The 72089-nt window shown below is 38.7% G+C and overlaps 2 protein-coding genes and 1 pseudogene across 8 annotated transcripts in view; 2 read left to right on the top strand and 1 right to left on the bottom strand.

Annotated features, from left to right (window-relative positions):
- Window positions 1-27289, bottom strand: part of LOC121303537 (intraflagellar transport protein 74 homolog) — a 41747-nt gene extending 14458 nt beyond the window's left edge. For both annotated transcript variants that reach the window (XM_041234297.1, XM_041234303.1), the window contains exons 1-13: window positions 27203-27289; window positions 26120-26254; window positions 25628-25763; window positions 25479-25527; window positions 25276-25374; window positions 25021-25081; window positions 19299-19358; window positions 18854-18915; window positions 10239-10377; window positions 9804-9866; window positions 3761-3904; window positions 2837-2877; window positions 1650-1729 (exon numbers count right to left, since the gene is read on the bottom strand). In XM_041234297.1, coding sequence (XP_041090231.1) covers window positions 1650-1729; window positions 2837-2877; window positions 3761-3904; window positions 9804-9866; window positions 10239-10377; window positions 18854-18915; window positions 19299-19358; window positions 25021-25081; window positions 25276-25374; window positions 25479-25527; window positions 25628-25763; window positions 26120-26242 — 1057 coding nt within the window. In that variant the 5' untranslated portion in view covers window positions 26243-26254; window positions 27203-27289. The remainder of the gene's footprint in view (window positions 1-1649; window positions 1730-2836; window positions 2878-3760; window positions 3905-9803; window positions 9867-10238; window positions 10378-18853; window positions 18916-19298; window positions 19359-25020; window positions 25082-25275; window positions 25375-25478; window positions 25528-25627; window positions 25764-26119; window positions 26255-27202) is intronic.
- A 2635-nt stretch (window positions 27290-29924) lies between these two features.
- LOC121303511 (FSD1-like protein) lies at window positions 29925-59779 on the top strand. Of its 6 annotated transcripts, none has more exons than XM_041234267.1 (14): window positions 29925-30045; window positions 35800-35895; window positions 36082-36213; window positions 38121-38222; window positions 40337-40359; window positions 42215-42336; window positions 51442-51648; window positions 52033-52131; window positions 52447-52576; window positions 54764-54793; window positions 56911-57008; window positions 57708-57959; window positions 58493-58581; window positions 59094-59779. In XM_041234267.1, the coding sequence occupies exons 1-14, from the start codon at window positions 30031-30033 to the stop codon at window positions 59214-59216; spliced, it is 1518 nt and encodes a 505-aa protein (XP_041090201.1). In that variant the 5' UTR covers window positions 29925-30030; the 3' UTR covers window positions 59217-59779. The 6 variants fall into 6 exon arrangements, with proteins under 6 accessions (XP_041090201.1, XP_041090191.1, XP_041090183.1 ...); XM_041234257.1 differs by having other exon boundaries at window positions 56908-57008; XM_041234249.1 differs by having other exon boundaries at window positions 54761-54793.
- A 7968-nt stretch (window positions 59780-67747) lies between these two features.
- LOC121327165 overlaps window positions 67748-72089 on the top strand; it is an 8243-nt pseudogene continuing 3901 nt past the window's right edge.

The raw sequence follows: 72089 nt of genomic DNA, 5'->3' as shown, positions 1-72089 counted from the left end.
ATAATTCGCAAAGGTTGACTTTAAACTGACCCCAAAAAATCTGGTTTTTACAATGTGGGGTTTGAAGCGCTGTTTATGGAGCGTTGCTGACTTTGTTATGACTGAGTCTTAAGTCTGTTTCATGAAACGATTTTCTGGGGGGTCTTAACTTAGACCATCGTTTCTGTCCTGGTGCAATATCTTTACTGTCTTCCACTCGAGAGAAAGCCGTTGACTGAGGTACAGACTGATAATTTTGCTAACAGAAAACAGGCAAAGAAACAGTAGTAGGACAAACGAAGAAGGGTACACAGGTTGTGGATTTGCTGTTCTTTTGTTTTACAGCTGTGGAAATTTCAAAATACATTTTTGTTAATCTAGTACTTAGAAGAAGAAAAAAACGCTACAGATGTCAAAAACAAAAACTACAGCAGAGCTGGTATTATTTTGTATGTTTCTACTTCTGCTAATGAAGTCTTCATTCCTTTCAAGCCATGATTTTGGTGCTGCTTGTTATAAATTAAACATAAATGTACAGCCCTAATTATAGTTATAATGTTAATGATATGAGCTACATTGCATTAACATATTCAATACTATAATAAAAAATAAAAAAAAAACACACCTGCAACAAAGCAGGAATTGCATTGCTTCGGTTAGCTGATGGAGATAGATCTGTATGTAAAATATTGGTTAGACTTTCAATTAACTGTCTATTAAAATGATATCGGCTTCTCAATTAAGTCTTGGTAAAAACTTACAATGGGCTTCCCCTGTCTTCAAAAACACGCTTAGGTCAACTGTTATCTGGATGATCATCAAATAAATCATCTATTATCGCTTGTCGAGCCATGGCAGAAAACAAAAAGTTGTTTCAATGGCAGATCTGGACTTAAGCCTCCTTCAGAGCACTCTTAAAGTGAAGACCTTACTTAAGATCAAAATTCCGTTGAGACGCGTTCGTGAATAAGACAAGTCCAAACTGATGACTTGTGACCAGTCTTAGACTTAAGTCAGTTTACCCCAGGTACATATATGAGAAGGAGGAGGATGGGAAGTGTAGTTCTGAGAGGTCCATGCGGGTACATGGGAAGCCATATTGAGGCAGGGAATGCAATTTAAAAGTTTAAAAAAGTGATCAAAATCTAAATAATAAAATAATAATAATAATAATAATAATAATAATAAATAATAATAATAATAATAATGTAAACAATACAGACACCTTACATAAACAGTTGTAGAAACACATGGGAACATGTAACACAATAAAATAAAAAGGTCCTTATGTGCCCTTTAAGGCAACCAGTCCTTTGAATGACTTATTATAACTTGAAATGCATCTATGTTACATAACATTGTCAGTATTGTACACATACTTCCATCCCTCATCATATGATCAATTACCCATATGTTCAATTATTCTTTGGGTGATTTCCAGAAAAAAAAGACTTTCTGTAATTATATCCAATTCAAAGGACAGGGCAATCAACAACAAAGCACTCATACACACCATACCTGTGTTGGTAGAATCAGGGTTTACAGGTTTCCCCTTAGCTGGAAATTAACCTTTAACCCTCCTTCACTAAGGAAAATGTTTGCTACCTTCCAAGCCAACATCTACAAAGGTTCAAGATAAATTCTTATCAAGACAGATAATGACAGCTTACCTTGCTGTTCCTCCATATCATTGTCTATGTGTCGCATTTCCACATTTACTTGACTAACTTTCTCTCGTATTTCTGTCAACCTAAATAAGAAAAACAATATGTTTTTATTAGTCCATGCTGAAAATACAAGTCATTGGCTAAGATGTTTAAAAATCTGCACTGCTAGGGAGTAACAGAAAAAAAAGGCACTGAAGGGTGGGTGGACAGAATTTCACACTCCAGGTAAAATGAAGACGGAAGTACACAGAAGTACGTCATGTAAACCATAAACTATCTGTAATCTTGTGCAGTACCAGAAATTGTGTTTTAAAATGAAAATACATGTTTGCTATATAATTAGTTTCTTTCAACAATGCACCTACAGTGTGATTGGACGTGCACAACAGGTAAGACGAATGGAATAATGTCATTATCTGTGTTGTTATTATTATTATTATTATATTATTATTATTATTATTTATTATTATTATTATTATTATTAATTTCTTAGCAGACACTCTTATCCAGGGTGACTTACAGTTTTTACAAAAGTATCACATTACAGGTAACAGCAGTTCTAGAATGAAATGAAATCAGTAGCAAGAGTAAATTCAAATGCGAGAAAATAATAATTACAGTAAATAATTACATTTGAGAGTGATTACTAAAAGCTAAGAGAAGTTAAACTTAAAAATATTTGGTTATAAGAGTAAATTCCATTAAGAGCAAGTAGTAAGTACAATAAATGGATACGAATGATTTCAAATAAGAGCATTTACAAAAAAAACATGAATACGGATACCTATAAGAGTAAAATCAATTACAAGACACAGAAAGTATAATTATGATTGAGAGCAGCAATAGAATACAGTAAAGTGTGGAGCAGTTAAGCGCAAGTACAAGATGATTCAAGTACTGATAGAGTTGGGTGCCATACAGTCCAGTATAGTCGAGAGTTGTAAAGTTTACAGATGCTGTCTCAACAGGTGTGTCTTGAGGAGGCGCCGAAAGGTGGTCTGGGACTGAGCAGTCCTGATATCTATGGATAGGTCATTCTCTGGAGGCGGGGGAGCAGAGGGGGGGTACAGCTAATCTACTAGTGGAAGAGGAGCGGAGGGGGCGAGAGGGGATGTAGGGAGAAATAAGTCTGAAGCCCTTTAAAATCAATGTTACTACAGAGAACTGCAGTTTAGAAAAATGTCACTTACTGTCTCTCCATGCCAGCTATTTCCTGGTTATCTTCTTTAACCTAGAGGGAAAAAGAAAAACATCTGGGGTACTTGGCAAAACAATAGTCTAATCATGGAGATATTGCTTGATTTCACACAGCTGAGATGAAACTCACACATTTGATTGACCATCCAGCACTGTACTGTAGTACCAAGAATTATTATTATTTACCACATTAGAATAACGGAACTTCTATTTGGGAGCGATTGCCAAAAAAATGAGGATTTCACGAGTCAATCTCTTTTATAAAGTATTTCAGCTTTGACACATTCAACAAATATGACCCCAACATTGTGATTTGCGGAAAACAAATTTCACACTTGTTGGTGGACTTGCATAATTATTCACAACTCCTCCTACAGAGGAAAAAAATACCTGATTAACAGAATGAGAAAGTGTTCTTTTTCTATTTCTCTTCTTTCTCTTTCGCAGACACAACTTTTTGTCAAGGCTGAATTGAGGGGAAAAATCCCTGCAACTGCCCTTGCGAAACTCGCGTCTATTGTGAACATCAGGCCCATAGTATTTCAGACCATGCTCCCTCCTGCAACAATGCCGGTTATTGAAATAATTGTTGTATTGTAGGATCACAAAACAGGAGGGAACATGACCTGTATACACTGCAACCTTTATAAGAGAAATGTTCCTTCTCCTGGCGAACACTCACCCAAGATAGTTATGTAAAGGGTGAATACAAATATCAATACAATTGGGATTATGCAAAAATATATATATATATTGCCAAGTTATGGACAATGCAGGATACAGCTCAGTTAAAGGTAAGCATTATAGGGAACATATTATGTATAATGAAAAGCTGAGAGGAAAGAGGTTAAGTATTTATATAGGCTAGTAAATGGTTACCTAGATAACCCTAAAAAGAGGTAATCAGTGTTTCTCACCTGCTTCAATAGCCTCTCCCTCTCTTCCTGGGGGGATCCCATGGCTTTATCCTCAGCAATCATCTGGCCTCGCCGCAACTCAAGCTCTTGTAGCTTTTCATGCAGCAGGACTGCCTCCTGCTTCACCTGAGAGTGGGCTATCTCCTGAAGGACAAAACAGTTGTGCTTAAACAAGGGGGTTCAGGTTAGTCTGCCTTTTCATTGCATTAGATTAACTTCAAACTGTCTTAATAACATACATTTCAGAACAGTGTAGAACCAACAATTATTATTGTTCATCACATTAGAACAACACTTACCTGCGCAACTTCTACTTGTGAGCGTTTGCCAGGTAAAGAGGATTTCACACAGTCAGTCCCCCTGGCAGAGCAAAGCTCTGCCCTTTTTAAATTGGCAGGGATGGGGTTAACTTCCCCTACCTGCCTGGGTTTATTATGTTCAGGTGGCTGGGGTTGATTAGTTGATTAGGTTGATTAACGATCAATCAGCGCCCAGCCACCTGATATAAAAGGAGGCCTCTGCTTCTCATTTGGAGAGAGGGAGCTGAGGAAGCAGGTTGGTGTTTGTTTTGTGGTTTTTGAATTTTCTAAATCCAGTGAAGGCATTGCCCAGCCTGGAAACTTTATTTTTGTAAGTTTTGTTTTTGCTTTATTTGTGTTTGAGTATCTGTTATTTTGCCCTTGTGCACTTTATTTTTGTTTATTTATAATAAAATAGTTATTTTTTTGAACTGCAGTCTGTCTCTGGGCCTCTATCCACTCGCCAGCCTGCCACATTTGGTGTCAGAAGTGGGATAGCGCCACCTAGAGGCTCAGAGCAGTATTTATTTTTTTTTTTTTTTTTTTTTTTTGGAAAAAAAAAAAAAATGGGAAAGAAGAGCAGACAGCGGCAAAGGCAGGAAAAGCAGCTGAAGAAATGTAAGCTGCTGCAGCCACCGCTGGAGGACCCGGCCAGCCTCTTCCCCTGGTGTTCCTGGTGCGGGAAGGAGGACCATCGTTGGCGGTCCTGCCCAGACGTGCCACCGGCAAACTGGTGTGGCCGGTGTGAGGAGGACGGCCACAACTGGGCAGGATGCCCCTACAACCAGGCCCAGGAAGAGGTGCCTTGTTCACCCCGGGCATCAGGGGCCACCCCACTACCTCCAGCACCACCACCTTCACCACCGTCCCAGGAGATCTGGGACTGGTTGATGCACCCTGAGGCAGACCTCGTCCACGATCTCCCCATAGTTATCAACACGCTGTGGCGTCGAGATGGGGAGAGGTGGGAACAGTGGGAGGAACAGCACCACCCGGCCTCCTTCCCAGAGATTGCCCTCATGGTGGTTAATTACCTGGCGGTAGACATGGGAGATCCACCGGTCACTCCAATAAAGAGAGGTGAGCCGCCTTCCCGAGAGCCAGAGAGGGGTGAGCCGCCTTCCCGGGAGCCAGAGAGGGGTGAGGAGCTGCCGTCGTCCCCAGAGCCAGAGAGGGGTGAGGAGCTGCCGTCGTCCCCAGAGCCAGAGAGGGGCGAGGAGCTGCCGTCGCTCCCAGAGCCAGAGAGGGGTGAGGAGCTGCCGTCGCTCCCAGAGCCAGAGAGGGGTGAGGAGCTGCCGTCGCTCCCAGAGCCAGAGAGGGAGGAGGAGCTGCCGTCGCTCCCAGAGCCAGAGAGGGGTGAGGAGCTGCCGTCGTCCCCAGAGCCAGAGAGGGGTGAGGAGCCGCCGTCGTCCCCAGAGCCAGAGAGGGGTGAGGAGCCTCCGTCGTCCCCAGAGCCAGAGAGGGGTGAGGAGCCTCCGTCGCTCCCCAGAGCCAGAGAGGGAGTGAGGAGCTGCCGTCGCTCCCAGAGCCAGAGAGGGAGGAGGATCCGCCGTCGCTCCCAGAGCCAGAGAGGAGTGAGGAGCTGCCGTCGCTCCCAGAGCCAGAGAGGGGTGAGGAGCTGCCGTCGCTCCCAGAGCCAGAGAGGGAGGAGGATCTGCCGTCGCTCCCAGAGCCAGAGAGGGAGGAGGATCTGCTGTCGCTCCCAGAGCCAGAGAGGGAGGAGGATCTGCCGTCGCTCCCAGAGCCAGAGAGGGAGGAGGATCTGCTGTCGCTCCCAGAGCCAGAGAGGGAGGAGGAGCTGCCGTCGCTCCCAGAGCCAGAGAGGGAGGAGGATCTGCTGTCGCTCCCAGAGCCAGAGAGGGAGGAGGATCTGCTGTCGCTCCCAGAGCCAGAGAGGGAGGAGGAGCCGCCGTCGCTCCCAGAGCCAGAGAGGAGTGAGGAGCTGCCGTCGCTCCCAGAGCCAGAGAGGGAGGAGGATCTGCTGTCGCTCCCAGAGCCAGAGAGGGAGGAGGATCTGCTGTCGCTCCCAGAGCCAGAGAGGAGTGAGGAGCTGCCGTCGCTCCCAGAGCCAGAGAGGGAGGAGGATCTGCTGTCGCTCCCAGAGCCAGAGAGGGAGGAGGATCTGCCGTCGCTCCCAGAGCCAGAGAGGGAGGAGGAGCCTCCGTCACTCCCAGAGCCAGAGAGGGAGGAGGATCTGCTGTCGCTCCCAGAGCCAGAGAGGGAGGAGGATCTGCCGTCGCTCCCAGAGCCAGAGAGGGGTGAGGAGCCGCCGCCGCTCTCAGAGCCCGAGAGGGAGGAGCCGCCGCCGCTCTCAGAGCCCGAGAGGGAGGAGCCGCCGCCGCTCTCAGAGCCCGAGAGGGAGGAGCCGCCGCCGCTCTCAGAGCCCGAGAGGGAGGAGCCGCCGCCGCTCTCAGAGCCCGAGAGGGAGGAGCCGCCGCCGCTCTCAGAGCCCGAGAGGGAGGAGCCGCCGCCGCTCTCAGAGCCCGAGAGGGAGGAGCCGCCGCCACTCTCAGAACCCGAGAGGGAGGAGCCACCAGAGGGAGCCGGGCCACCGCCTCCGCCTCCGCCACCAGAGGGAGCCGGGCCACCGCCTCCGGCACCAGAGGGAGCCGGGCCGCCGCCGCCGCCTCCGGCACCAGAGGGAGCCGGGCCGCCGCCTCCGCCACCAGAGGGAGCCGGGCCGCCGCCGCCGCCTCCGCCACCAGAGGGAGCCGGGCCGCCGCCGCCGCCTCCGCCACCAGAGGGAGCCGGGCCGCCGCCGCCGCCTCCGCCACCAGAGGGAGCCGGGCCGCCGCCGCCGCCTCCGCCACCAGAGGGAGCCGGGCCGCCGCCTCCGCCACCAGAGGGAGCCGGGCCGCCGCCTCCGCCACCAGAGGGAGCCGGGCGCACCGCCGCCTCCGCCACCAGAGGGAGCCGGGCCGCCGCCGCCGCCACCAGAGGGAGCCGGGCCGCCGCCGCCGCCTCCGCCACCAGAGGGAGCCGGGCCGCCGCCGCCACCAGAGGGAGCCGGGCCGCCGCCGCCGCCTCCGCCACCAGAGGGAGCCGGGCCGCCGCCTCCGCCACCAGAGGGAGCCGGGCCGCCTCCGCCACCAGCCGCCGCCTCCGCCACCAGAGGGAGCCGGGCCGCCGCCTCCGCCACCAGAGGGAGCCGGGCCGCCTCCGCCACCAGAGGGAGCCGGGCCGCCTCCGCCACCAGAGGGAGCCGGGCCGCCTCCGCCACCAGAGGGAGCCGGGCCGCCTCCGCCACCAGAGGGAGCCGGGCCCCCGCCTCCGCCACCAGAGGGAGCCGCCGCCGCCTCCGCCACCAGAGGGAGCCGGGCCGCCTCCGCCACCAGAGGGAGCCGGGCCGCCGTCGCCGCCTCCGCCACCAGAGGGAGCCGGGCCGCCGTCGCCGTGCTACCTTGGAGATTCGGGGCCCCCTCAACCAAAGAAGGCTTGGGGGCTCCGACATCAACCCCGCCCACCACCACCCACCATAACAGCCCACCCAAGGGACATAATTGGACTCTTGGGGGAAGGGGGGAGTTGGCCGATTGCGGCCGGTGTACGTTGTACATGGGGGGAGGTGTGTGGCAGAGCAAAGCTCTGCCCTTTAAATTGGCAGGGATGGGGTTAACTTCCCCTACCTGCCTGGGTTTATTATGTTCAGGTGGCTGGGGTTGATTAGTTGATTAGGTTGATTAACGATCAATCAGCGCCCAGCCACCTGATATAAAAGGAGGCCTCTGCTTCTCATTTGGAGAGAGGGAGCTGAGGAAGCAGGTTGGTGTTTGTTTTGTGGTTTTTTGAATTTTCTAAATCCAGTGAAGGCATTGCCCAGCCTGGAAACTTTATTTTTGTGAGTTTTGTTTTTGCTTTATTTGTGTTTGAGTATCTGTTATTTTGCCCTTGTGCACTTTATTTTTGTTTATTTATAATAAAATAGTTATTTTTTTTGAACTGCAGTCTGTCTCTGGGCCTCTATCCACTCGCCAGCCTGCCACAGTCCCCTTTATAAAGTGTTTTAGCTTGACACATTCAACAAATATTACCCCAACATTGTGACTTGCGGAAAACATATATGTATTTTTTTAAATTTCGCACTTGTTGATTGGAAACCACAAATCCACTATATGGACATCAGCCAGCACACTGTTGTCTCTCATCGAGAAACAGCTTTTTGTCCTTCACTGTTACCACTGACCACATCACCGGAATCTGCCAGAATCATTCTTTAAGTTATGTTGATTCAAAGTGATAGAACTATAGTATAGTAGGTACACAAACTGAATTCATCCAAATGACTAGGGAAATACATTTTCAGTGCAGCTGGTATAGTACACGCTTTTCTCGGGTCAGAATATTCAATATATTTCTGAACTGCCATTTTTTAGAATATAAAATGATTGCAGATTAGGAGTCTATCTGTTTATGTCCAGCTCTAACAGGCTTCTAGTAAGCATGATGCCTGCTGAAAAGTCGGAGCATCAACTGTGAATTGAACTTAAAATGAATACGTGCAAGTGCCAGCTTTTTCAATTTGACTTGCTGTATTTGTATTCAAAGATCAGTTCACAACTACTGGACAGGAAATACTAAACAAAGACTCCAAATGGTCCAAATGTATTTCAATAGCCACCACAACCAGCCAATCAATGCTTTTCACAGACAAAAGTAACCGGCCTGTCAGCATGACTGGAGCTCAGACAGCATCTTTCAAAAATAACAAACCGAGACACGGACAATTCAGAAATATTGCTCTACTCAGATATCTTGCACTGTCCAGATAAACTATAACCAGAACGTTTTGTGTTTTTTCCCCCCATTTACGTATGTGATCCTTTATGAGCATGAGACTATTTTCATTCCTTATCTAATAATGTGACAGGAAAATCATTTAACGTACATTGAATGAAAACTACAGTCATGGTTTAAATATTAAATATGTTTCAGTCAAGCATTAAGCCATTGCAAACATTTGTCTCAGACTATGCACACTAGAGAGTTTTATTTCTGCAATTGCTTGTCGTTTTCTTTATTACCATATTATGGTATCATTGGATAAGTGATGCTACCTTAGACACACCCGCAAGAGCACCGCATACTTGAATACCACACAGTCAGGTGAAAAATCAAACCAAATTTAGAAAGGTGAACAGATAATGCAAATCTGTGCATTACTGCACAAACTTAAGAGTAATCAAGTTACAGGAGGCAATCTCTACATGTTGTTTTCTAACAGCCCGATGCCACATGAGGAAAATAGGCTATAAGACTGTATGTTTACAATGCAACTGTATTAAACCAAATAGAGAAAAGGCAATATTATTAGTATTTACGTATTAAAAATGTTTGTGTTAAAACAGGTCCATCCACAGAAGGGGATAAAAAATACTGTCAAGGTGTAACTTTTTAATTACATTACAATTTTGTTTAACTTGTTTTACCCTCTGGTTGTTAATTAACATTATGAAGTCATACTGCTGATTGGTTTGACAACATGTGACTAGCTTATTGTCCTTATCGTAAACCCAGCAAACCCTACCTTAAACCCACTAAACCCTGTGTAATGGGTAATTTAGGAGAGGCGCATAGCTATTTTAAATGCTAAGAAATAAATATTTTTGGAAGGTTCAGCCCTTCGCACCACAAATATGCCCCCCCCCCCCCAAACATAATTCACATACAACCTGCAGTAGCTTTGCTCAGGGTTAAATAAGCATTTAGAGGATTAAGGAGGCATTCAATAAATACATTAAACTCACAGCCTCTAAAGTTTCCTTCCTTGCATTGAGTGTATCAAGCTCCTGCTGAAGAGAATCCATCACCTGTAAAATAAGTATTGCATGTAACTAAAGCAACATGATTAAATTAAAATAGAGAATTAATCTGGGTTAGTCAAATCATTGTTATACTGTATTTACACTATTTATTTTTTCAATTAATTTCCAAGAACATGGCATGTTACGCTACCACAAAGCCCAATTTCTTACGTGCCACGAAGCCGCAGTATTTGTGATCTATAGCATGTACTTGAAAAATCGATCAATCTTAAAAACACACACACACAAGCAAAGAACAAAACATTTTCATCACAATTAAAAGGGGGGCATTTATAAAGTTGTTCATGTTAATAAGTCTAATATATACATTATATATATATATGTTTTTTAAAATAATAACAATAAAAAATATCAGACCTGCAGTAGCTGTTCGTTGTTGGTCTTCATATGAACATATTTAGCCTGTTTATCAGGAGACATTTTTTTTATAATGCCGTCTGCTGTTTGTTTCTCCCGTTCAATTTCCTCCTCTATGGCTCGGATCATCTCTTCCTTTCTGAAATCAAAGAACCAAAGAGAGTAAGGTAACATAATTCAGGTTTTGTGTTACATAACAAGGCGAGTTAAACTTGTGATTCCATCTAGCTTGTCTATCTCAGTGAAAGCATGACAATGTCACATACAGATCTAAAATGTTTTTGGAAATACAGGGGTTTTTTTTGTATACAGTTTTTATTAGGATCTTTTATAACTAGCAGTCAAAATATGTAAATAAATAAATAAATAAATAAATATATATATATATATATATATATATATATATATATATATATATATATACATACATATACACACACACACACACACACACACACACACACACAAATTTCCAGTGAGGGGGATAAAATAGACAAACAACAAAACATTGAAAGCCTTGATACATTTGTAGTACACAATTTACACAGTTAAGAGAATCAATAAGTTACTTATTTATACTGAATCAACTGCTAAAATGCTTATACTGAATCAATCTTTAGGAATCACACATTTGCCATATGGATATGGTCATACTTGCCCCATTTGGAAACAGTTCAGCGGGATGCTGATCATATATATCATCACATAAGAGACATATCCCCCAACTCAACACCACACGACCGCCATAAAAATTGACATAATAAAATGTTCTACCTTTGTTTAAGTTAGCGATCAGCAGATGTGTCAGCCGCACGAAGAGCAAAGCGTGTGGTTTTCACTAACTCTACTGTGCAGAATAAATGCATTTCTTCCTATGCATCGGGACGTGTGACATTTGCCAGGAAATCGGGACTGGCCCAACCATATAGGGACCATTGACTGTATCACAGCTTAATCTGCAGGAGTTAACTGTATTAATCTTGGCCTTTTTTCCACTCTGCTCAGGGGATGACTCAGCAGGTAAAAGTTCCAGTCTTTGGCGCTGGGGCCGTTTAAAAAAAAAGCTACTATAGATTTTTAGTGTCCATCTTCATTTCTTTTTTCTTTAGTATAGTATGCTCTTCTGATGATAATAAAAAAATAACAGTTTGAAATACAGCAACTGAATGATTCTGATGTAGTTGATTTTCATTGGTTAATTTGCCTTGCTGAGAGCCTGATCCACTTTATATAGCCGAACTTTATAATCCGGCTCCAGTGAAACTGTACTTTTGTAGATTTTGGATATGCGTGTTTTATGATTATAGCACAGATCTACTAATACAATGTATACTTTTTGTCATGAGGAAGCAGTACTTAAACTTATTTGTAATGGCTGCAAAGGTACAGGATTAACAAATAGCAAAACTGTAGTCAATCTTTAGCTAAAATGAAACGGAAGACTTATGACTCAGAAAGAAAGGTCTATGTGAGGAACACAGCAAAGGTCAAGTTTTACAATCAAGGAAGAAGCAAAGCAGCAACTACATTTCTCATCTCTATTTGTTCTCAGGTAGGAGTTATTTATTTAAAAAAACAATACTCACACAGGCTTGAAACTCAAAATTAAAAACTGTACATGAAACAATACAAGATATTGTGTCTTGTATTGTTTCATGTACAATCACGTGAATACTGAACTTCCATTTCATGGTTCTTGAAAATCTTAAAAGGTGCAGGTTCAGGATAATAGCCTATTATAATTATTCATCTCATAATGCCTCTAGCCAGCCTAAACAGGAGTTATCTTGTTTTAGAATCCATAGCCAAGTAACTTATTCCGGATTACCTACGATTGAACCAAGATTCTAAAGTGCACTCATATATTTGTATTACAATTAGAATAATTGCTTTGAACGCAAGTACTAGTAATTGGAATAAAACAAAACAAAACAAAACAATTGTATTTAATCCACATACGGTTTTTAGGAGCTTCAAATATAATTGTATATTATTATTGTTATTATTATTATTATTATATTATTATTATTATTATTATTATTATTATTTTGTTTAAAAACACTAAGTTTTTGGTTTCACAAACATGTATGTTCTGCCCATTGACACTGTTGACAAATCAATTCATCCTTTACTGTACCTGTTTTTTTTTTTTTTTTTTTTAAGGAATTTGGTCAGTTATTAACAAGCTTGTTTTCTTTCAGACAAAAACTGTTCTTACAAAAATAATAGCATTTGGTGTTTCATTCCTGCATTCTCAGATAATGGGCTATGTGGATGATTAGACATTTAATAGAGAAAAGTGTAAGGTACTGCACACAGGCAATACAAATGTGCATTATAAATATCATATGGGAGATACTGAAATTAAAGAAGGAATCTATGAAAAAGACCTAGGAGTTTTGGTTGAAATCTCTTCATCTAGACAATGTGGGGAAGCTATAAAAAAGGCTAACAAGATGCTTGGATATATTGTGAAAAGTGTTGAATTTAAATCAAGGAAAGTAATGTTAAAACTGTACAATGCATTAGTAAGACCTCATCTTGAATAATGTGTTCAGTTCTGGTCACCTCGCTACAAAAATTATATTGCTGCTCTAGAAAGAGTGCAAAGAAGAGCGACCAGAATGGCCTCCTCTCGTTTGTAAACTTTCTTATGTTCTTAAATGTCTTAGGTCTGGTAGAAGCTTAGAGATCAGCAAGAGCAGGAAAATGACTTTGAAGCAACACCATTCCCTGTTAGTTATACTTGATACATGCCAACCAACATAAACATATCATTTCTACATCTAAATCGAATGTGTTTTTATTAGCAAATCTAATGATGATGGCTGCTTTCTACCTACTGCTAGTATGGACGGCATCCTTTTTTCTGGCTTCTGGATTTGCAAATGGTGAAGTAAGTCTGTGCCTTCATTAAAATATACTGTAAGTGCAAATAAGTCATTTTTTGGCTGGCATGAAATTAAATCTCTGGAAACCTATCCTGGCTTTAACTTCAGTTCTATTGAAAAAGGAAAAGGAATAACATTGAACTTAAATTTTACCAAATTACCTAATTTATTTATTTAACCAGACAGAACCCTTGAGATACACACCCTATTTACATGGGGGTCCTGGCAGGACAAGGCGACAAGAAATGACATTATAAAATCAATGGCAAGAATATACAAATCAATTTAAACATGTCCTCCACAAATCAGTTTTGTTATTTTGTGTAATAGTGTCTGGTAGAACAGGACAATCTTTGTTCAAGTACAATGCTATTGAACAGAGCTGTAGACAATCATCCAATACTTATTTTATAAGAAGGTCATTTTGTCAACTACCTATTAAATTGTGGGACAGAAAACAGCCTTATTTTTGCTGTTTAGGCTATTTGCACAAACTATATATAATGGATTTGTTACTCCACTGTTCTATTTATGTTTTTTATTTTTCAGATACGTGACTACAGTAACAGGAATCTCACTGCTATCCCGCTTGATTTACCCCTTAATACTACAAAGTTAATTTTAAGCTACAACAATATAGATATACAACCCAAAAGCATTGGAGATCTTAATAAATATACCAATTTGTCTGAACTCTATCTTAACCACAACAACATCTCAGATTTACCTGGGCACATGTTTCATAACCTCTCCAAACTGAAAGTACTTGATATTGCAAACAATATCATTAGCAGAATTGAGCCAAAAGCTTTCAAAGGCCTGGGAAGCTTGCAAGACCTTTACCTCTGCCACAACCAAATAAAATCTTTACATCCAGAGGTTTTTGCAAACTTATCCAGTCTGAAGAATTTAACGCTGTGTGGGAACAAACTCCAAACTCTTAAAGAAGGAACATTAAACCTCTTTCGTCTAAAAAGCATAAACTTACAGGACAATCCCTGGAACTGTACCTGTAAACTACTGTCACTGCAAAGAAGGGTTAAGGACACAAATGTAACACTAGGTAAGAGTCTGTTTTTCACTTTGGCCTATTCTGACCAGATCTGTTCTAGTGCTAACATCATGATTCTGAATAATAAGATGTTTATCTTTGGAAATTATTGTTATTTTTGTATTTTTTCCATTTTTGTTTTGACGTTATTATAATATTTGAATGCCATTTAATTGCCTTTTTCCATTTCCCTTACTGCTCATAAAGTAATAATGGATTTGTTCTAGGTTCTGTTGCTTCAATATTTAGTTTTTTCTTTAAATCTGCCTCTACCTGGCTTTTTCTGAGTTCAAGTATGCCTAGTATATAAGCTTGGCCAAATGTAGTTACACAGAGGCATACAATTATACCCAACACTGCCATCTATTGGCACAAATAATTGCTGATTATTCAGCAAACATATTTTAAAAGGATCTGAATAATCTGATTAACATTACATATTCTGAAACAAAAGGTATCACATGTTGCTCTTATGCCTTCTCCCGTCCTACAGTTCTATATCTACAATATCTTGAGTATATAATATGCGTTCAGATCTAGCCATCTTTGAGGGTTTAAACCCAGTTCCTAATCCTATTATTGTTGTCTTTTTCAGCAAACTACAACAAAACTACATGTGACAGCCCAACTGAACTTAAAGGCCAGTGTATCCTAACAGTGCTGATCAATGGCACTCAGTGCTCTGCTGGGTCTACCACAACAAAAGCACCACAATTCTCAACTATACAATCGAAAGGTAGCACCGCTAGAGCTAGGTCATCAGTTACCAAAGGAACCAAGGCAAAAGAACAAGGTATTGTAATAAAAAATATCAATATTCATGTGTGCAAAATCACATAACCTTTTTATTATTATTATTTTTTTTTTTTTTTTGACTGTAGACCATGGCTAATGCAATGTTGGTGGCTCAGCACGGAGCACTCTAACCTTGTTAAGTTAGAGCTTAACAAATACCCCAGCATAATGTTGAGGGGCACTGTGCTACAGGAGGTGCAGTTATTTAAACTAAGGTCATGTGTGCTGTGTTGATATTGAGATATCATTACCTTTTGAAGAAGAGCAGGGGTGTTAACCCCACTGTTACGGATACATTCTAATACAGGTCAGTAAGTCACAGTTGATCTCTCTTGCCTCAAAATACTTTACTTTTTTAAAATGAGACTGCAAATTTCTTATGTACTGAAATGATTACACCATGAGTTAATTGAACAAATACATTTCAGCAGATGAAAAGAATTTCAGATTTTAATACAGGGGAAACCTTAACAACATAAAAGGTTAAATGTTCAACTTTTAAATAATAATAATAATAATAATAATAATAATAATAATAATAATAATAATAATAATAAGCTCTGTGAGAAGACTCTCTTATTCCAGGACAGGTTGAACTGTAACTACTTAACACAGAATGAAAACATAATGTGTGTGAAAACATGGACTGCGATTTTTGACAAAATATATCAGTAGTAACTGGTGAGAGGGAAAGCACATGCTGTATGTGGCCTTAGAAATTAATGAGACAAAAGAGGATTTCCGGAATGTCCGATGCTTACTTTGAAAGATTAACATAGCACTGTATCTCGCATCAGCCCTAATGTTTCAACACTGTGGTGTTAGTCGAGTGGTCTTCGGTGTTGTTATGCAAGTAAGCAGGCTAAGGCAGGAGAATTCGGTTTCAGACACAATCATTTTAAAACAGAACAGGTAAACTATTTACATGAAGATGAACTATTTACAGGTAAAATAAATAAAAAAAAATAATAATGCCTGAATGCAGATATCAACGCTTTCTTTAGGCAGACAGAGCACCACAGCTACCCCTAGCTTATTCTCCATCTCAGAAACCAAATGAGCAAACTGAAATGCCTCCATTTATACCTATCAAGGTAACCCCACCTCGTGGCCAACTCAGGTGTATGGGTGAACCTTTAAAATCCAAGTATTTAATAATCTTAATACAATTCAAATAATTAAATAAATACCTTTACATTTCTATAATTAGCATGGTGTGTGTGTGTATATGGTGCCTTGCAATAGCATTCAGACCCTTCCTATGGTGTCCCATTTTGTGAAATTACAAAATGATGCATACACATTTTTTTAAACTTAATATTTTATTCAAAACTTGAATGCTAAAACTGAAGACTTCTAAGGGTAAGATACGTTACAGTAAATGTCAGCAAAAACTAAAGAGAAAAAAAATGAAATATGTTAATTGCATAAGTATTCAAACCCGTCAACTCAATATTTGGTGGAAGCACTTTTGGCAGCAATTACAGTCACAAGTCTTTTTGGGTAAGTCTCTACCAACTATGCACACCGGCTTGGTACAATTTGTGCCCATTCTTCTTGGGAGATTTGCTCAAGCTCTCTCAAGTTGCTTGGGGATCGCTTACAGACAGCAGTTTTCAAGTCCTTCTACAGATTCTCAAGTCAGGACTTTGACTGGGCCACTCAAGGGCATTCACTTTCTTATTCTTAAGCCACTCCAGTGTCGCTTTGGCTGTGTGCTTGGGGTCATTGTCCTGCTGAAAGGTGAACCTCCATCCCAGTCTTAGGTCTTTTGCAGACTAAAGCAGGTTTTCCTGAAGGATTTGCCTGTATTTAGCTCCATCCATTTTGCCCTCTACCCTGACAAGCTTCCCAGTCCCTGCTGATGAAAAGCATCCCCATAGCATGATGCTGCCACCACTGTGCTTCACAGTAGGGATGGTGTTACCTGGGTGATGTGCTATGTTGGGTTTGCACCAGACATAACGTTTTGCATTTAGGCCAGTTAGTTCAATTTTGGTTTCATCAGACCACAGAATCTTTTGCCACATCTTTTCAGTCTCCCACATGCATTCTTGCAAATTCCAAGCAGGATTCTACATGGCCCTTTTCAGAAATGGCTTCCTTCTTGCCACTCTTCCATACAGGCCAGATTTGTGGAGTACCTCAGCTATTGTTGACACATGGACAGTTTCTCCCATTTCAGCCATGGAACGCTGTAGGTCTTTCAGAGTTGTCACTGACCTCTTTGTAGCTTCTCTGACCAATGCCCTTCTTACCTGGCTGCTCAGTTTGGGAGGACAGCCTGCTCTAAGTATACTCTGGGTGGTCCTGTATACCTTCCACTTTTTAATGATCGACTTGACTGTGCTCCAAGGGATATTCAATGCCTTTGAAATCTTTTTATACCCCTCCCCTGATCTGTGCCTTTCCACAACTTTATGCCGGAGTTGTTTTGAAAGCTCCTTGGTCTTCAAGGTAGTATCTTTGCTTTGAATGCACTACCCAACTGTGGGACCTTACAGAGACCGGTGTATTTAATCTAAAACCACTTTTACTGCACATGGACTCCATTTAACTTATTGTGTGAATTCTGAGTAAAGTGGAAGACAGAAGCAGGAAAACAAATGATACATTTTAGATATATGTACCATTCCTAAAATGAACACTTAGTATGAAGTACAGGGGGGACAATTACAACCCACCACAAGACATACAGTTCATGGAGACATTTGCTTTCACACAAATTGTTCTTGCCTGTGTCGGTTTGTGGCCGTTGTTTCTATAGCTGCTTTTAGTAAAACTAATTTCCCTTTGGTCACAAATAAAGTTTGTTTTGTAAACAGTTACAAAGTTTGTTTCTTCTTCTTCCATCTAATTTTTTTAGATTTAGTTTCTCCAAACCAAGATTCCCAGCCTATTGGCAGCAGCTGGCATTTTCTACTGGGAGTGATAGTGGCTGTCCTCAGCACATCCATGCTCATTGTCTGCGCTGTGAAATGTCCAACACGTTATAAGATGTTCTTCAGCTACCAGCACCAGCGGCTACAGGAAGAAGATCTAGATACCTTAGAAAGCATGGGCAAATTCACAGACGATGAAGATGGTTTTATTGAGGACAGATATATTGATGCAGTGGAATGCAATGACAGCGGAGACAACTGAATAGTACTTGATAATCCCACGCAACAGGAAAGACACATGAGGTTCTTGATAAGTAAAGACGTACATGTTTTTACTCGATGTCCAGTCCATAAATGGCCACAACTTGGAGAATCACATAAATGTTCAACCTTAGCCTCTGTGTTTTAGAATAGAATCACTGTTTAAATCCCTGCATAAAGATCCTTGGCTTGTTACCTGGCTTGTTGTACACGTAGACAATGAAAGCTATGTAAGTCAACGCATCACAAAATACTTCAGTTTGATTCCTTGTAATAAAGTATGTACATTTTAAATATCACAATTAAAAACACACTCATTTAATATTTACTCTGACAGTTCCAAGATTTCATTTATTGGTATTTGAAATATTTAACATATTGTAGAAACATCAATTTCATGCAATGAGAAATGAAAATGTGGTGGTGTTATAATAAACTTTACAAACAAGCACAAAATCTTTAAAGCCATGTATCTGCCTTGCACTTACTTTTCATAAACAGATATTAAATTGTAATTCTTTAGACTGCCAGAATTGTCGTGGTTAAATTACTGTTTATATTACTTTCCAAGTCTAAAGAGGCTGCAAAAGCAGGAAAACTTATAACAGACATCACGAGGGATGCTATGTGTTTGTTTAACACAATTAAGTAAATCTAGAAATCAGTGTAATCATGTACTGCCTAAATTCACAGTGTTATTATTAGTATGTAAGATAATAATGCTTCAGTACTTACTCACGTCTCTCTGTAAAAATGACATCCATACTTTTGGCTTCTCTATCATTGTGTGCTCTCAGCTGAAAAATGAATACAGGTCTATATAAATAAGGCAAACTTAATTCATGTTTTTTGTTTTTTTCTAAATTGTTACTGCTTGTGTCCTGCTCAAATGAAATCAAAACATTAAGTTAGCAGTTTATTACTGGTATTACTATTACAATTGTGATTTAAGATGGTACGGTGTTTGAAAAAAAAGGTGCATTAACTGCATTAAAGACTTCAAAATGATATATACAAGAAAAAAATACGTACATTCCTTTACATCCTTGCCTTTGCAAACCCCACTTTCATGTTCAATTTAACACACACTTCCCTTGGCATGAACAAAGGAAAGGAAAATTAAGACAATTTAAGTTTCAAGTTATTATTGTATCATTTCTAATTTAAGCGATTTACTTACCATATTAACATCATTCATAACTTCCTCCATTTCTGTGTTGGTGTTCAATTTGTCTACTAGCTGAAAAAGTGCATATAGTATTAATACATTAGTGAAAAAACAAGAAAAGACTGATCCTTATACTCCTACACCACTAGATGGGGTAAGAAATTACTTTACAGAAGACCATGCTACAGAGATAAGTAGCTGGATTTTAAATATATTTCATATCTTAAATTTACACACAGGAGGTACAGTGTACGACCAAAGCAAGTTTTGTCCATCCCTCATTTCCAGAGTAACTTTTGTCAGACCAATGCCATGCCACTGTTCAATTAAATCTCCCAAAAGCTACCTGGACAGCCAAGTCTCACTCTTTTAAACTTTTCCAACACTGTAAATCTCTATGGAGGTTTACAGAAGTAAAAAAAAAAGTACGGTTCACTTTTTGAAATTATACTTTTTTTTGTTTTGTTTCAGCACAAACTAAAGCAAAAAAATAATTGTGTATTTTAATTACTATTTCACAGGGCAGAGCTATGGCCCCTGATAGTGTTTATTGACAGAGTTAGTAAACATATACACATGGAGAGAGGGGTTCCGCCTCTTCAAGGCCCAACATTTACTTGGTCGATAGACACAATAAACAGGAGGGGGGCCACCGTCTTTGAGGTGGCCCGACATACGAGAGGGGCACCGTCTCTGAGGTTACCCGACATACAAAGAGGCTCGCGAACCGGAAAGAAAACACGAATTAGTGTTGTTAACACAAAAGAGGTTCCAGCTCTTCCTGACTCAACATATACAGTAGGGGGGTTCCGTCGCTGAGGAGACCTGACAAACAGGAGGGGGGCCACCATCTTTGAGGTGACCCGACATACCAAGAGGGGTACCGTCTCTGAGGTTACCCGACATACGAAGAGGCTCACGAACTGGAAACAAAACATAAAGTTAGTATTTTTTAAAACATATAATGCGTGGTGTTCCACCTCTTCAAAGCCCAACATAATAGAAGGGGGGTTCTGTTGCTGAGGAGACCCGACAAACAGGAGAGGGGCCACCGTCTTTGAGGAGACCCGACAAACACGAGGGATGCCACCGCTCGAGGACCCTCACATAGAGGCATCAGACCTGAAAGAAGAATCCCAAAAGAAGCATACATGCAGATTTCTTTTAATTTTATTCCTTAGGGGGAAATCTTTGGTGGCTCAGGCAGAAAGGTTGTCCCCACTCCGGACATACTAGCAATGGACTGATGTGTGGAGGATATTTCAGATGATGAAGAACGAATATAAGTTTCAACTGCTGATGAAGTCCAGCGCCCCATATTTTTAATTAAATGCTGGTTAATGTTGGCTTTTGCAGCTGAAGTAGCTGCCTCTATTATAAATGAATGAGGAGTGTAGAATTGCGAAGGAAGACCTGCTCTGGACACCATGGTGGAAAGGTGTGTTGAAAACCAATGCCTTGATACAATGGACCAGCTTGCGTTGATAAACAAAGGGTCGGAGGATGAAATGGCCTTGCGTTCTGCAATGTACTTCAACATGGAAGTGAAGGGACACAGAGGAGAGTTGATCTTAGAAAGCTGAATACATTGTCCTTGCCGCAGTTGATCTGTTTTTGAAATGCGAAGAAATAAGATGAAATGAGAATCTGGGATGAGCTTGAGGTCACTGCAGCGGATACCGAGGGTAGGAAAGCTGGCAATAGAAGGAACTGTATATCAAGAACATCTCAAAAACCCAAAAATGCAGATAGGCAAGTGACTTTCATAGTTAAATTATCAAATGGAGAAAAACAGCCATGGCGCAGAATTGAAATCAAGTTACTGAGAATGTCTATAGAAATAGGCAGGCGAGCAGAAGAAGGAGCCGGACAGCACTTAGAAATTCCTCGTAAAAGGAGACAAACTGCTGGAATTGATAATAGAGTTGGGGAATTGATGGACATCAAACGAAATTGATGCTGAATTCCTGACAAATATAGTCTGATTGTAGCTGGTGCCAGATGTAGAGAGTCCTTTGCATGCACTATGAATGCCACGATCCAGTCCTGGTTGAATAGAGTAGGATTAATCCTGCTTTGTAAACAAAAAGTTACATAACATGCCCAACCTGTAGCGTACAAGGATCTGGTAGATGGGGCAAGTGCTGATGCCATGTAATCTTGAGCTGAATTAAGAAGTTTATTAATAGGTGGATTTAGTTGAAAATCAGCTGATTGAACTGTGGCGTTGCTGCTGGATATTGCAGAGCTGTGGGCAGCAAACTGTGGAATTTGGAAATTAGCCACCGCAGCAATTGCATGATAAGAGGGGAAGAGGAACGTCCTTTATTTATAATATGCACTGTAGTTGAATTATCACAGTAAAATAGTATTGATTTCTTAGACCAGAGATGACCCCATAGCTGGGCAGCTGCTACTATTGGGTATATCTCTAGCAGAGCTGTGGATTTTAGATGAGGAGATATGTTTTTGATTTCCTCAGGCCATGTACTGCAAAACCATTGACTGTTAAATAGACCTCCGAATCCCAGAGATGAGGCATCAGTAAATAAAGCCATAACGTGTGGAGCTGAAATGAAATCATCATAAAACATAGAGACCGTTCCAGTGCTGAATAAGCGCAGACCACATTTTAATGTCCTTCCTAGCTTCTGAGGAGATATTTATATAGGAGTCCAGATTTTTTGCTGTTGATGCCAGCGCTAGCAGTCAAGATATAAACGTCCTCCCCTGTGGAATGATACGTATTGCAAAGTTAAAATAACCCAGCAATGAAAGCAGTGCCCGTTTTTTTTTGTTTTACTGATCTGAAAATCCTCAATGAGCAAACGAATATGGTTAAGTTTAGACTCAGGCAGGCTGGCTTCAAACTTTTCTGTATCTAGAATGATTCCAAGGAATTCCAAAGAATGAAGGGGACTGATTGATTTCTCTTCTGAAAGTGGAACGCCAACTTCAGAAAATAAGCTTTTAAGATTGTAAATCGCTTCTGCTGGTGCATCTGAAGGAGGAGAAATTACTAAAAATCGTCCAGCAAGTGGAGCAAGAATGGGACATGATAGACATTAAGAAGAATCCAGCATAATGCTTCTGACAGGGTATCAAATATCTTCGGGCTGCTGTGGCAGCCGAAAGTCAATTGGGTGGCAAAATAAAACTTCCCTTCCCAGCGTATACCGAACAGGTGACGGAGAGACGGGTGGATTGGCATTACTTTAAATGCGTCTGATATATCTGCTTTTGCTAACCAGGAACCACAACCTGCTAATTTAATTGAATGTATTGCATCTGCAATAGTGATGTAATGCAGGGAAAATTGATCTTGGGGAATTAATGAGTTAAAGCTGCTGGTGCTTGACCCCCGTGGTGCTGATAAATCAATGATGAGACGCTTTTTTTTTTCTGACATTTTCCTCGTGGCAATGCCAATAGGATTAATTCTATATACTGGAAAAGGAGGAGCTAAAATGGACCAACTATAAATCCTTTTATAATTTCTTTTTCTATGAGAGGTTTTACTAATTGTGGTTCTTGAGTCACTGAATAAAGATTTTTGCTTTTGAACGAGGAAGAAGGAATTTGAGTCAGACCGGTTGAAAAACCTTTTTTTTTTTTTTTTTTTTTTTTGATTCGTGGATCAGGTAATTAATTAAATTACTGGTGGGATGATTCTGTAATTTACTTGATAATGCCAGGATGTTTATAGGAGTAAAGACTGTGAGCATTGGGGAAAGTCACTTGCGTTTTAAAGGGCAGATTGTATTAGTGTGAACGTCTCCGCAATTGCTGCACATGTGGATAAAACTGCATTGCCTATTCGAACAGAAGCCAGTATTGAAATTGTTGCAGATTTGTCTTCCTCCTGAAAATCTAATACTGCGCCCGTATTATTCTTTCCTTGTGGATTGATCGAGGGGAGCTGAAGAATGTATATGATTAGGTACTAAAGATCTGTATGAATTAGCAGCGAAACCGGGTGCTTTAGAAGTTGATGCCATTGCAGCTTTAGGGCAGAGGGATGTAAGTGAGCTGTTGAAGCACAGACCTCACATGAGTTAGCTCTTAGACCACCAAAAGTTCTGTTAAATAGATCTGGGTCAAGTTGTGCCTAATTGATGATGTGATTATCTGCTGCCAATATCGCTGCTGCTTTTGCAGAGAATGCTTTATGATACTCAAAAAACATAGTCCCTCCATATCTGACAGACAGCTCCACGATGTAGTATTCGTATGAGTCCAATTCAGCTCTGCGGTTAGGATATACCGAGCATAACACGTCACTGAATATGGAGAAAGCAAGGACAAATTCCCCTAATGTAAGGTTTTTAAGCAGTCTGGGATCTCTGGATTTTAGAGTTACTGCCGAATCTCCGCAATTAACTACTCTATGGTCCAAGAATTCCGAAGTCGTCATTAACGGTGAAACAAGATTAATGTCCTTACCTTCGAGAATGTTACGTCTGATTTGTGGAGATACAGTGTGACGTCTAGCTGCAGTTGGAGAGGAGGATCCGTATGTAAGGCAGTAGCGATTTTTTATTTTTTTTTTGTATATTGGAGGATCTGCTTCGCTGGCTGAAATTAGGGCTGGACCGGAAGAAGCTGTAGGTGGCGCTGCAGTATTTGATGCTGGAATTAATGACGGTGCTGTAGATTGTTTTCCCTGTTCCATATTAGACACCCTTTTATCTAGATCCAACAGTTGAAAACTGACCGAAGATAGAGTATCGGCAAAAGGCTGCATAAATGATTTTATCTCCTTAAATATTTGCGAATGTTGGATTTCAATGGCTGGCTGCTGGTTAGCGGTGCTAGTTGTGGGGGTGATTTGATCCTGAACAGATTGCCTGCTGTCTGTTTTAGGACGCTGAATGGCTGGGCGCTGCTGATTATGTTTTTTCGGAGGAAAGACTGGTTCTGCTGAGACTGAATTGCAATAGAGAATAAAAAGAGACTCTCTATCACTCCCTGCTGGAATTGCATTACCGTTTTTAAGGAGGGTTTTTATCAATTTATTCGTGGGCCAGTCCTTCCAAAACAATCGATTCGGAGGGGCGTCCTGAGGCCGAAGTTGCTTGGATCGGCGCAGATTCGATGTTTGAGTGGCAAGAACGGTAGGCAACATTTGAACTGGAACCCGGACGACAGCCTGATCGGGAGCCTGATCAGATGTAACTGAAATACCAGAAGGGGAGAAAGAACGGAGACTGGATGGACCCTGGAATGAAGCTGGAGGAGAATGATCTGGTAATGACAGAAAATCCTGGGAATCCTCTGAATCCGATGACGACTGCTGTAAGTACTCCATTATTGAGGTATACGAAAGTTGATGGGTCTTGAAATCGCTTAGGTTTATGCCAAAACGAAAAAACAGATAGGTAGAGGTGACTAATGTTTAAATAAGGTAGATTTATTTGATGACAGGAGATGATAGGTTGTTGGTGCCTAGCTCCGCCCCTTGAACCCCACCTATAGGTTAACATTTCAAACAGTTAAATGCAGCAATTTGTTAAACCACAGGTAACCAATAACATACAATTTGTATGCCTTCTTTTGATGTAGTGAAGCCAAAAAATACATCTGAAACTAAACACTGAAACGAGTTGGAGGTGTGCCATGTGTTGATGACACCATACCACCAGACAGCCAATGGTCTGCATAAATCAAGACAAATGGCACTACCACAAGCACCATATACTTTTAGCTCTAACTATGTGCTAAAGCAAATGCATACCATGTTGTAATCTGCCAGTTGTCCTTGCATTTCTTTTATTTCAACAGCCAAAGCTTCAGCTCTGAAATTAGAATAAAGGGTAATTGAAAACTGTATTATTACTGGTACTGCATAGTCTAATGTTTCTAATGAGTGTTTTATGGATAGTCTGATAACTTTACCAGCCATTTCCAAAAATCTAAAAGAATCTGGGGCTTACTTGAATCCTTACGAAAGATCAGTCTTGGAACAAGGTCCAACAGTTTCTGTACTTACCTCTTCTCATAGGACAGATAGACAGAATTCTCTTGATTGAATGTGTCTATTTCTTTTTGCAATTTGCTGACCTCTGTTGTAAGTTCATTTATCTTGCTCCTGTTAAGGGGTACAACATAATATAGCTTGTTACATCTGTAAATGTTACAAGTACAGGTTTAAAATGAACATTTACAAAACTATTCACTTTAAGCCTTGCATACCTAAGGAGTCCAAGAAAATAAGACTTGTCCATAATTTGTCTCTGTGGTCCTAAAATCAGAATAAAAAAAGCGAGTTACATTACATTTTGAAAACCAGATGGTGCAATACACCTTTAAAAGTTAAATAGTTATGTGATGAAAGAGAATACCTTTCATGCCAGTCTTCATGCCACTCAGTCCTTGCTGGGTAACGGGACGGTCTGCAACTTTGATCTGAGCAGAGAGGACCCCGGCCGTTCCCATTGATCCTCCACGAGTGCCTGGTCGACCTGTCCCAGGAGGCATCTGGAACAGTTCACACATACATTTAATCTTTAGATATTTGATCCATTGCAAAAAAAGAAACACCAAGTAAGCTGTACTGTATAAAATTCCTTGTAGTAATATTTAAATGCATCTCACAATCATTGGATTAATCAATCAGACAAATCAACAGCAGTCTTCTCATTTACATGTTTTCTCCTGAACTAAAATGGACTAACATTGATGTGTTTGTTTTTTTATTGTTAAAATGTACATACAGGATACCTAACAGTATATAGTAAGGTTAAGTATAAAGCATTACAAGAAAATTAACAAGATAAGGCATTATTTGTGACCAATTAAATAAATTGATCCTATATTAATGAACTGCAGCTTACCCCTGTTCCAACCCTAATTGCTGCTGTTGGGGGTCTGATAGCAGTAAGTGGTGGTCTTCCTACACCTTGTACCATACCACCTTTAGTCGTCGGGCGTCCTGATGGGGGTCTGTGACTTGCCATCTTTGACTAAAACTGTTTTGGACAGGCAAAATAATTGTTAGGGAATTCATACAGGGTCATGAACAATAAACAGATAGTGACAAAAACATAATGAGAAGAGAATAGAAAAGGGGACATACTCTATGCTCAAAAATACCGGGGGTCTTTAAGGAGCTAGTTATGCTATTTTTTTCCGTTCTGTAAACAAAATCTGTATAATAATAACGCAGGCATACAGTATTCATATTCCAAAGCCTTTCTTTGTGAATATGGAGCAGTTTTAAGCAGCTCTGTTTGAATTATTATTATTATTATTATTATTATTATTATTATTATTATTATTATTATTATTATTATTATTTATTATTTCGGTGTAAGAAAGAAGTTGCACCAAAGATACCCATTTCATTCAACAAGAATATGAGGATGCATTGACAGGAAGATGGTGTCTACTTTGTCTCACACATGTAATAACTTCTCACGAGGTTTGGAACCGAATAAGCCAATCCAACCTTTCATTACGTCTGCAAGTGTACGCAATATTTCTTCCTCTCTAGCTGCTTTATGAAACACTGGTTGTTGGATTAAATTTACTGAGAAATTGAACCGCCAACGATAATAAGTGCTTTTAATTTTTATATATATATATATATATATATATATATATATATATATATATATATATATATATATATACACACATATACACACACACACACTTTACTGCATATATCACAATATCTCTCGGATGTTTTGATAACTAGAATATATGACCACAGAACAATCGAGTACGACGTTACAGTTTGTCACTTGATCGTACAGCTAGCTACCTAACACATATTTAGCTAATTACCGTGTGCAAATTTGGAATATAAACAAACAGTGACAATTTTGAAGACACAATAGACTCAAATAATTATCATCGTTTGAAATGATTCGTTTTCAAATTATTTTATTTAAGTAATCGTTAGCCCAGCTTACGTCTCAGCAGATGTTGCCTTTTCTCACTGCGTGCGGACTCTTCCTTTGTAACCCAGCAACCAGAAAGTTACTATCGCGATAACTCAATTTTTAAATTTTCTACTCACACGGTATATCCGCACTCTCTAGCATTCCATTCAAATACTGTATGTGTAGCTTTAAGTTAAGGTTCGTTCCCATCAGCGGATAGGACCTCTGGAGTGGCGAGGGTGTGGATTCAACTGAGGGACTGCTGTGATTGGATGCATTTTCTCCGCTTTTGGAATCTTTTTAGACGCCTTGCCTTGTCTTTAAAGCTTAAATGGACCGCAGATAACGTTAATGTTGTTTGGGAGAGTTGGTTATATTAAGTTTACAGTTCTGGTCTGATAGCAGGCTTGAACTGTATGGAGATAGGTCATGTTTGGAGGCATATGAAATAACCTAAATATTTTAAACTATATAGGGCTCTACATCTAGTTGAGAATCTAGTGCCTTAAATGAAAAGTACATTTTCTAAAAGTAATCAAAGTTTTCTAAAAATTCAGTTTCTTCTTACCAAACAAATAAGTTAATATCAACATTATTAACCAAATCTGTTTTTTTAGTCTGTATGATATGTATGAATATCATCAGTCTAGTAACACTTATTAATATACATATATAATACTGGTTGACATAGAGCTGACATCAGTACTACAAAATAGGTACCATGCACTTTGAAATGGTGGAGGAAGTAAGATATGCTTTCTGATAATAAAGGCTAGAGTCATGCATGCACTGAGGGAATGACTGAAACGTTGAACATGATTGTGGGTCACTGCAGCTTTGGTGGGCAGTTGCTTTGTTACCAAAGAACCACTGGGGGCACTCTACTACTTCTTCAGCTCTCCAGGCTCTAAAGTGAATGCAGTATATCAGGTAAACATAGGCAGAGTTTCATTGCTACTACATGTGCATTATATTGTAAACAACGCAATAATGGACTTCACTGAAGGGAAATTCTTTCCAACCTACAGTTTGAATTTGTAGGAATGCTTTTATGCAACAGAGAGGAAACACTTAGTTACTGTGCCGTTCATCTTTGATCAGCTGTTTATGTCTAGAATCTACATAAAAGCTAAAGTGTTTTTTATTATGACAGAATTTGACAGAAGTCGATTGACCAGGAGGAAGGAAGTATGAGGCTAAGGGGTTGTCATAAATGTCACAATGCTTTGTAATCTCACTTTCATCTTCGAAACATGCCGCCAAACAGTTTGGGCCTCCATATAGATTTCAGCACTACTTTACCTGTGATAGCCCCCATCACTTTCACTGAACAGCACCTATAGTCTTGTTTCAGTAAAACAGTATCACTTTAACTTGGGTTTAGAAAAGGTTTTAGACACCAAGCAATTATATTTTTTAGCTAGAGTAGCCAAAGGATGTTCTCTGCATTGTCACAGCTTCCTCTAGCCCATAGGGGGAGCTATTTCCAAATATTCAGAGGTTTAAATCCATGAGTTGGTCCCTTTGCTTCAATTACATCCACTCTTGTGAGGATGTTGGAAACATTTGATTGGAGCATCTTCACTGCAAGGGCCTTGTGGAATCTTGATTCTTGGCATGTAAGGCTTATTTTATTCCCTGTTCATGCTGGAGTGTGCTAAACACATTTTACCAGTAATACACTAGGAACTGCTTTTATATACAGAGCTGATGCTGGCTAATTCAGCTTTATGTAAATTGTGGAAACACAGGGCCCCAAACCCAGTGGAACTTGTGTAAACGTGACACACATTATTTGGCAACTCTGCCAGTCAAATATCACTGCACTGTGATATAAAGGGGCTGTGTAACCTTTTTTTCACTTTTGCTGTTTAATATGGCAAGCCAAATTACGATTTAGAGATATCTCAAATGACTTTTTAAGATATCTCTAAATGATCATTTGGTTTGCAATAGTTTAGTGATACTACCCTCAAGCATCACTGCTCCTTCAAGGTGAATATGCCAGGAATGTCAAGTTTCTGGCCCTCATTGTCTGTCACATAAGCTACTCTTTGTGTTTTCACTATTAGTAGAATTGAAACAAAACATCCATAAAAATGTATGAAATGACATATCGCTTGTTAGCAGACCACGGACATCTCTCAGGTATTAAAACTTTTAAGGTTGTTCTTGAATTTTAGTGGTTTCAACACAATTTCAACTTCTTGTTTTTATTTGTTGCAATATGTGAGTGGTTGATATTAATCTTATTGAACACAGTCTTTTAAAATAACAACAAAGAAAGTTACACTTAACATGGAACAAGTTAACCCCACACATCACTGATTCAGAAAACAGTTGTGTTATCTTTCATACAAGTCTGCTACAGTACACCAGTGTGAAAGCATCAGAAAGTACTAAAGCATTGTAAAATCACAGTATAAGCATGGGAAACTGCAAAATTACTGTGGAAATTTACTATAATACTTTTTATAAGGGATCCTAACACTATCCTGAGCATTACACAATACACATTAATTACTTTCCACGTATAAGCCTTTTTAACTCTAACTTTTTTAGACTTAACGTTTGATTTCTTTTTAGAAACTTAACACTGCAGTAAATGTTTTGCGCACACACGCTTTCTATTTCAGACCCTCAATACACAAGTGCAACTCCACAGCTCATGACTTTTAATAAAACGTAGAGGTCGTAAATCCATTCGGTTTACGTGAGGGCGGATTGTTGATTAGTGCGCATGTCTCTGGAGCCCCGCCTTGTATCAGGCTGGAAACGCATCGTTTTCCTTTTATGAAAACTTGGCTCTTCTTTAAACTGTGTCGAGATATTTTTCTTTCATATTCATCTTCCTCAATATGGACCCCCAGAAAGTAAGTGACATCTTATTTCAGCGAGCATGCTCTGAATCATGATGATGTGAAACTGCAGTTTCTGTGTGTAGGATTGATACATTTTGTAACTTGCACCGTTACAGTGGAATACTGCTCTGAGCTGATGATGTGCGCAGGCTATTCATGACCTAATGGATTTTGTAACTTTTGTTCATATGATTTGATCGATGCATTAAATTATGGGTGCATTTGTTGTTGTTTTTTTGGTATACATCAGTCTACCAGAAAACACGGGCTTATATTTTATATTGTTAAGTGTTGACTGTTGCTTTGTGCCTTAAAAAAAAAAAAAAAACCCTTGCTCTTATCTAATTCATTAATAATGCTTTATGAATTAATTGGTTGAAAGATTGCACTACACAACGAAGTACCTTGTACAATTCTTAGTAAATTGCGTGATGCTAAAGTAGGCCTATTACATTTACGTGAATCGATATTTGTAAGGTGGTACTAAATTTAACTATGCATTGTTAAAAATTCTTCCAGTGTTGCAAATTGCAGCGAATTTGTATTGGGAGCGGTTAAGATGTAACCGGATACTAGTGAGCAGCATACTGTGTATCCCCATAGTCAGTAAGCTGCTTCTGTACCTTTAATTGCTTCTGCTAATAGTTCAAGTAACAACATATTATAGCAGATTACATTAGTGTCTCATGAAACTGGATTAGCAACCTGTGTTACAGTGCTTTTAAATGGGATAAGGGCGACGATCTAAGAATAGTTTAGCAGCATGGGCACATTTTTAGCAGGTCGCAAATTACAAAAACAAGCTTTATTAAAAAAAAAAGAAATACTAAACAGTCTGCAGATAGTAGCTCAGTAGTTTTGTACTTTGGGCTCCATTGTTTGCGTTCTAGGAGCGCCCAGAACACTCAGCTGTGCTTTTACTATGGACAACTTTTATAAGGGTGGTGTCTCTAAAGAAACTTGTTACAAAACTAATATTTTGACATGAATCTGTATGTTTGTACATGTTGTCAATAACTACAATCTCACGCTGTTTAATATTTATTATGTCCAGTATAGCAAAGGCGCTACCACATGCAAGTCATTGTAAAATAGCATTTCCTGTGCCCCTGACCCATCCATTTGTGCCGACTAGTTTAATTTCTAAATGCTTTAATAATTAGAAATGCAAGCCTTTTGGCAGGTGTACCAAGCCAGCAGTAAAAGACAAGAAGATTTCAGTCAGGATGCTATTGTATCTGCTAGCATGCAATAACAAACTGGAAGGTATTTATAAATAATTAGCTGCACATCCTCAACCTTAGTAGTGACAAATAAAAATAATTTTGAAATTCACATCCTCTCCTTAATGTACTGGAAAAACTACATTATTAAGTTCAGTAAGCAAATGTTGGTTACAATCTGTTTGTAAAATGTTAGCCAAGGAAAAATGAAAATGCTGTCAGTAAATCCATAGTGGATTCAGTTCAACTAGTTAAGTCATTGTAAGGTACCTGCTAAAGAATTAGGTATTAGGCACTGAGGATTCAGAAATGTAACATTTTGAGAAAAAAAAAAAAAAAAAAAAAAAATATATATATATATATATATATATATATATATATATATATATATATATATATATATATATATATATATTTCCCCTATTTTCTTACACAGTTTGATTTTAATCTTGAAAAAAAGATGAGAATTAATGCAAGGAAGTAGTAGATTTATCTGGTGGGATTAATGTCTATAAAACAGAATGCGGGAGGTGTATGTTTTATGGCTACTATTTTCATGTTGACACATCAAGACCGGACAGAGGACGAATATGTTGGAGTGTCCATCAATAATTCCAGTTCACTGTGGCTTCCTAACAGTAGTATCTGCCAGCTGTGGAGGAACTGTACAGTTCTTCTTAGATTGGCAGTGTTTTAAAATCTACACATCCTGTATATAAGACTGGGCAAACTTGTGCCACCCAGTCCAGGTCTTTGTTTCAGTTCAAACTATTACACTTCCAAGGAGGTCTCACAGTAGTTAATTACTTAATTACCTGCTAAACTGATACTCAAATTGACCACCCACGCTGTAAAGGAAGAGCTGCTTGAATCCAAGTAACCTGCTTTTGGGTGCTGTAAGAGGATTTGGGGAATGTCCCACTGTGAGCTCCACCGGTCAAATCTTATGACAGTATTTCTGTAGTGTGGGGAATGGGCAAGGCCAAACCCCATATGGGGTCTAACATGATGTTATGATAGGAAGGGCTACCATAGCAGCAGTTTGTGTATCATAAATAAGCTGTTGTGTTGATGGACAAGCTTTCAGTTTTTATATACTGTATGAAATTACTGTTTTTGGTTATTTTCCAAAGTCTTAGTCATCTTTTTTCTGTCAAAATATGTATAGTAGTAATGCGACAGTACTTGCACTCTTAAGTTGTACCTTCTTTCCTTTGCTGTCTTCCACAAAGAAATACTTGTGGTCACGGGCACATTCTTCTGGGGTTTTTGTGTATGGGCATTTTTTTTTTTTTTTACATTTAGCCACAATTTGCAGTTCTGTTTTAAATCCTCTGTATCTTAACAATAATACAGCTTAAAATCCTGCTAACAAGCCAAGTGTAGGAATGTGCTGCCACTCAATAGTTGAGGTGGGTTTAAAGTATTCAGAGTGAGTTAATGATAGATACAAGTGAGGAACTGCATTGGGAAAGGTAGTTGTGCTTTCTTTTTTGGGTAGTAGTAGTAGTTTTTTTTGTTCATTTCATGGGAAAGGGGTGGTCAGCATGAATTGAGTAACCATTTCCAGTATTTATTTTCTAGTCACCAATTGTGGCTGGTTCTGCAGGGGTTGTACTCTGTGGTTAAAGGATTGGGATGTACTTCCTGCTCATTCACATGTCTGTCCAACACTAGGGGCCCTGCCTGTATTTTGAAGCAAGTGAAAAGGAACGCTTTTTGAGAAGAATGAAACAATATCCTTAGAAGGTTACTGCTACTAAGAAAATTTGCTTTTGGCTTCAAACTTGCTTCAAATTAGGGCTCTTTCATTACTGTACAAAATAATATTGTATACGTAGAAAATACAGAAGAACTGGTAGTTGATTTCTCACTGTCTGACAATTAATAAAAGTGAATAAAGTTATATCATTTGTTGTTTTTTTTCAGCATACTGAAGATGATTAACTTTACATAACCTTAATATGACAGTTGTTTGTTTCCTAAAGCATTTATAATAAGCATAGCATAAATTAAACATAAAGCGTAGTTAATAGGTCACCTAAAAACTTTGACAGAGCATTGTCAGAAGATCTCCTGATGCCTGGTAATGACAGAGCTGTACAGTAATGCAGTGGCATAGATGTCCTCTTGTATTTGGACTGATCATTCTCATCCTGTTAGCAGAAGCAAAACAGTAGGGATTGTTTCCTGTATGAAAAGCAGAACTATCAGAAGATACTTGTTTTCAATATGTTTAGAATTGTGTTTGAAATTTAAATGTGACTTTGCTAGCCTTTTAATATTCGTAAACCTGTTTTTCTTTAAAGAACAGTTTGTTAATTCAGTAAAAGATCAATCTTTGAGTTTACGGCCCACTGTGTTTATCCGTTACTTTAATACTGTAATTATGTGGTTACAGTAAGTGACATTTTATTTTCAATTGTTGCTGAAAGTAAGCTTACAAGGTTGAAACTATAAAATGTTGGTGTCCATCTGTCAGGTCAAACTTTAGCTGCTATTTTATACATGCTATTTTTTTATATATGCTATTTTATTTTTTTTTGTGACTTTCTAACTATTCTATTTCACCAACCTGTCACTTCAGTACTTGTCATCTTTAAGAAAGACCACCACTGAATACAATTTTCTTGGTCTGTTGTTTATTCATTAGGGCTGTCTTGCTTCTACAAGAGCAGTGTGAAGTTACTGTATGTTTCCAAGACCTACAGACAGGAATATATTGTTCACAAAGAACATGAAACCTGGAGAACTCCATCAATGATCAATGTGCTTCTGAGTGAAATTATCTGACTCCTTGGTCCTGCAGGGTCCAGCTAAAAATCAATCCAGAAAGTGCTCCGTCCCAATTGTTGCCAGAAATATTTTCCAGGACATACACGTGTGTTACATCTGTAGCTAATGGTAACCTTAATGCACACCGCAATTCCACAAATAGACCCGTCCATCTTAGATGTGTTTGCATGTGGGAAAGAGATCAACACTTCCTGGCACATGATAACTCATGAAGAAGTTCTTGACATGCAATGCCCTTTGCTTCTCGCTAGAGATTTTATGTACAGTAATGCTTGATTGAGTAAAGTGATGTTGTCAAATTTTACTAGTCAGAAACAGTAGGTGTTGTGGAAAACAAAAACATACGAATGTTAAATAATACAGTACAGTGTTTGTTATAGTCTACTTTTGTGAAGAACATTTTATACAGTGCATATCCAATACTCCCAGTAGTGTTGGGGTTCAGAAATCCCCTTGTTTAGGTAGGCTGATATGTTGGAAGACCATGTGCCTGTAATTTTAGCAATCGTGCTGCTAACTCTTAGATAAGTCTCACCTGTGTATGTGTAACAGGGGACTGACATGAATGCGTGTTCGACAGGAGACCCAGACTGGAAGGTTTGGATTGACACGTCCTGCAGGCACGCAGTTTATTTACCTACATACAGGAATCCCACAGTGCATCTCGGACCGTCGGAATGTCACCTTCTATCACATTAAAATGTCTTCTGCTCATTAAGTTTACTCTCAGCCAAATAAATAATTTCTCACTAAAACGACTCACTCATAAAATGACGCTTCCTTTTTTTTTTCTCAGAACACAGTTTGTCTATTCTAAAACCACAAAAAAAATATACAGTAGCTTTAGTGTTTGTCAGTGGCCTTCAGATTCCCAGAAGCTTCCACTTAGTGTCGCAGTGCTTTTTAACGCACTCAAGGCAAAAGTGACACGCTTGCTTGTTTCTTACTAGGTAGGGTGCATTCCGTTGAACAGGCCTGCTTTTGAAGTCATGCGATAGTTGTAAATTAATTTGTTGACTTTAGTCTCTGGGTGTGAAGATAAACTGTTAAATTACCTTGTAAGTGTATTCAAATAGAAAATAGCTGTGCTTCATAGGAGGACTTCAGCCCATGGATTAAGGTTAAAGGGCAGTATACAGCTACTGCAACAGAAAGACTAGACATGCATAATGAAAGTGGCTGAATGAAGGCCTATGTATTTGAAGTTTCCTGGTTTTTAATTATTTGGTCAATTTGAAGAACTTGCAGAGAATTGTCAAAATCCAGCATTTAAGTAATTTCCCCTGGTTTACAGTTGCACTAAAACTTTGAGGCCACTGAACATTAAATAGTTTTTTTTCCTTGAGTCACGATCAAAGTTTGGAGTCTGTTATATAATGAAGGACAGGGTTAACTAGTGCAATAATATACAGTAATCAATATGAAAACTAAGATTACTTGAGCTTAATGCATTATTTTGATATAGTAAGAATGGGGCCTTTTGGGGCAATAAGACACTATGCAGTGACAGAAGCAAAAATACTGTAGTCCTATGAGCTTGTCAGAATCAGATGGCAGCCCAGTTTGGAGGCAGTATTGTGGGGCTGTGTGACTTAATGTGAATCCAAACAGCTTTAACATAAGTGTTGAGGTGTCATGCAAAGGCGTATTTACAAGATGAAACTGGAAAGTTAAGTCAACCTTTATTATCTGTTACAGTACTGTTATTATGTAACATGACCTCTAATTCTAATCTGCTGTTTTGTAGGAGGCCCTACATCGGATAATCGCAACGCTGGCCAGCAAAAATGAGGAACTCCATAGTTTCATTGATACACTGAGCCACTCGCTAAGAGGCGTGCAGGTAATAAGTCCTTTGTTTTTTAGAGGTACCAGCTAGATTATAACATGCATTCTGGCAAGTCAAAACCAGATTAGCTGAATTTATGTTCAGAAGGTCACTTTTGGAACAATACCAAACTCTCTTATTTTTATAATTTCAAAAATTAAAACCTGGATGTTTAAGCACTAATGTTACTATTTTCCATAGGAAAATTCTTCGAAAGTTATATTGGACCTGGACGAGGAATTTGATAGCCTTTATTCTGCCCTAGACGAGATGAAAGCGAGCATGACAAACACAATAAAACTGGAGCAGGCCCGAAAAACGCAGGAACTCCAGGTAATATATTAAACACTTCAAATCCTTTCTGCACTTACTGTAGAGAAAAAGTTCCTGCAAATCTCTGTTGTCAAAGGTCAAAACAAAGCCACGACACACCTGCTTTAGAGTTACTGTCATCTGAAACCTTGTATTCTCTATAATGCCATGTCAACCTGGCAGGAGTTTTGTGGGAGAAAAGTCTCTTGTGATTGAAAACACTCAAAGCATCATTCAGGTACTCTACCACAGTATGAGGTATTTCAAATGGGTAACTTAGTAAATACATACATTTATAGTCTCGCCTAACAGTTCTGATATTAACAATTGTATTAAACCGACAGGCAGCACTGGCTAACCACAAAGTCAGTTAGACAGTTAACAATATTTTAATAATTGTGCCTGACAAGTACCGGTAGCTAACCAAAACAGCACTGTTTATAAACACATTGGACACACTCAAGGCAGATGTATTTCAGGCTTCCCCACCATGCAACCTCTGCCCTGGAAGGAGAATGTAATTCTGTCTCCATGCGCACTGAGTCATCAGAGATCAGTCACTGTCAATAATGCCTGACTGGGTGGTGGCTTAGTGATGGGGGGCTGTTTTGCTAGGGGTAGAGCAGAGTGCCAAACTCATTCTGTTTGAGCCAGATTGAATTGCTGGATGTGTAAAAAGACCAGTTCCCACCAAGAGCCTAGTCCAACCAACCGCTTCAGTCTTTGAACAGCATGTATTAGTAGTACAGAAATAACACTGTTGTAAATGTATTCGTAACATAACTATCTTGACTATAAGTCTTTGTTGCATCTTGAGTCTTTTTACAGTGAACATGTCTTTGTTTTAAATGGTTCGGACAAGCTATCCAGCAGTGGTGTGCTGATACTCATAATTACCTTTAAGAGGTCATTGTCGGCAGTTTATTAAATACATGAGTGTGATAAAAAAAAAAATCGCTTATAAAATATAAATCAGTTTTAGTTAATTTGATCATCACAGGTTCAATATTAAATAACACCATCAGATTGTTATTATTTGTTACTCAAGAATTGGGTGACTGAGGGATCACATTGTTTTGTGTTGAGTAACATGTTTTCTTCCATTTTAATTAATACCTGACACCATCCGTTATGGATTATATTATTCTCATGTTCAAGATATTCACTGAAGCTCAATTCTAAAACTATTCATAAATGACATTACTAACTTTATCCTGTAACACTGAGTCTATCCACTGAGACAACAAAAAGAAACAATATTTGCTGACTGTGTTCCGATTTAAAAAAAAAAAAAAAAAAAAAAAAAAAAAAGAATATCTGAGCCAGTACACCATGACTCTGCACAGTGACGTGGCAAGTTTCCAGATTTGCATCCCAGAGAATAGGCTATTGCAGTTATGAGGGGTTCCTTCCTGGATGGCTGGAGATATTTGAGCCAGTAGTGCACACTGTGCTACTGTGCCCAGTTCTGCATGCTTACTAGTTTGTGTGAAGTGCACTTATTCTTCTTAATCTGTATTTGATAGAAATGGGCTTCATGTGCAGATCCAAAGCTTAAATTTTAGATGTAAAATTATAAATATGATAGTTTTCTAGTGTAGTACCAAGTACCCTCTGAGTCACACCAAATGCGTCAGAAATGACCTCCTCGTCCATTGCCGTTTCCATATGAAAGACACACGCTGTTGGTTGCTGACCAGTCGGTTCCAAATCGACCGGGGAGAGCGGGTTTGCACCGCAGCCAGCGGGACTGTTCTCCCAGATATCAATATAATTTTTGGATTGCCACGTGTATGTTGCCAAACCATAACAGAAAAGGAAACCAACCCCAAAAAGGAATCATGACTATACTCTTAAGCCCCAGGGAACATAACATTGCTACAACTGAAAAGGAGTAGTACAGCTCATTTCCTTGTATCTTTTTCTAGAGCCAACACACCCAGAGCATCCATGCCTTGGAAAGCTCAGAAGAGTTACTGGAGTTTGCCAACAATGCCCTGGACATCAAAGACCCTGAGGGATTCACAAAGGTAGAGACAGGCTGTGCAGTAATATGGGAACAATAGAGTCTGCTGCCATTTTCTGAGGGCAGGGATCATTTTCTCTGGCAAAGCTCATCACTGCGGTCAATTACAATTATAATTGTGTAATTTGTAATTAATTACCATTACAATGTAAATTTACCATATTGATCAATTACAGTTCAATTACACATTTATTTGTCATACTTCTTTTTTCAGAATGTGAGTAATACAGCCACCAGAGCGCAGGTTTGTTTCCTGGCTGTGCGAAGCTGCTGTTTTTCACTAGGGATTCCAAGGGAGAATGGCATTGTCTGTGGATCTCCTGCGGGTTTGGGAGGCAAAATCTTCAGTTCTCCTGAGCTGTTGTGGGGAGTTGCTGCTGTGCAGTTTTAAACTAGACATTTTCTAATACTTGGGAGCAAAAAAACAAACAACAACAACAAAAAAAAAAGAACGGGGTAAATAAATAAAAATGAAAGTTTAATGGCCAGCTTTATGTTTTATTTGACTGGGGTAAACCAGTTTTATCCTTTCACAACAATCTAAGTCCACTTCCTGTGCTACAGGTAATAAGACACACCTTAGTCTTACACTTCTGCATTGAAGCACAGTGGAAACGAACTTTGTATTAGAAGTATACTGTTTAAACTGAGTAGATTTTATTACAGACTGAAATGTCATGAAAAGTACTTTATAATGTCTGTTGTTTGGAGTCCTGTATCGTCGTGTATCACAGGAAGTGAAGGAGAAAGGAAAACCTTTGCTTCCATAAAAATACAGTAATCTTTTTCTTATTTATTTTTTATTCTATAACTAGTGGATCTGAATACTTCAACTCTAAATGAATCCAAAACTTTAAAGATAATTTATTGTACTAACTGTTCATCCCCTCCAAACCAAAGGGTATGAGCTCAATCTTTCTTCTAGATGGTCTTGCTGTGCTGCTTGCTTCATCTTGTATGCTAACAATGCAGATATGTAGTATAAAGTTATCTGAAAAGCTACCATAATTGCTATGGTAGATGCAGTAATTCAGTTGTGCATGTGTTCTAACAAATAACCTTCACTTTAGGCTTAAATGTTTTCATATTTAGTCATGACTTGTATACATATCAATATACATTGAAGCCCATCATATATTATGTAATGTATCTTCAGTAACATATATTTTATTACACTTGAGACAATTATACATACATTTATTTTTTAACCAGTGCAGCTGTCACCTAGAATACAAGGGGATTAATCGTTTTGTTAAGTACTTTCAAGAACCTATTCTACAAATAATAATAAGTTTTTAAAAGAATGAGTCAACCTGTCTTGGTTTCTGGGGAAATGTGGATTTTTTAATTTTTTTTTTTTTACAAAAACAAAACATATAGAATCTAGTGGTCAAGTTCTACAAAATGCATGTGCTAATGTCCTCCATTTACTTGTGTGTCCATTGCACAGTATTCATAATGTCCTGCCACCCTTTAAAATCGTACTGTAGGAAATCTGAATGTCAAGTGAAAAAGCAGGGGAAGGGCTTATCTTGTTCCTTTTTGCAGTGCGAAACTGGTATTTAACGTGCCTCTTAGCCACATAAACCTTTGAACTAATTTGGTTTTGTCCTTGTATATATTTTAATTTAAACTAAACTCCAAAGTGAAATGTTTGACCCCATTTCAAACCCCACTAGGGTTGAAAACTTTGCACTTGCTTCTTCATGTGGCTCTTCCTTCCTGTAGGAAGGAATCTAGACCAGTCCTTGAAAATGTAATGTTTATTACACTGGATAAGAGGTCAATATTGGACTACTGGCAGGCCCAAGTCTTACTGATACTCAGGCTTCCGTTTGTTATCTTAGACTTCTCGCCAAAACATTTTGGGCTTGTCGTTTGTGTGATACTGATGAGCAAAATTTCCATGGGACTGCCTGGCTGGGATTTTACTCAGATCTGCTATACTCACAGTGAAGTATATGCTGACCATTTTAATAATGTGATTTCAACAGACCCAGCGATGTTGATCCAGCATTTGACCCAATCTGCACTATTCTGCATGATTCCCTTCATTAGGACTTGCATGGCTCCACTAACCAACCTTCTCTTCTTTTTTCCTTCACCTCTTCCACAAAGGCTGCAAAACAGATCAAGGATAGGTATGAATCTCTTTTTTTTTTCCAGGGGTTGGCCTGTTATTTTGCTTTGCAAATGATTGTATTCCTTTACAAACGCACCTTATTTTCAGTTAATTCAGGATGGCAAAGAGTGTGTACTTTTCAGTGGAATATTGCTTGTTCAATGTGCTTATAAAGTCACATAGGGGCTAAACAGCAAAAGGAATTAGTCACAGAGCAGAAATTATGTAGATATAGCTTGTTAAACACACAAACCAGATGTAATGGGCAGTGTTGTTGTGTCTTGTCTGATACACTGTCGGTATGGATTCTGACCCCTGTTGGTGAGATGAGGTGAAAAGCTCTATAAGCATTAAAGCAGGTAGGCCTGGCCCTTTGCATAGTGATGAAGATGCTTGCTTGCGCTACGTGGGCACCGATTCACGACCAGCTGCCACCTTGTTACATTGGTACCATGGTTCGTATGTCATTGGCTGCAGTCGGTCGCAGGGGTTAAAGGAGGAAGCATGTACCAGGCAGTGTTGTGAGATGCACAGCATTTTGACCATTTTGGTGAGATGAGGTGAAAAGCTCTATAATATGTTTAGTAATTTACTGAACCCAAAGTGTTATGTACAGTCGTGTTTTAAGCGATGAAGGCTCTGGGACTGAGCTGCCTTTCCTTAAATAGGGGGATACAGTCCCCCCCCCCGCACAATTATTTATTTCCCCCCAAAAAAATCTTAATTCAGTTTCAATTTGGGTTACACTATGTTTTATTAAATGTGTAGCACTGACACTGACAGCCATTCTAAAATGCATATTCCAACCCACATAGATGCAACTACAGATGTGTGTCCCTAGGCTATATGACTGATTCATTTTATTCACTATTGTTGTTTAGTCCCCAGGTGACTTTATTACTAGCTGTTACTACTACGCAGTTCTAAATTAGTCCCAGATAGGTGAAGCAACCTACTCAGTCAAACAAAAAGTGAATGGCCCGGTCTAGCTGTAACCTGAATTCCCTGGCTTCTAGTCTACAGCCATGCCAAGCTCTGGCTTGCATATTTTTGATGTAATGTTATTTGGAAACGTTGCTTACCTACAGTTCAAGACCTTTTTGCTTGTTTCTTTTTAGTTTGTGGTGTGTTTTTTGACATTTTTCCGCTTTTGACGAGTTTTATTTATATTTGCCTATGTATTTTCTTCAATACAGCCTTTTAAATTTGTTTAAAAAAACAAACACAAAATAACATTAGATTGATGTGGGTAAATGTCTACTTTCATTTGAAGGTTATGATGTACATGGGTGACACTGTTTCTACCTGTATTTCCCATGCAGTAAGCTGCATTTACATGTACACAAATTCAAATGATAATAATCAAGGGACAAGTGATACACTGGGCTAATGCTCTACCGTTTCACCTCCTGAAGGACGAAAGGGAAATTAGTTTATTGTTTTCAATTTAAACCTCAACAGACCACATCATGAAACTACCACACAGCTCAACATATGAAGCACATTTTATAGGCAATCTCAAAGAGATGCAAGTGTTTTAAATCGATACATTTTGGAGATTGGACTGCAGCCTTGCCCATTAGATAGGTCCCTCTTGTACAGTCTTGAGGCATGTTTGCAGGAGATTGTCTGGAAACAGTCCTCCCCACTGCTTGTGCTGCAACTGTTCTGTGGATAAATACTTCAGTTACTAATGCTGCTAACCCACCTGATGTCGTGTGCACAGCCATAAAATAAATACATGCATAATTAATACATTTTGAAATAACCTTTGGCTGACTGGTGACCTTTTTAAAAAAGCAAAAATAAACAGCAGCTTAAGGAAAGCCTGCCAGAAGCGCTCTCTTATGCTAAAGATACACTGTTGGTTGCAGGGTGACAATGGCTCCAGCGTTTCGCTTGACGATGAAGCCCAAAGCCACCGACTGTATGACTCATCTGATGGTCGATTTCTCTCGGGAAAGGCAAATAATTCAGTCCCTCAAGTTCCTGCCAGGTAAGAGAAACCTCTTTTATAATTGCACATGCTAATACCAGACAAGGGTAAAAGACTTCAAATAAAATGTAAGTGTCCGATACTTTTTGTATGAATATTTACTTGCTCTTTGCTTTTAAGCAAAGTTACCTTTTTGTTTCAGGAACATTCTTGTATCAAATATGGTATCCTAACTATTGCAGTGCTTAGAATAACAACATGTATGTATTTACAAGCCAAAAAGCAGACTTCAGAATTAAACAAAACTAATCCGAACTAGAACTGCCAGGCAGTTTTAAGGCTTCCAAGCCCCAGTACCAGTACCAAACACTTAAGCAATTACTGGAAGAAGCGGGTTTAGTTAAAAAAAAAAAAAAAAAAAAAAAAAAAAATGCATCAAGTAGCCATTTTGGTTTCAGGTCAACACCATTTTTTTAAAAGTCAGTTGAATTGCTACCGTGTCAAGGATGATGCTTGTGGAGTTTGGAGTTAGTCAAGTAAATTGTTTGTCAACTGACGCAGGTTTAAATTTCAAATGTAAACGTATAACTGGTGGCCATCTTGTTTTATAAAATATCACCATTTTCACATATTTGTATCCCATTGTTACTGGGACGATAACTACCAACTTTGGAGTTTGTTGGTCAAACGGTGTTCAAATACCAGCATTTTGCTGTTAAGGGCGGGTTTCGTTAAAGTTTGTGGCAGCCATTTCGACATTAAAATTCATTGCAGAAAATTCTGCTTCGCAAACTTGATGCGGGTTTGGATGCCGATGATATATGCCAATTGTCAGATCAATCGCTTTACAGGTTCCTAAGAAGAAGATTTCGAAAGGTTTTATCGAAAAATGCTTCATGGTACCAATTGCAAGGACACAGCAGCAAAAATTTCATCAGACAGCCAATTTTATCCAGCTTGTTACCTGCCAAGTCAGAACCTGATCAGTCACACAGCTTCGAAGCAGCAGCAGTTTAAAGTTTTGGGAAGAAAAAAAAAAAAATCTTATCAGTAACAATAGGCTTCCCAGCCTTTGGCTGGGAAGCCTAACTAAAGCTTAACATTTTTTTCAAGGTGCCCTACTTTGTATTTTGTTTCTGAATTCATTGCGGCAACACCCTTTCTTTGAGCTGGACAAAGCACAAGCCTGCTGTTTGTTTATATTTTCAAGATTTATGTCAGCAACATATGTTCATTGCCAGCTTTTTTTTTTTCCCCCCTCCTTCTCTAGGCAGCCCATTTTGGCTTTTGTGTTGCAAAAGGAAAACATGTCGATCTATTCTGTTTTTTTTTTTCTATTTTAAATTAATGTTCTTTTAAAAAATGTTTTTCAGTGGATTTTATGACTTTTTAATCCTGGTTACAGGTGTAATCATGCAGAAAGCATTTTTTGTTGGTTTATTTAGCATTACAGCAAATGTCACAGTGCATAACATTCCAACAATAAATTTGCGGTTTGTGAGCCAAAAGGTTCTGAGCCCTTAGGCACATTGTATTCAGGAGCTCAGAATAACCGTAGTCCACTTGACATTGTGATATTCTTCCGGAAATTCGAGGTGACATGTTTTTAAAGACCAATTCCTGTAAATAGATGGGGATTTCTTCAGGACATGTATGTTTTTGTTAACAAATCCGTCAGACTTACATCTCACTTGGACCTTCATTTTGTGGCGTTTACATACAACACTGTTATGCTTACCCATCTCAAGTCCCCACAATTTGCCATGAAGATCTTTTCAAGGAAAATTTTATTGTTAAAATAAAAAATATTGGCATGAGAACAAAACAAGGGTGAAATTTAAATATTAGAACAATGAAGATGATAAGTAGAGCCCTACCAAATTTATGGTCAATTTTCATAAATTTCATGTTCATAACATTTTAAATCTTAAATTTCAAGGTTTAAGCTATGTAAATCTTAAATTTCACTGTGGTGTGACAAAGTATAACCATAAAAACTGTGAAATATAAAAATTAAATCTTAAAATTAACAAAAGCATGTGATGCACAAAGTAGAAATGCTGAAAAATAATGAAACTGAAATCCAGAGGATCGCTCTGTGATTGTTGTGTTTCTGTTATTGTTATTTAAAAAACTCTTCTGGTTTTAAATGTCATTTATATGTAACAGTAACTCAAAAACTATTCTGAAATGCTGAGGTCAGGTCACACTCTTTAATTAAGCCAAGGGTTGAATGTGAGCATGGAGCATCGTGCAACAGTTTTTTAACTTCATTCCCTGTCTCTGCGGTGTAAAAGACACAGCTTTCTCTGCATCCACAGTTTGATGGAATTAACAGACAGCACTCAGCTAGCCTTTCGAGCAAACACAGACAAAGAGTGTTTGTAGCCGGGCAATATATTCAGAGGCTAAAAAATATAAACGTAAAGCCTCTTCCACTGCAGTAATGATTGCAGCACTTTTTAATTTATTTTGGACACTCAATTTAAAATCCAAGTCAAATTAGACTTGCCTAAAGGTGCTACCAGTTGAAATCCATAGGTCATACTAAACCTGCCCCAGATGTTTGTATCTACCAGTCAGTGAGTAGAGCCCAGTTATTGGGTGCTGTCAAGTGTCAATCAATAAATCTGGTGTAGTTCATGATCAGCTTTTTTTTTTTTTTAAATATATAAAGTAAAACAAGCTAATAATCGCATAAAGAACCTGTAATGGTACATATAACTTCATTGGATTTTAGTGCAGTGTGAAAGTGCACAATACAGACCAGACTGCACGGTGCAGAATGAATTTCATGGTCTGTGTCCCTTTTGAGGTATTCTTTGACTGGAGTTTCTTGCTGTTCCAGAATCTGCAAGCCATGTTTGGTTACCTAGCAACTGTGCAAACAAAACAGGGATAGAAATTCAATCTCCTGGCATAAAGCGGGAAATGTAAAGATGCACTAAAGTATTGACACCCTACGCTTATTCAAGGTAACAGTTTAAAGTCAAGCATAAAATAGACTTCAACTGCAAAAAGCAAAATACACAATTTTTAATAATTTAACAAATGATTGTTATCAAACTTATTTCTTTTAAAGTAGTCATTCATGACAAAAGTATTGGAACTCCTGCTTTTAGTATTTCATGTGTCCTTCTTTTATTTTGATTACAGCTTTCAGATGTTTCTCATAATTCTTAACGAGTATTTTAGATCTTGTTGCTGAAATCTGGGACAATTCTATCTTGCATATTTCCTTCAGCTCAGACAGATTGGATACAAAATGCTTGGCTGCAGCTTACTTCAGATCAGTCCAAACCATTTCTATTGGATTGAGATCTGCTGACTGCAAAGGCCATTCCAGAACTTCTATCATAATTTTCTTCAAGAACTCCAGAGTTGACTTAGCCATACGCTTTGGGTCCTTGTTGTTTTGGAAGAAAATCAATCAATCAATCAATCAATCTTTATTTATATAGAGCCTTTCATAGTGGACCACCATCACAAATCGCTTTACAAGATGCAGTAACAACAAGAAAATCCATAATACTTTAAATACAGTGGAAAGTGCATAATACATGATAGTAGCATAATACTTGAAATAGTAGCAGCAACAGAGCAGCTAATAGCAGATATCAGGCTTAAAGAGCATGGAAGGCAAGAGAGAACAGGTGGGTCTTGAGAGTTGATTTAAAGTGAGCGATGGTGGGAGCATCACGCACCAAAGCTGGGAGAGAGTTCCAAAGAGTCCGAGCCATGAAGCTAAACAAACGTTCTCCAAGTGTGGTGCACTTTTACTTGGGGATAACAAGCAGGCCAGAGTCACAGGACCTCAGCTTGTGGGCAGTGGGTCAGCAGGTTGAGGAGGTACTCGGGACCTGTGTGATGAAGGACATTGAAGGTGAGTAGGAGAGTTTTGAAAATAATCCTGAACTTTACAGGTAGCCAGTGCAGCTGGGCAAGACGGGGGGGGGGTGATATGATCATGTTTTTTACATCTGGTAAGGATCCTGGCAGCGGCATTCTGGACTAGCTGCAGTCGGTTTATGGTGCGTGCTGGGAGACCATCATCTAGAGAGTTGCAGTAGTTGAGTCGAGAAGAGACAAATGCATGACAAAGTATCTCCATATCTGGGAGGGAAAGATAGGGACAGATTTTGGAGATGTTTTGAAGATGGTAGAAGGAAGATTTGACCATGGAGGAGATGTGGGCATCAAAGAAGAGGTTGATGTCAAGAAGTACACCAAGGCTTTTTACTGTGGGGGAAGGCAGCAGCAGCCAGTTTCCTAGTTCAGATTTGCTGGTGTTCAGCTGAAGAAAATTGGCAGACATCCAGGCTTGAATGCAAGCCGAGAGCCGGACCATGGTAAAGGGGTGGCCAGGGTCAAGTTTTAGGTAAAGCTGGGTGTCGTCAGCATAGGAATGAAACAAGAGGCTGTGTTGGCAGATGAGGTGACCCAAAGGAAGCATGTAGATATTGAAGAGAAGGGGCCCAAGAACAGATTCTTGGGGGACACCACAAGTGACTGGGTTTGCAACACCACTGTGTCTAGCATAGAAAACAGACAGTATGCGTCCGGATAGGTAAGGGGAAATCCAGGAGAGACAGGTTCCAGAGATTCCAACATACTTCTGAAGGCAGATTGTTGTCTGTGAGATGTTTCATCAGCTGATTGGCTATAGCCCTTTCAAGAGTTTTTGAGAGAAAAGGGAGATTGGAGATTGGACGGAAATTAGATAAGTCGGCTGGGTCAAGGGAGGGTTTTTTGAGTACTGGCGTAACTCGGGCAAGCTTAAGGGCTGCAGGAACCAAGCCAGAGTCCAGGACAGGTTGAGAGTGTGCATAATGGAGGGAGCAAGATCAGAAGCAGAGAGACGGACAGGGTTAGTCAGCCATGGGTCCAGGGGGCATGTGGCAGTAGTTGATTTCAGCAGTAAGCCAGAAACATCAACAATGGAGAGAGGAGAGGGCAGGAGGGCAACCGGAGGAGCGTCAAAGTGGTCAGGTAGTAGACTGGGTTTGTGATGGGCGAGCTTAGAATAGATGTCGATTTTGTTCTGGAAGAAAGAGGAGAAATCATGACAGATAAGAGAGGAGGATGGACGGGAGTTGGATTTGTTGGTGGCTGGATGTAGGATTTGGTTAATGGTCTTAGAGAGAACATTGGGTTTTACGTGTCCCACAGTTATGATTTTAGGGAAGTATTTCACCGTATAAACTATCTGCTAATCAACCTACGAGCAGATGGTGTATTTGTACTTTGATACAGGCTGAATTAATCCACTGTTCAATCACTAAATGTCCCTAAACTGCTAAAACACCCCCATGTCATGATCAAACCATCTCCATGTTTAACTGTAGGTACAATGTTTTCTTCATTAAAGGCTTTCTCTTTTTTTCTCCAAACATACTGTGGTCCATTTGTGGGGAAATGTTATATTTTAGTCTCTGGACCAGAGAATTGTGTTGAAAAATGCTTCAGATTCCAGTTCATATTTCTTCATATTGTATATATTTTCTTTAAAATTGGTTTGCAGAGAGGACTGTGTGCATACATTTCTTCTGTGTTCAGGTGCCTTTTTATAGTTCTTTCTCGCAACATTATGCATGATACTTCTAAATCTTTCTTTTAAGTCGTTGGCTGTTAATCTTATTTTTTTTTTGAGCTGCTCGGATGATTTTCATACCTGTTTTACCTGTAATTTTCTTTGGATGTCCACTCCTTTCAAGCGTTTCAGTTGAATTTGTTTGGTGGTACTTGATTATTGCTCTGATTGTGGATTGTGGTATTCCATATTTCTTAGATGCTGGTCTGTAGCTATTTCTTTTATTGTTTTCTAAAAGTGCTTTTCTCAAACATGAATCCCTGCATTGTCTTGACCATCTGCCATGTTGCCAAAACATTCATCTTCAACAGATGTTGGAAATACAGTAATAAGTACTTTTTGTTTTTTATAGATAGTTTTTTGGTATTTTGTATTTTGAAATGAAACTATTTATTTAAATAAAAACTTTTGAAAGTATTTTTTATTTGAAAATAAATCATTTAAGCTTAGAAAATCAAATGGGTCATGTTTTTAAATTAGTTTTATAAGTTGTTGTGAAAGAGCATTCAGTTCACTACCTCCTGTTTCTCTTCTTTCCAACTTTGTCCTTCATGTTGTTGGGTTTGGTCCAGTCTTTCGCTTTTTCAATTGAACCTGTTAACCTCGTATTGGTGACACATCCTGTGGATTCTCATTGTACAAATGACAGTGCCGTCATACTGCAGAGAAAAAACAGTATGGAATGAATTCCCCTCATCTGCTGATCTCATCCACAGATCTAATACAGAAAGCAGCATCCTCCTCAAGGCCCTTACCATACCTCTCCAATACTGATGAAATAAAGAGCCTGTTCTAGGTGCCTTTCCTTGTATATTTGTTTTCTAACTATCAACAGTAGCCTGGGGCGACTTGTCTAATGGACTGATTAAATTCTGCCTGCACTTCTAGATTTAGAAAAGGAGCTGTGCAGTTTCAGTAAATGGACTGTAGTGCTGAACAGTCATCTAAAGTCACTTGGTTTAAAGGGACTTGCACAGACTGTTATTGGTGAAGGGAGGGAGGGAGGGCACAAGTGGCTGGGTCATTAGAGGAGTGGGTTTTAGCACAAGCCATCTGTTCCAGAGCAGTTCAAGACACACCAATCATTTGTACAGCATACCGCTCTAATGCTGTACGTCAGCAGAAATGTGTTAAGTCATTGTTGTCAACATCCTCCACAGTGAGTATTTTTAAGCTCATTGTTGGTATTTTGTTATTGAATGTTGAAGTCCAGTTTTGCTGGTAGTTTAATAATAATGGCTAATATACACCCAAGTACATAATGATGCTGTAATTCTATCAAGTGTTTCTGGTGCCATATAAATCATGAGTGCTTACTATCTGAAAAGACCATTCTACTGAACTCACTGTTTATGAATATGTGCGAGGCCTTACTAATGCACTCGAAGAAAGGTGTTCTAGTTTTTTTTTTTTTTTTTTTTTTTTTTTAATGAAAGGAAATTAAGTATTTTTTGGTAAATGTTTGAAGAAACATATTTCCACCTGGATGAGGCTTGTTTTAAATACTGTATATTAACATTCTTCTGTAGTGTCCAATTTGAAGTTAGAATCAAATTAGGGTAGGCTTGAATCTTCTCATACCAACCAATGAAGTGTAATTTCATGTATTTCATTTTTACTTCTTATAGTTTGGAAATTGTCATCCCTGCAAATGTTGAGTCGCCTGTGAGTGGTGCTTAAATGTTCTTTTCAATCTGGGTTGGCTGACACCTCATCAACGAACACGTGAAGTATTTTGACAGGTCTTTGGATTTAAAAAACAAAAAACAAAACAAAAAAACAACAACGTTCATAGCCATATTGTTTTCATTCTTAACTTTAGGTCTTCATTTCAAGTCAGTTAGAGTGCTTGGTAGATTTTATCCAACCAAAAAAAAAAAAAAAAAGTTTTGTCTCTTGTCCAAAGCAGTCATAGTAGACCTGTGTAGGCCCACAACGTGTTCCAATTTAGCAGTGTCCTTTGTTGTCTGTAATTTCTAATTAATGCAGCTGTTTTGAGACCCATGTGGAAAACTTAAATAGTAAAATGTGGTCCATCTTGTGTCCCTGAAGGCTAGTGTTTGCTCCAGCTGTGATGCTCCCAGGCATCTCTGTTTTTCTCTTTCAGGCCACATGCTAATTATGAGAGATGGTACATTGTCATGGTAATTGAGACATCTGTCACTGGAAACTTGACATTTTTATGGGTCAGGATACTCCCCAGCAGTTTGAGTTTTGTATATTTTAAAGTGCAGCAAAATAAAGTGTACCTTAATATTTAGAACACCTAGTAAATCTTGTCACGCAGCAAAACTGGACATTCTTATTCCTGAGGGTGAACAAAGTGATGGAGTTTTATAGGGGCAGGAATATACATTTAGATGCTATTTATCTGTACACTGCTATCTATGGTATCTTTTTGTCATAATGAAATCACTAATCATTTATATTCTCATCGTTTACACATTTGTTGTTTTTGAATATCTGTTTCCAGCATTTCCAAGCCAGAAGGGTTTTAGCTTCCAGCCAGAGTACTGCTAGTTGTGTTCTGTCAGGTATGAATCAGAACATGCTAGATTTGTTGTCACAGGAATTGATTATTGGTCAAACGTTATTACTATGGGAGCATGTCATTCATACTGTACAGACATGAGTATCTTGAACACAAAAATACAGAAGCTCTAATGATTTTCCATGTTTTATTTAAACATGATAGAACGTGTCTGGGAGCAAAAACCTGCTGATGTGGAACAGTTGTGAAATGCATGGGCAGTGAGATGGGGAGACTATGAATCTTAGTATTGTAAAACTTCAAATAATTGCTGGGTCTTAAATAATCGCCAGATATCTGTCATTGCCATTGAAGATGAGGAGAAGCTTGAGCGTAATGACCTCCTAATAAGTGACAGCGATGAAAGTGACTCTAAGGGTTAATAAATAATAATAATAGAAAACATAATTTATGATAGGCCTACATGTAATGCGTATTTCTTTAATGCTGTTATTACGTTAAAAGTTTTGATAATTTTAAGCATGCTGAAGTAGGCCAGATACAAACCTCTTGGTGTACTTTAACATGTTTTATTATGTTAATGTACAACTTTGAGATTAAACAATACATTATTTTTGATGTTATTATTATGCTGTGTTCTGATATCTACAATCTTTTAGTGGATTTACCCTATTATTATTAGTAGTCGTAGTATTAACAATGGTAGATCTAAAACCATTTTTGAATACAAATTCGTACTTCAGCTTGATCATTTTAGGAATTTATTAGCGTAATAAATTTGATGTTTATTATTATTATAATAATAATAATAATAATAATAATAATAATAATAATAATAATAATAATAATAATAAAGAGATTGGTTTTGAATTATTTTTTATAAATGAAGGAAGTTACTCGATTGTCTGGGAGTCATTTTTTTGTAACCTGCAATGCGTTCCTAGGAATGAAAATGCTGAGTCACCTAATGATCTCAACGAAGTCCTTTTGCTAAGCTGCAAAGACTTATGGATGGTCACCTGGTGAAGGAAATTGAATTGAATTTGATAATGATTGCTTAAATGAACGTGTATCCCTTTTTTAGTTCCAAGTGCTCCAGAAGTACACGTTTCAGACTGTCTGGTTGCTGACAACTCGGTAACAGTAGCGTGGAGAATGCCAGAGGACTCTAAGATTGAAAACTACATACTGGAATACAGGAAGACCAACTATGATGGGCTTCCCAGGATAAAAGATGAGCGCTGCTGGGAGATTGTTGATAACATCAAGGCCACTGAATATTCGTTGACAGGTAATATGAGCTTTGCTGTGTAGATACTCCTGTGTAAAAACTGTCCATGACTGACCGATACAAATACACCCAACATTCCAGAGTAGTCCTCTACACACACAGTTTACATCACAAGCAGTCATCATAGCTAGCTGTAGATGTGCATTCTTTTGGTTGAAATGTGTGGTTCTTACTGCTATTTTAGTTAGAGAGAAAGTTAGCGCATTCAAAATAATTTAAACATTAAAAATCAAGCAACATGACTTCCACGAATCAAAACTATTAAATCTGAAAACACTTCCTCATTTAAAAAATAACTGAGCTGGTCAAAGTAGATAGTTAGTATGATGTTTGCATCCTTTTCAGTGATATAGTCTTCAGTGAAATGTACAATTGGTTTTTCAGGCTTAAAGTTTGACTCCAAATACATGAACTTTAGAGTGAGAGCTTGTAACAAAGCAGCTGCAGGGGATTACTCCAATCCAGTTACACTCGAAACTAGAGGTGGGTGAAGTCTTCTTAAAATGTATATTCTAAAACCAAACAAGCCCTGTCCTCTTTTGGGAGTTGAATATGGGAATGTTCTCCGTAGTTGTTACCCTTGTTCACGGTACCAGGTTGTTATTAAAGGGCCGCTGATGTATTTAACTGACAGTAATTGATCAGTTTATTTTTGTGTATTGGTTTATCAACTATAATATATGTAGAAATTAAGCTTTAGGTTCAACTGTATAAAAAAACAAAACAAAAAAAGTGTCATTAAAACTAATTAAATTGGTGAGTAACAGTGTTATGTATTTTTGTCCTGACCTTGAACAGCCTTTAACTTTAGTTTTGATTCAACGTCGTCACACCAGAACCTGAAAGTAGAAGATGGCTGTGTGGAGTGGGATTCTGCAGGGGGCAAAGGGCAAGAGAGCAAAAGCAAGGGCAAAGAGAACAAGGGCAGGTGAGGATTATTGTCTTTTAAGCAGTATCTTGAATCTAGTGGTTGGGTTATAAAGCTTCACATCTGGTGGTGGATGGTTTTATTACAGACTAGATCATTGGCGAAATAAAGTCCTTTTTCATCTGAAGACAGTTTGAGGGCCATGGCAATGGTCAATGTTTTTTTTTTAAAGGTTTGTTGTCCATAAAACACAATGCACAGCACAGAAACTTGCTGGCAGTCTCTTAACCAGTTAAGGACCAATGCAAGTTTACATTTTGGTATTGCTAGGCTGCAATAAAGATGCCACTCCAAAAAGCCAGGAGGCAGTTGCATAAAACACTGCAAGTATTAAGTTTAAGTATAAAGATCAATTTTCCCTTATCTAGGTGTGGCCATGTGAAAGTGATGCTGGTGCATTCAAGTGTGTTGGTTTGGGGAATATTGGTTTGTCAGGGAAGGGGTTAAATTTCTCCAAGTGAATACATGATTAAATGATTATTTAGGCTCCAGCCACGTGTGTATAAAATAGGTGTGCACAGGTGGTAATATAGAGTTATTGGATTAATGCTGGTGATAAGAGATGGAGGTTTGCTTTTTGTTTTGGCCCTTGTGCCGTTTATTTTGTTAATGTGTTTTGTTTAAGGATTATGTCCTTATTATTTTTGTTTCATTGATTTATTAAAGAGCGCATTGGCCCATTTTAAACTTAGAGCTTTCTGTGCCTGAGGCTCTGTCTCTGCCATTACCCTGGGCTAGGAGGCTGCCGCGCCACACTAGGGTATTGACTTAAATGTGTTAAGATGCTTTCTGAATCATCCGTAAACTAAAAAAAATACTTGAGGGGAACACTAAGGTGGAATTTTAACGTGAGGTGTTTAGGCAATTGGCTACTGGTCTTCAAAAGGAGACCAAGAATCGGGGACAAAGCTGAAACTGCTATCTCTTTTTCATAAAGTGCCAATTAACAGGCAGTGTTGAGACACCCTTACTGCCCAATAGTCTTGGACGAAAACATTTTTAAACACCTGCCACAGTCTGTATGTCTGCCATGGGCAGCCAGGACAGCACTGATCTAATTCCAATAGACATCACAAATTAAACTTGTGCATATAGTTTTTAAGGTTAAAAAACAACTTTACGTGAAGTTCAGTTATGTATTATCCTGTCTTAACCAGACCTGTACATTTGAAGCTGTCTGTTAAAGAAAGGTTTTGTCTTATTTGGTCTAATAATGTACATTGTTTGTGGAACAAGAGGCCTCATCGTTTATTCCCATCGAGTTATCTACCTCTTCTTTACAGGAGGTAAAGTGGCTAGTCACTTCTATTGGCAGAAAAAGGGAAAGTTGCCAGGATCACTTTCAGTTTGTGGATCAAACATTTCTTTCTCTACTGATATGCAATACTCTTTTGTTTCATTCAAGCTGTGGACATCTAACCTGTTTCTTTTGTACAGCTTTCATCACTAAATTGCAAAAAGGAGTCCCACAGTTAGATTCAGGGGCGCTGCATAATAAAATAGACATGGTAGTCCAGTGCAGGGGTTGGCACCATGTTGTAGTGACTGACATTTAACAAAAAAAAAAACAGAAACAAACAAACAAAACAGAAGTTCTATACAATTCGGTGTGTGTGTGTGTGTGTATATTAGACGTATTCACTGCCACGGACACTGATAACTTACCACGGAAGTGCGTGTCCGTTTACTGACAAGTTAACGACCCCTGGATTAGTCACTCGCATTTTTGTTTTTGTATTGACTGACACGAATACATCCTAAAAAAAAAAAAAAAAAAAAAAAATTGTTCTGGTTCCATTAATCTATTAATTGTAGCCTGAATTTACAGTTTTTGCCTAGCTCACTGACTATTCTGATAGGACTCTACCAATTAGCTGGGCCAGTAATGAATGTTATTTTGAGAAAATTGAAAACAAAAAGTGTGTCCGGGTGTGAAATGCCCTTTTTAATTTTATACTAAAATTGAACTTTTATTGTTTACATTCCCCAAAGATAGTTTCAAGTACAGGGATACAGTAATGTCGTAGGTGGTTATAGAAGACATCCTCATCATCCTATCCTACTGTTACAAGGCACTAGCGGCAATGTATATTACTTTCTGGGCAATGTAATGAAGTGCTAGACCATTAAAATGCTTGTTAATCCATTGCTTATTTTTTTGTTTTGTTTTGTGTTCACTGACAGCAGCCATGTTACCATTCTGAAGAACACTTCAAGGTGATCCTGTGACTCAAGCTGTAGGATTTAGCTTAGCTGACCACATTTGCAAGCTGCTGTGAACTGTAGCTTGTAACAATAGCAACAATCTTTAACACACTTTAAAACTCAGTTTTACCCAGCCTGTGATACGTGCAGAGTTTTATTTCCAGGGTAGCAGCATTTGGTTTAGCTGCTTCAAGTGAAAGCTTAGTAAAATAATTTTGTTTCCTGACACATTCTGAAAACCTGTTTCAGAGAAACATGAGTACGTTTTAAAAAATACATATGTTGAGTATTCTGTGAATTAATTCCTTTAAAAATACAAAAGGCTTAATTAAAATGGCTGGTTAAAAAGGTTTGATCTGCAGTGAAAATGATATATGATGTGGTCATTTATAGATGGCATGTAGTATACTGAAAAAAAAAAAAACATGTTGAAAAGCACTTGGAGAATTGGAATTTGGTTGGCTAAAATTCCATGTCTATCCAACTCCATATGCTAAATGTATAGTTTAAATATTTTATTATTTCGTCTGTGTGGCAAAATACAGCAGCATCATCTATAAATGGCCATATGCATTACAAATAACTTAGCTTCCCTCCTATTTAGTTTTCCTTCTTTCCTTATTTTTTTGTTCTTGCAAAAGAAAACAGTTGGGGTTAAAGTTGCTGTTAATAACTTTTTTAATTGCTTATTTTTTTTCATGCTTGCAAAAATGTTTTTGTTGGTGAGTAATTTTTTAATTATTGATTTATTTACTTTTGCCTGTATACTCTGCTTGGAATGCCTTGAATATTTGATGTAACACAGCATGACTCAAACAGGAGCAGAATAGACCCAGATCACTAAAACTTACATACCTAATTCTAGCTTAATTGGCATCAATTGGCAACATTATAAGCACCTGCTAACACCACTGTTAAAATAAAATACAATATAATACACCATTTTCTTGTGAATTTATACTTTATATATGCACACTCTCTTGGTGCTAACTCCTTAACAGATAAATTGGGTCTTTAGCTTAAAAGCTCCTGCATGTCAAATCTGTCAGTCATTGACTGGCACAAGCTTGTAACTAAGAGCTGCAGGTAGTCTGCTGTCTGCAAGCCTCAGTAAGCAACCGAGTCCATGGGGGTGGCTTTAAATCATACAAGTAACCAATCGCCATATCGGTCCTATTTATAAAAAAAAACAACACAGCTACCTAGAATTAAATGGTGGAAACTTTGTAGTAAATCTCTCAAGGGGTTTACGAGAAGCATAAGTATGTAACTGGAGGAGCATCTTTTTGATACAAACTGATTAGAATATTTCGCAGTTTTAAAGGTAGGGATGTATACATGTACAGCCTATAATCAGATATATGTTGCTCACTGTTTCAGGTTAAGGTGATAGTTACAAGACTGAATTATGAAGGCATGTACTTTGCATTTGCTTTTTTTTTCTCCCCCCCCCCCCCCCCCCCCATGCCTTTGACATATGTGTGTGTGGTTAATCAGTAATTGAGTTGAATACATGAGTGCAGGTTATTTCATTCCATTCCATGCAGTACCATTTACTACCCAGCTGTTCCTTGCCAATGTGAGGCATGCACCAAATGGGCGCCCTGGAAAAAGAGTTCACACCCACCACATCAGTACAGCTGACATTGTGGAACTACTGCTGCAGCTCTGATACAGAGGAGAGAGCTTAGCAATGCTGTGAGGAGGAATGGTGTACATTGTATAAAGAAACTGACGGAGTTTCCATGAAAGCTGAAGCTTTTTGGCTCCTAAGCCATACAGATTTAGATCACAGTCGTTCTACATTGTTCCACCTTTTGCATCCTTTTGCATTCTTTACAATAAAGAGGCCTGCCCATGTGTCTTTATATGTACACCAGTACCAAACCTGGAAATGTGTCGGACCCAAATCTAGTTACAACAATAAAGAGCATAAAACTCCAAGCCAATACCAACATCAAATATTCATTACACTACGTTACACAATGCATTGGATATTTTTAACTCAAGAGCAGGACTGTAGTTTAATGTTGGCTGTTGCCCTGTTCATACCATGTCACTGTTCAGTTTCTAATTAATATATTTATCCAGCAGTTTGTGCTGAACTTTTCTTTTGATGTTTCTAGAAGTGGCACTCCATCTCCCAAACGGACATCCGTCTCCTCAAGGCCACCGTCAGTAAGAGGAAGCAGAGACCGTTTTACAGGGGAATCCTACACAGTGCTGGGTAGGCATTGGAAAACATTTCAGAAGAATCCTTTTCAACAGACCTGTGATGTGCCAGGGAAACACAAAGCCACACTCACGTGTGTTGGATGTGTGATCATGACTAAACTGCAATGGTGGAGAAAATGTTTTTATCACATGCCAGTAAAATTTAGTAGTTAAGATTTGCCACATGATTTGCTTCATAGCATTTCAGTCCATATGCTGTTCAATTGCAGTACCCATACTCATAAGGATGTTGTAAACAGTAGATCAGAGCATATCTATTGCAAAGGCCTGGTGGAAGTTTTGATTCCTGGCTGTATGCTTTTAAAGCTAGAACAACACTGATCGTGTTGACATAATAAATTGCTCATTTGCTGTTCCAAGGTCAGAACGTTGTCTGTTCTGGACACAAACTGTTGGCGCACTAAAGGAATTTAAGATTCATAGCTTCTCCTGTGGGGCACAAAGGAGGTTGTGACAATGTGGCTAGTGTACCTACAGTACAATACTCCACTTCTCTGAGACTACAGGTACAGGTTTCGTCATCCATTAATGATTTGTCACTTTAACCAACCTGTTTGAGGTAATATAATATCCTTTGTGCTTGTTACAAGTGAGACAGCTTATGAAAGACAAGAAGTGAAAGAGCGATGAAGAATGCTTTTCCTTTGTCTATATTGAGCTAACCGAAGCCGTATTGCCTTTGCGTTTTCAGGTGACACATGCATTGACAATGGGCAGCATTACTGGGAGGTGAAGGCCCAAAAGGACTGCAAATCCTACAGCCTGGGTGTGGCCTTCAGAAACCTGGGGAAATTTGACCAGCTGGGCAAGACGAGCACAAGTTGGTGCATCCACGTCAATAACTGGCTGCAGGCCACCTTCGCAGCCAAGCACAACAACAAAGCCAAGACCCTGGATATGCCAGTCCCTGACAGGATAGGTGTCTACTGTGACTTTGATGGAGGTAATGCTCTTCCGCTTTTTTTGAGTAAATTCATACTTGGTTGGATAAGGACAAAATCTAGGGATTTTTTTTTTTTTTTAAATCTGCTTTTTTATAACAATTTTTCCAATGACATAATATGAAGCCATAAAAAGATATCAAATTACAGACACTTTATGCATATTGTCAGCCAGATTTAAAATATATTTGTTCGCAGTTTATACTTACGGATATTGTTTTGTTTTTTTACCATATACATTAACAAGCTTACTCCAAAGTTACTTTGAATTGTTAAACAGCACAACAATATATCTCAATACTGTTCCTAATTACCTCCTGCCATGAAAACTATTGAAATAATTTAAAATAAAACAAAAAAAAAAAACAGCAGCATTAGTCTGTTTTGAGGATTATCTGGCTTAAAAAATTCACATTTTTAAAGAGCAGTGTAAATGTATTTTTTTGTTCTGACTAGGGACTGAGAGGGAGTTTTTTGTGTTTTATATAATAATGTAACATTTTGTATAGCTCAATTTGTTTCATTTTTTCTTTAGGTCAACTCTTATTTTACAATGCAGACACCAAGCAGTTGCTGCACACATTCAAAACAAAGTTCACCCAGCCAATTCTTCCAGCTTTCATGGCAAGTATTTGTTTACCCTTTGGTTTCTAAACCCCGGGGCACCCCTTTGTAGCTAAAACCAGAAACAAATAGTGGTAGCCTCAATGAAACACCAGCACACATTTCATAGTGAGATTTCAGTCCTTGGATCTTAAGATAGTATGTGGACCCTTGAGTGGGATCTGGTTTGAAAGAGACCAGGGGAGAGGTACATCGTTTTCTGGTGGCCTATTAACCCAATATGCAGTGGAGCTGCTTGAGGATGATTGTCAAACTAGAGGTAAAAATACAAGAACCTGGTCTTTTTCTCACTCGGTTATCAATTGTTAACTGTTTATCAGACATCTTTTAATGAGTGAGAGGGGAGCACCTAACTGCAAGGGCATGTATAGGTACAATGTATGTGTTTTTTACTTCTAGAATTGCATGCACTTCTGTAATTAGTGTCATACTGAATGATGGCTGGACCTGTGGATGTCCTTGCAGGTCCCCTTTTATATTAACAGTAGTAATTGGGTGTGTGTTTCTTGCAGGTCTGGTGTGGAGGGCTGACATTGTTTACAGGACTCCAGGTCCCCAGTGCAGTGAAATGCTTCCAAAAAACAGAGAACGGCATGAACGGCTCGGCCAACAGTCTCAACAGTGTAGCGCATTAGCAACCAGCAAGAGGATTCTGCCTTTCTTTATGCACGGTGCGCTTTCTATCGGCCAGAAAGCAAACCTGAAACCTGGATCGACACACGGAGCGGTCAGACTGCTGCTGTAAAGGCCTGGTTGCCTTAGCTGTTTAAATACTGAATTTCCTTGAGTAATAAGAGTTTGTTTACTTTCCCTTGGAATTTTCTTGATGCTAGAGGTTTAGTCAGTGAATAGCTGGATGAAAGATTTGTGAGATTTAATTATTTTTTTTTATTAATATTTTTTGTCTTTTACTTCCTTTTCGGTTGCAGATCAATTCACCCGAATGAATAGCTTCAAACGACTTTACATGTTCTGTTGCTCCAGTATTGATTTTTATCATTCCCTGTTTTAACTCATTTTAAATCTGCCGTTGAAAGCTTTAGTGCCTTCTCTTTGTCACATGATACTTGAACGTTTGCTTTGTTGGCTCCACCTACACTATATTCTGCATTGAAGAATATAGCTTAACCCTTTGCGGTCCATTTATTCAGCACCTGTCAGGCGCGTCAGGTCCAATTTATTTTCACACGCGCTGTTTATTTTACACACGCTGTTAAAATTTTATTCAAAGTAAAACAGGTTTAAGATGCACTGCATATCAACAGTACACTCAGTACTGCATCTCCAGCTCTGCCCCACCCCTTGTTCGCTGTATTTATCACGTACCTCTTCATAGTTGTGCATACTGATAAATCATCTCCTGATCACTCATTTTATCACCACACTCATCAATAATGCGATTATTTTATTACTATAACATCTCAGAAGGCTTGGCAAATGTCCGTGAGATTCTTTGAGCGTCAGATGTGGAAGCAGCCATCTTGTTTGTTTATGTCTGTGTTATGACTGGTGAAGGGACTGTGTATTGCTCAGATCTGCCCCTTTTTTTCGGCTCCTATCGGTCTCACTCGGCCATTGAAAGGTATTCTCTGCTTTTTCCGGAGAAAAAAAACACTAGAGACCTGTGCTTGATGTCTTTTTGATGATGTTGGATAGGGTCAGACATCGGACCAGAAAGGGAAAATCGTAATGTCGGACCTGGTCCGATGTAGGACCACATAGGGTTAAAGGTCAAAGTATTGCATGAATTTCCTAGAATGAGGAATATCAGGCAATGTGTGGGCCATTAACAATCATCAGCTGTAGAGGAATTGAATAAAAATTGATATTGAAGCTACAGAACTAATAAGTAAAGAATAGAAAGCACATTCAAAGGATCTGAAGATTTCGTTCCTTGCATATTAATGATATTGTGCACTATGGAATTTGTAGTTTAATGCAGTTAGGCGATGGTGGTCAATCAGTGTTGGCAGCAGTCAAAAATTGATAAATTCTAGTGTTATTTTTTATAAGTGCGACACATGCTTAAAACTACTTCGGTACATTTTATGCACTCTTTTATCGTGATGTTTTTGAAATACCTCTGCCTCATTTTTGTTGGTAGGAAGAATGAAATGAATGAATGAAAGTTCAGCTTATACTGATGCTCCTCTGTGGCTTAGCTTGGCACCAATACCTCAAGTTCTGGTGGTCCTTTTACCAGTTGCCCTTGAAAAAGTTACTCACCCTCCACTTAAACATAATCTCCCATGATAAGAATGGGTAAACTTGCTGCTTTATCATTTTACAAAATCATCCCCCTGTGCTAATGGTTTGTTACACTAGTATACAGTACTTTACAGAATTTCTGACAGTGATATTCCCACACACAGATATGGTAAAGACAAAACTACTAATGTAAGCTCCTTGTGCACAGTTGTGCTGAATTCTAGTTGTTGGAGTTTTTGTTAATGCTGGCTCATCACAATGTGGTGGTACTCTCTTCAGCTGACTTGCATCTCATTCAAGGGGCGTCTTAAACTCGGTCATAGCACGTCTTTCCCCTGACAAAGCTTTGCATACAGCTTCTATATACACCATTCTATATAACCAAGATATGTTAGTCACGGACTCGACCTTGCAAGAAGCAAACCCATGAGCCTATAAATTCAGGGATGATTCAGAGACATGCTTTAGAACTCTAATCTGTTTGTGTTCTGAGCTGCTGCTGATGTGATCACACAGACCCCAATGGCAAATAGCCCTTATTGGGTAACGGAGAAATCTGACGTGGCACCCTGATGTCAGCTGCTCTTTGCTGACTTAGGAACAAGGCCAAGCAGAGAAGAGCTGCTGTGTCAAGTCAGTCCTGGCCTTATCTGCCCCCTGGTGTTTATTCAGAAGAACTACATGGAAAAGAAGACCTAAACATTAATGGATGATGGGACAAAACATATATTTCAAAATAGTAAATCACAAGGTGGATTGGGATATTTCCCATTTCTTAATCCATGTAGGTTTACAAAGTAAAAGTACAAAGATGGGACAGCACAAGGGTATACGTAAAGAATGTACACAGGAATTGACCAGGATTGTAAGAGTAAATGAACAAAAAAAACCTTCACTTGTTAAATCACCAGGTGTTTAATATACATCCGTTGATCTTGTATTCAGCAGTGATTTGCATTTCTTCATAGCTCACCTTTCTGTTAAGCTATTTTCCCTTTTGAATCTGCTACGTCAATACCACCCAATTTAACTGTTCAGCAGTTGCTTGGTAAGATAGACACCCGCAGCTCTGAACAGGTTTTGTTTTATTTATTTTTAATGTGTGTTTTAATGTGATTCGTTCAAAGTGAATACTGTATTTAAATCCTGGTTTAAATAATAAACTGGGCAGTTTGACCTCTGCAGGCATTTTATTTACAGGGGTGTGTTGAATTGCAGTTGGTTGTGAACGCTAGGAATCAAAAGGTTAAAGGTGTAATAACCAAAGTCAAAATAAACATTCAAAAAAAAAAAAAACATTACTTACCTCGCACAGCATTCTCACAAGCCCTTTTTTTGACAGTTCTTTATTTTCAGAGACTTTATTTTTAATGTGTTTTTCAGGTGAAACTTGCTTTCCTTTCCTCGTTCACTTCCTGTGTTACAGGTAATAGCACCCCACCTGACCCCAGAAGTGTCCTTTGGGCATGAAAGTGTAAGCCTTAGAAAAGAAGGAGGAGGGGGGAAGTCACATTACCGGTACGGGACATGATGAGAATGGTTGGACATCTGTTGCTTTAAATTCAGTCTCATTATCCTGAACTATCCAAACTGTAATTACTGTAGTTATTTGTTTGATCCCTGCCCTCCCATGATTTAAAATGTATATTTCTAACACAGGGTGCTGCTGTACAAGAGCTTTTAAGCCAATTGAAGGGGAATAGTAATCCAGTGAGTCCAGATGTTTTAAAGGATTAACCCTGTACAGAGAGCTTCTTAAATAAAAAAAAAAAACAAATAATTTGAGATCTGAAATACTTGTAAATGTACAGTAAATATATGCTGTGCATACACACTATACACACTTACAAACATGTACATGAAGTAAAAAAAAAAAGTATTCTGTAATAGTTGTTTTGTGTTATTTCTGTTTATTGTAACGAAATTGAATTTTTTAATACCACTGACTGATGTTGAACCACCACAAGCTGAGATGGGAGATCTCTTAACTCCTCCTCATCAGTTCAAATCAGCTGTTAAACGGGACCCTTGATTACACACACTGTTTAGTGGAATATGCTATATACAGATGTAGGATGACAGGGATAATGGAGGTTTAAGTATGTTTCACGTATACAGTATCCAGAGAACAATTATCCAATTGTGATGCAACTTGGTAAGGGTAATGTGGTTTATTTCTTAAAAACAAAACAAAAAAAAAACCCTCAATCAGGATTTTTCTGATATAAATACTCAACCTCTCATATTTGAATCAATATAGGATGCTTTAAGGAACACACAAATCTGCTGATCTGTAGTGTTTACTGTCTGTTTGTGCAGAGTGCAGCAACACATTTTTCCCACAAGGGGGAAGACTTGCACCTTCTGTTTCAGATGCATCTTTAAGGCAAGTAGTAAAAATTGAGAGAATGAAAAATGCGTTATATATGTCTAATATTCCAAATAAAATATGCATTTTTTGAAATTCTTAACCAAATTTTTAGTCGACAAAAAAATGCAATAAAATGTGTTAAGGGGACTTAATCTGAAATTTAGGAATTATTGTAAATGTATTTGAAGTGTATTTTGTCATGCTCCATCCACTTTGGTTTTGTTCCATGCATCGCTTGTGAGAGGTATCAGATTTACACACAGCGTCCCAATGGTGCGACCCATTCCTGACACATACACTGAACTTGTCAGCTATTAACACAGGTATAAAGAATGAAGTACATTAGTTTGGTAATTTGCATATGTCTTGTGACCTAATTTACACATTGGCTATTAATCCTGGCTGTAGATGGTTGGAATTAATGTCTTGTCATTCTGTATGTTGTGCATACTGCAGAAAATGGCACTAACTAATGTGTCATTAAAAGTTCCAAAACTAGAATACACATTTGTTGTTCACCCAGTTGATTTTAAAAACATACAAAGCACTGGTCTGCTGACCGATTATATTTATTAATAACAATCATTTGACTCATTTTTACTTCTACTGTCTTTTCTTGAATCAAAGTTCTGTAACTGGCTTTACTGGCTGAAGCCATCAGCCATTTTACCAGTTCAGGTCCCTTTCAAGGAAACAGTGGACTGTAATGTATCTTTCCTATAGTTTCAGTACAGCAAGATGGCACAGCAGTAAAGAAATGTAGCATTAAACACTAATGATTTCACAGACCAAGCTCAGCACTAACCTTGGACTACCTAATGTTACCTTAGTTAAGGTAGTCCAACATTAGTTCTAACAGCCGTCAAGCATAAACTCTGAGGTAAAAATAAAAGAAACCATGCCAGGTAGACAAACAACACTGGCAGCCAATAGATGTGTGTTCATGATGTATAGGGAGATGGGATGAACCTATATCCTACCTGAATAAAACAGCTTGATTTTATAGGGCTTTTTACAGTAGCAAGGCACCCCGTGGATTGTATCACTTATTTGTTGTGGTAATCTAGCTTTAACCACGGTTGGATGATGTGTGCAAAAATCATGCTGTTTTATTGGATTATAAATCAAATGGGCCCTCAATTTCTTACAGATTTACTGATGTGGAGTTCTGATTGGTGAGGGGATTTCTCTGTCCAGCAAAGATATGATAAGGGACTCTCCAACATGGAGGAGAGTGACGTTCTATAGTGTAGTAGAGGCGTTTCATAGTGGATTATAAATGAAATGTGCAGAGTGATAAAATAAGCATTAAAAATGGTACTGGAGCTACTGTAATAAATTAAAACAATCTTTAATATCTTAGGAAGTAAACCTTAAAGTCTTCAATTCTATTATGTATTCTGTAATTGACCTCCATCAATATTCTTGGTAGTGTGTTATTGCTTTTCAGTAAATTGAAAACCTGAATGCATACCCAGTATAGCACACATCAGAGATACTGACACATAAAGCAATAAACTGTGTCAGTATAAATGTAGATCTTCAACTGCAGGTTTAAATGTGCAGAAATAACAAATTCCATTACACACAAGAGAAATGCATGCCTTGATGATATTGACCCAAATGACAAAAATACATGAAGTGGAATTTCACAGCTTTTTTTATTTTATTTTTATGACAGGTCTTGACTGGAATATAAACAGGCAGTTTCCCATGCATGAAATCACTCTGCTGCACAAGCTATGAGTAGGGAATGTAATCTACCAAACATAACATATCAGCTTTCCACAAAAAGTATTATTATTATTATTATTATTATTACTATTATTATTATTATTATTAGTGGTAGTAGTAATAATAATAATTCCATTCATGCTTAAGGGCCTCACTGTGGTGATGGATGTAAAATGGACCAGAAAGAACTCTCCAAGATGCTATGACATATTAGGGGGCCATGTTCCAAATGAGGTGCAAACATCTACTTCAGGGTCAATAGTGCATATCAAGTTACCTGCCACTACGCAGAGATCCCATGAACCTTCGGAGTCACTAAATGGGCAACAGTAATGACAAGCTTAGCAATAACAAGCATATTTACACCAGATTTACAGTGCGCCTTTAACTTTATAAATGAAGTCACATACAAAATTAATTCCATTTTAAAGTGTAGTTGTTATCTTGCCTAGATCTACTAATACAGACAAAACACACAGGGAGTTACTGCTGTACCCTTTTCAGCAGCACCCCGTGTCTCAGCACCTTCTCACCAAACCGTAGGGTCTTGCCACGTGGTCTACCTGAGTTTGTCATGTGACATGAGTCAGCCGCTTCCTTTCGGAGCAGACACTGTGTTTGAGTGTTTCGTGGATGCTATGGGAATTCTATTTGGTTTTCAAGAAACTGCACAGTACGCGTTGCGACAGTAAGAATATGCATCTCTATTTATTCGTTTCGGCCCCCTCCCTCAGCTGACGTGTATCAATCACATTTCATGCACAAGTTGACGTATTGTGGAGGGTTTTCATTTCTTTAGCTCATTGTGTACTGAATTGTTTTCTGTTAGTATGCCGTTCCAGACATTATCGTCTCTCAGTCATACTGTAGTACAGTCAGAAGACATTCAGTGCTAAAAATCCCAGAATACGTTTTAGCATGCCGCTTATATAAAACACATTTACCTACCTCGGTTTATCATGTTTTTTTTCTAGTTCCATACCTCTCACGGTGCTTTGTTACGGTTGACTGTGATTTACTGTTACTGTGTTTTACTGTATGGTACACTGCAGCGCAGTCAACCTCTATAAAGGAACTAAGCTAAAGAACCAGAAATAGTCCATTATTATTCATGGTGTATTTTTTTTCTGTGACTAAAAATCACATTTTAGTTAAAGGGCATTAATCATACAAGCACATCGGAGGAGTGTTATAAATACGTACGCTATCCCTAGTGTTGCAGCAAAGGAAAAACAGCGTTGCATAAATTCAGGTGCAGAATGCAGTGCACTACGGTGGTGGACACTGACAGGTATGTTAATTAGAACATAAGAACATAAGAAAGTTTACAAACGAGAGGAGGCCATTCGGCCCATCTTGCTCGTTTGGTTGTTAGTAGCTTATTGATCCCAAAATCTCATCAAGCAGCTTCTTGAAGGATCCCAGGGTGTCAGCTTCAACAACATTACTGGGGAGTTGATTCCAGACCCTCACAATTCTCTGTGTAAAAAAGTGTCTCCTATTTTCTGTTCTGAATGCCCCTTTTTCTAAACTCCATTTGTGACCCCTGGTCCTTGTTTCTTTTTTCAGGCTGAAAAAGTCCCTTGCGTCGACACTGTCAATACCTTTTAGAATTTTGAATGCTTGAATTAGGTCGCCACGTAGTCTTCTTTGTTCAAGACTGAACAGATTCAATTCTTTTAGCCTGTCTGCATATGACATGCCTTTTAAGCCCGGAATAATTCTGGTCGCTCTTCTTTGCACTCTTTCTAGAGCAGCAATATCTTTTTTATAGCGAGGTGACCAGAACTGCACACAATATTCAAGATGAGGTCTTACAAGTGCATTGTACAGTTTTAACATTACTTCCCTTGATTTAAATTCAACACTTTTCACAATGTATCCGAGTATCTTGTTAGCCTTTTTTATAGCTTCCCCACATTGCCTAGATGAAGACATTTCTGAGTCAACAAAAACTCCTAGGTCTTTTTCATAGATTCCTTCTCCAATTTCAATATCTCCCATATGATATTTATAATGTACATTTTTATTTCCTGCGTGCAGTACCTTACACTTTTCTCTATTAAATGTCATTTGCCATGTATCTGCCCAGTTCTGAATCTTGTCTAGATCATTTTGAATGACCTTTGCTGCTGCAACAGTGTTTGCCACTCCTCCTACTTTTGTGTCGTCTGCAAATTTAACAAGTTTGCTTACTATACCAGAATCTAAATCATTAATGTAGATTAGGAATAGCAGAGGACCTAATACTGATCCTTGTGGTACACCGCTGGTTACCACACTCCATTCTGAGGTTTTTCCTCTAATCAGTACTTTCTGTTTTCTACATGTTAACCACTCCCTAATCCATGTACATGTGTTTCCTTGAATCCCAACTGCGTTCAGTTTGAGAATTAATCTTTTGTGCGGGACTTTGTCAAAAGCTTTCTGGAAATCTAAATAAACCATGTCATATGCTTTGCAATTATCCATTATCGATAATTAGTTAGTACCTGAGTCTGTGCAATACAGCTGAATTACACATTAGTGGTTGTTTATTAAAACTAAAGGTTTGCTGCTCATTTGCAATGTAAAACTGACTATATAGGCCTGTTCTGTTTGTGGAGTGTGACCACGTAGAAACAAGTGAACGTCACTAAGTAGCCCTTTCCTCGTGAGTTTAACAGGAAGCTAATCCATATCCGTAAAGCAGCTGCTTTACACACTTTATTTATTTATTGTATTTTAAATGCATAGCGCACATTACAGTTGATTTGTACAATTTATTAGTAATGTATTTAATATACAGTGCTTTTGATATATTTAAATATTCATGATTTACAGTATTTAATTTTTGTAAGTTCAACAATGAATCCTGTGAGTTTTGTAAAGGTTTTTATTATAAAGATTAATGCAATTACTCTTGTTATTCATAAAACATTTTCAGTGTGTTTCTAAAGAAGCCAAAGCAATTAATTGTTATTAATGTCCGGCTGAAAATATTACTCCCATTGCAAATGCATTTGAGACATACTGTTTTTTACTGTGGGTTTAATACCTTTACACAATGGTTAATAAAAAAACACATAACACAAAAGCTGGCACTGTATGCTATGGGGGCCCTAATCCCAGCCCTATACAAATACATCTTGTCACATTATTTCCAACAGGATGCATGTCATCGAAAGTATAAGTAAAGATGAACAAGAGCACCCAGTACCATCAGCTGTTTAATCATAACAAAGAAACTGAGGAAGACTAATGCCTAGGATTAACAAGTCCGTTATTTTGGCCCTTCTGACTGTGACCAGTTCAATATTCCTCTTATTCCAGCTGTATTATTATAAGCAGTATTTGTCAAAGGTATGCAGTTTTTATCCTTGTTTTAAAATTTATTGTATGTTTTTTTTTTTTTAATTGATGAATTGTGTGATGTTGAATAATACCCTGTTTTTGTTGTTTTAACTGTACTTTGTATTTACTGTAATCAGTATGGTTTTGTCAGTCAGACCCTTCAAATAACACACAATGTCTCATTTTTAGGATGGAGTGCGTAATTTTAATAGCCTGTCTGCAAATGATGCACAGTGGGTAAGTATCACACACATGTTGTTTTTCAGGGTTGATGTTACTTCTAGTAGAAATTAATTAGAGAATGGCTTGAATCTAGTGGGGAATTTTAAACAGACATATTAAAATAACATTTTGGGTATATTCATATAATACACTGAACCATGCCACATGAACTGTAAGGAGAGAAGGCATATACAGTTATAACTGCATTTACATCATTAATAACGAGTTAAGGGAGTAAAGTTACTCATTATAATGAAATGTACCCTCAACCACTTGTATTAAACCATCAGTTTGATTTCGGTCCTCCCTTTATAGCAGGCGGTTAAAAAGTACCTCGACTTGGTGGGCAGACACAACTTGCCAGTGTACCTCATCGACCCTGTGATCCTGGGCTTACTAACTCCAGATACACAGCAACTGAAGGAGAGTGACACTAAAGGGCCAAGCTGCAAGTATTTCTGTGCCCTGAGAGAGTTTGCTACATTTGCATTGTAAGCCAAACTGTGGAGCTATGATGTAAGTAATACACATTTCTTGTCTTGTGTGCATGTATAAAAGGGGAGAGCATGCTGAGTTCAGTAGTTCTAGATTTATCAGCACAACTTATTATTTATGTTATTAGAAGGCAGTTCTATAAAACATTCATAATACACATTTTGCTCTTAAAGTGAAAGAGAAGTTATAATCACCAACAGAACTAAAGTGGATCCCTCTTGTTTTGGTGATCAGGCTGCACTGGCCAGGTCTGCTGCGGAGAGGGGTTTGAGTTTCTGGAGCTGCGTGGGAAGGACCTGCGTCTGGCTGGCATGGATGACCTGTCTGGGACCGAGATCCCACTGCACTTTATCTTCAGGCTGCAGTCTCACGCTGTCCACCTGGTAGTATTCTATGAGAGGAGCGGCAACTACCTCTGGCATGGACCCCTGCGGCTCAAGCCGAACATGGACAGGAAATTTGGGCCCTTCCGAAAACTGGATTTTGGACACCAAGCCGGGGCGTATGACAGGTAGACAGATATGTACTACTTTATATATTTAAAAAAAAAAAAAAAAAAGTATTTTTTTCTCTCTCTCTCTCTCTCTATATATATATATATATATATATATATATATATATATATATTATATATATATATATATATATATATATATATATATATATATATGTACATATATGTATATATGTATGTATATATTGTGTGATATAACATAATAAGACTTGTAAATTCTCATAAGTTATAGTGTTCTGGATAATTCATTTTGCAGACTTAAACTTTATCAAACAAAAATAGTTTGTCAGCAGGTATAGCGTCTTCGTGTTGTGTAAAACCTTTCGAAAGCTGAGTCAGATGATGAACCCATGTCACGAGACACTCTGTGACGTGCGCAGAGGTAAAACAATGTTGTTACAACAAAAACAAATATATATATATATATATATATATATATATATATATATATATATATATTATACACACACACACACACAATACATACATATAACATGTGTGTGTGTGTGTGTGTGTGTGTGTGTGTGTGTGTGTGTGTGTGTGTGTATATATATACACACACACACATATATATATATCTTTCCTAATGTTTCAGACCAGAACTGCTGCTGACTTCCATTGATGGTCTGGAGATGCGCATTCCAAGGAACGTCTCGCGATTTCTGGGTGAAGTGGCCAATTCCAGGTTTCTAGAATGCAGATACAAGGAGGCACAGGCTTTCTATCAGGTCTGCCTACTGTTGCTTGATTTGGAATGGTGTATAATTATATAAAACCACAAAATACATTCATAGAGACACACTTGTCAAAATGCTTGTCTGTGTTGACGTTTTTGTGTGTAACTGAAGAGCTTATGACTGAGTGTTTAAAGGTAGATCTAGTAACGATGATGTATTTAAAAAAAAAAATCAAAAAAATCAAATACATCATTTGACCACCAGGTGGCTGGCATATGTTCTATGCAAAAATCACATTCCGCAAAACAGCCATTACAATTGCATTAGAATGAAAAATACACATTTTTAAAGCAGGGAGAAGTGAAGAAATGTCTTTTGAGCAACAGAAAATTGTCATACCCTGATAAGATTGTGCATTCTTTATACGTTGAAATGTTTAGCTTTTGTGCAACAATGAAGATTTTAAACAGAACTTCTCAAGCGCATAATCAGCTATCCACCTCCTTACTTGTACAGTAGTGTTGTTGCACTGAATTCTTTTGAACTAAAAAAATCATGTTGCACAAATGGCAGTGCTACAGCTTTGTATTAAAATATATCCCATTGTGGACATGCAATTATGTGTTAAATACAAATTTATTTTCTAATCACCTTGTATATGAAATAACTATACAAATGTAGTTTAAAATAATGAGTTAATTTTGCCTAATGTTAACTGTAGGGGATGTGTTAACTGTTTTGATTGAAGACCTAATAATTCATTTTTTTTAAGGGTGAATGCATTTTATGCTTGGATAAATGTGTTTGGATAAATTCCCACTACAGCTGTACCCTGATGATACCTCCCAGGAGGCAGTGCAGTTCAGGAAGAATGCCAAGACCTTGCTTCATCTGGCGGCCAGGACCCTGAGCAGTCTGGGAATGAGGTTCTGGCTGAGTAGCGGGACCTGTCTGGGTAAGGGCCTGAGCTGGAACTAAAGAGTTAGAATCTCGGTGGTTGATTTGATCAGCCTTTACCCTGCCGGGATAAAGCCTCTACCGGATTGTGTTGTGCAGCTTACTGGGTTGCATGGATTTAGTATTAGGGATAAACCCAGGATAACCATGGAGAGGTGGTTCATGCAATTTACAGGGATTTCCCCTATTTTACCATGCATGTTATCTGTCTGTCTCTCTGTCTGTCTTTCTATCTATCTGTCTATCTATCTATCTATCTATCTATCTATTGTAGGCTGGTTCAGGCAGTGCAGTGTCTTTCCACACAGTAAAGATGTCGACCTAGGAATATGGATAAAGGACTACAGGTCTGACATTATCCCAGCATTCCAGAGGGCAGGCCTTCCACTAAAGCACAAATTTGGAAAGGTATACAATATAAAGGATGTGTGTAATGCAAAAAAAAATGGTATTTACCGACTGTGAGGTATCCTGTTTTTAAACTTACTACAGCATTGTTAAAATAAAAGGAGGCAATTTCCTTAATGTTTTGAGGGGTTCATTTTTTAAGTTGTAGCCAAACATATGTTTTTTTTTAAAAAGCATTCATTTTAGTTGTTGAGGATGAAAGTTTGTTATAAATAAAAAATATGAAGCTTTTAAAGCTGCATGGTTCCAGAGTTGGTTGATTTTGCACTCAGATATAACGTGTTGGTGGCACTTCATTCATCTGTAGTTTTACCTTTTGTGCAATCGGCTGGTTACAGTTTTCTCTATTGGGACAGAAGCTCCCAATCCCCTTTAACCAATTTGAGAGCCAAGTAACAGTAGAGGTTATACATGCCATTGGTTGGGTCTGTTATAGCTCTGGTAGCAAAGCATACTTAAAAAAAAAAAAAAACGCCTTTTATTTAAAATTGGGTTTTTCTTATACTGATAACATTTGATAACAAGAAGTATCAATAGGTCTGATATTTTCATACAATGGAGACATCTTTTTGAATATTTAAAAACACCT

The sequence above is a fragment of the Polyodon spathula genome, chromosome 2 (genome assembly GCF_017654505.1).
Source record: "Polyodon spathula isolate WHYD16114869_AA chromosome 2, ASM1765450v1, whole genome shotgun sequence".
Classification (NCBI taxonomy): domain Eukaryota; kingdom Metazoa; phylum Chordata; class Actinopteri; order Acipenseriformes; family Polyodontidae; genus Polyodon; species Polyodon spathula.
The sequence above is the reverse complement of the archived record's forward strand: the minus strand, read 5'-3'. Positions and strand labels throughout refer to the sequence as shown.

Excerpts from the sequence above, each read along its gene's own strand:
- LOC121303511 (XM_041234240.1), top strand. Across the intron at positions 52,132-52,446 it reads AGTTACACTCGAAACTAGAG|CCTTTAACTTTAGTTTTGAT; the intron begins GTGGGTGAAGTC and ends GACCTTGAACAG. Across the intron at positions 57,009-57,707 it reads GGAATCCTACACAGTGCTGG|GTGACACATGCATTGACAAT; the intron begins GTAGGCATTGGA and ends TTGCGTTTTCAG.